The following is a 72089-nucleotide window of genomic DNA, read 5'->3' on the forward strand; positions in this document are numbered from 1 at the left end:
TAGGAACCACAAGGATACTTTTTTTGAAAGTCAAGACTTTCTCATTTTGAAGTTTCAGGTGGTAACTAATACAAAATAGAATACAACTTGAAGAATTTTAAGTATAATTATTATTATTATTATTAGACAATATTTATTCAAAATCAGAATCATGAAATTTCCGGAATTTTTCCATTTTTTTCATCTCGGGTTAATTAAACCTTTAACTAGTATATTTAGGTTTTTAACCAGCCAAACGTTTGAGGAGCAAATACAATAAATGACTCAGTAAAATATTCCTTCGATTGTAGCGGAAATTAAGGGTTAATTATTTCTTTCGTGCACTGGACAATTCCGATTAGTTAAAAAGAAAAAAATTCTATATTATTTCCCAAAGCAATAAAATCTCCATCAAATCACTAATTTCGCATTGCATTTGTATTTTGGTTGTATTTTCGCTACGTGATTTAATTAAAGTACGTTAATCACGAAAACATTTGCCATTTATTCGCAATAATTCCATTTAAGTTTTGGTTATAAATGTACAATTTTACATTTAAAAGTCTGACTTATAAAATAACGAATTTTACACTAAATATTCAATTCCTTTTAAAAATTATTTAGTTCGGCTACGTCTACGCCTTAATACCAAGGAATGCTAGATATTTTGTAGAAAATAAATTCTGTTAAAGTTATCTGTTGGTTGATATTTATCGGTACGGAATATTTTACTTTACGGAGTATTTATGATTACAATGATTAAAATGGGAATAATAAGTTTGGTTGAAGTAGCTTTAAAGTATATAATTTAATTTTAAATTACTAAAAGCTACAGCGAACGAATGTAATTATTTTAGAATAATTTTGAAAACTGTCGCGTTTTAAATAACGAAAAGGAAGATTTCACGAAGTAATTGGAAAATGGAGTCCGACTTTCTCTTTGGTAATAGCGGTAGTGGAAATATAAAACCCAGCGGAATCTGGCACTAATTTCTCCAAAAGCGAATGAAAACATCGTGTAGTATTTACGTTTTCGCCGCGTTTCACGGAAATGTCATTAAAATATTTGAAATTGCACTTACCTTTTCTCATCCTACTAATTCCTAGTAATACTTTGATTTCAATTGACTCGCATACCTATAACTTATTAAATATACACCATTTTTTTCTTCAAATAAGCTTATACGTTATAGCTATCTTTATATTACTATTAATTATATTTATTATTTCTGCCAAAAGTTAGTCTATAAAATCTTTATTTATATAATTTAAACTCTAAATTTATTTAATAAATTTGGCCAATTTTGATACTATCCAATCTGGTGTAGCATTTAGCTTTTTTTAACTAAGTAATATTCCAAATTTATACCGCATTGTGTAATCTTAAGTCTTATCGCTATTATGAAATAGTTAAATTGTTTTAGCGAATATGGCAGAATCAACGGTGAGGGGCGAAATAAAAATTCCAATCATCCTATATTGTAATTTTATATTTAGAAATTAATAACGTAACAAGGAAGATAAATAAATATCAACACACTCGAAGCAATTCGAACACTTCTTTACTTTACACAATTTACAATTCTAAAATAAATATTTTCACACTATATTTTATAATAATAATAGAAAATAAAATCGCGAGCAGTTCACGCGGTAACACAAATATTGTTTTTGTTTCCAGCGCTATCTCGAGTGTCGGCTATAGTTCGGTCACTCTCAGGCCCTCAGAGTCCGTGTCGCCTCGTCAGCGTTATTTCGTTTCTCGGCGTGACCGGTACCAGTGACCCAGGGCCTGAGAATCTAACCCGCGAACACTTATCTATCGCAAGTTAGGGTCTCAGGGAATGGGGCACGGGTAGGTATATCTCTCTCTCTCACTATCACTCAACTAATCGCATCGGCGGTTCGTCGTCGCGCACCAATTTCTGATTTTTAGTTTTCACTGGTTTGTTTTTTCTTTAGGAACTTTTTTGCACCAAGAGATGTTTAAAGACGCCCATTATTATACCGGTTTCGAGACTACAAATTTAACGGGGTTTTTTTAAGTTCCTTCGACGTATGTGCGATAGAAAAGTAGGGACTGATTTGTATTTGACGTTTTCCGCTAAATATTATCTTTGGGAACGGGCTTAAAAGAAGGGATTTAATATTTCACGGTGATCAATTAAGCTATCAACGGTTTTCTAAGTTTCCTATTTCCAACGCTGTAAATTTAAATTTTTTTAATAACCGAGAACTATTTTACGGTTTTATTTCTAATTTATAAATTGAACATCATTTGAAATTAATCTTTAAATTCCTCCGTTTAAAATCGAGATTATTTTTAAAATTTTAAATAATTATCTATTACGGTTAACGAAATTTAAATTCGGTTGTTATAATTAGCTAATTCTAGTTGGATATGTTAAGTTACTTATTTAATTGGATGGTTACAATTACTAATATTCAATCGCTTAATGTCTAAATGTTCGAAATATTGGGCGTAAAGGTTAGGCCTGATTAGTAAAATAGTTTTCGGAGGGAAGTATAAAAACATGACGAGTACTCAATTATTAACTGGACATTTCACTCGCGGAATGGTCGACCGTGTGTGGTTCGTCGATTTATGGCTCTCGGGTCAACAGGGTCCGCCGGCCGCTCTGATCGCGCCACCGCCGCCGCCGTCCTCTTCGGCTTCCTCGGCGCGTCGGATCGGCTGTCGGCTCGTCTCTTCCGGCGTCGGCGACGTCTTCGCTCGCGGCGGAAGCGGCGGCGGATAGCGCGAAGCACAGCGGTCTCGGCACGACCTCGCCGACCTGAGTGAGCCAACCACCATCATCCGGATTCTCTGTTCTCCTCTCTTCCTTTCATCCGTCGAAGACCGGCGAAAAAATCTCCTGTTCCTGTTTGCCCCGTTCTCGTTACATCTTCCAACGAGGAAGAACCACCTGAAAATAATCAGGCACCCAATTTTATTGACGTTTCGTATTTTATACCCGTTCTTTTTTTGTTAATTAATTTATTATTGTTATTTACGGACGTAAATTTAATTTATCCTCGTCTCACTTTCGGCATTATCTGTAAAATATTAATATTTTTGATCGACAGTTGTTGGGTCTTCGCATTTTTTGACTGATTTCTCTAGTGTTAGAATTAGCGTTTGTTCTAACGCAATTATTGGAAAGAAAAATGAATTTATTCCAATTAAGATTGAAAATAAGATTAAGTATTTAAATATAAGTGCTGAATATGTTTGTTAGTTTTTTGCGCAAATATTCTTAATGGAGTCCTGGTTGATTATATTGTAAATAAAAATTATAAAATGTATGAAGGATGTGAGATTGGTTCTTAGATTATAGTTGTTTTAAAGTGCCAATAAGTAGAATAATCTGGTGGTTGGAATTCGTTCAAGCCATCGATATCAGTATAAATTAAGGTTAATTTTGAACAGAGCATATAGGACTTATACTAATGTTTATTAATTTGTATATATGTACGTGTAAAAATATTTAAGGTTGAATTATCGGTTGCCAATGTCTCAATAAGTATAATTAAATGATTTACAAAGTAGTACTTAGGAATCTGAGTTAGTCTTAGATCTGGTATGCCTACTATTTGATTGACATCACGAGTTGTTTCCTTAAAAGTTAAAAATACACCTTGTTTATTTCGATTTAAAGCGTAGAATTATCGTATCTTATGTAATTTTTAAAAAAAAACCCTTTTTTTCACACCGTACATAAGTAGACTGAAAATGTTCAAAGGTTTCATTAAGGAAAATCCTTGGTGGTATACTTACGAATGGTTAAGTCACGTATGATCTTATTGAGACTTAGACCTAACGTATTAAATTGAAGACGTCTTTAAACTTTAGAATAGCAAAGAGTTACATTATTTGAAGAACGAACTTGGTCTATTTGTCAGTTAACTTTTTAATGGTAGTTACAGAATATTAAAATCTACCACTAAACTGATCTGCAACGTACGAAACAACTCATCCTCTCAATTAGCCATTACTCATAATTACCGAACTGAATATGAATACCATATTTAAGGTCCCTTGTATGAAATAAAATCTTTAAATTAAAATCAACGAAATAAGGCGATGGGCTGGCTAATTGCGGGAATAATGTGCACTTGATTTCAATATCTAATATTTCCATTATATTTCTGTATTTTTGGATATCCCGTTATTTCTTGAGATTTCTTCAGATATTTCCAAATATTTCAAATATATCTGAATATTTCCAATATATAGTAATATATGAGATATTTCAAATATCTGATATTTCCAATATATAGTAATATATGAGATATTTCAAATATGTGATATTTCCAATACATAGTAATATTCCAGATATTTCAAATATATGATATTTCCAATACATAGTAATATTCCAGATATTTCAAATATATGATATTTCCAATACATAGTAATATTCCAGATATTTCCAATGTATCAATATTCCAGATATTTCCGATGTATCAATATTCCAGATATTTCCGATGTATCAATATTCCAGATATTTCCAATGTATCAATATTTCAGATATTTCCGATGTATCAATATTCCAGATATTTCCAATGTACCAATATTTCAGATATTTCCGATGTATCAATATTCCAGATATTTCCAATGTACCAATATTTCAGATATTTCCAATATTTAGAATTCTTCAGATATATATAATTCAGATATTTGCAATATTTATAATTTTTCAGTTATATAATTAAGATATTTGCAATATTTAGAATTTTTCAGATACTTAACTCAGATATTTGCAATATTTAGAATTTTTCTCAATATTTCAGATATGTTTCTCAATATTTCAGATATATATTTCTCAATATTTTAGATATATGTTTCTCAATATTTCAGATAAATATTTCCAATATTTCAGATAAATTCCTCAATATTTGAGATATTTTAAAAATTTCAGATATATTTTTAAAAAATTTCGAAATTTTAAATATTTCAGATATTCCCAATATTTCCAATTTCCCGAAGATATTTTATGAATATTTGAGATAAATTTCTCAGTATTATTACAAATAGTTCTTATTTCGCGTGATCTTCTATATTTCCTCGTATTTCAAACATTTATCCCGATTCCCCGAGTGTCCTAATATTTCTATGGATTTCTGAAAATTAATATCTAGATTTCCAGACATCTGTATTTCGTTTTCTCCTATACCCGTACGCCAAATTCCAGAAGTGGCTAGCCCCTTAACATACAGGTATATTTTTAACCGATATTTGATTTACGTCTGTGTTCAAAGTTCGAAGGCTATGTCCATTTTCGGCTCTACGCGATAGGCTCTTGAAATGTCATAGAACTCAGCCTGGACTTCGAGAAGATGTCGCTTAGTGGCTGAATGGATTCCAGTTTAGTCGCTGGAAATCAGGTACGATGGGATTGAATTATTTCTGAATGCTCTGGCGCTACGACTGTGGTTCACCCAACCATGGTGCGCGACTAATTTTCCAAATTTCTCAAATTGAAAGTTTAGCGAGGGGTACATGGTCGGCACTCGAGTTATAGAATTAAATTTTGGTTTCTTTCGCTTACCAAGAAGTGCCAAGTAGGAGGTGGGCGTCATTTCACTTCCGTTTTTAAGAAGTCTGGCTTTACTCTACTATAATTTTTTAAGTTGTAACCAGAAGTAAATAATATTTATCTAACGGGATAAGTATTCATTTTAATATACGGATAATGTTATTAGCTTGAATATCGGGGTGACTAGGGAAAATTTAAAGAAGAATTATATTACAATATAGGAAAAAATATGTAAAATAAAGGAAATTTTAAGAATTGCAATAGGAAAAATAAAGGATGTTATAAGAATTGTAATAGGCAAAATAAAGAAAGTTATAAGAATTTTAATAGGCAAAATAAAGGAAATTATAAGAATTGTAATAGGCAAAATAAAGAAAATTATAAGAATTGTAATAGGCAAAATAAAGGAAAATATAACAATTATAATAGGCAAAATAAAGGAAATTATAGGAAATGCTATAGGCAAAATAAAGGAAATTATAGGAAATGCTATAGGCAAAATAAAGGAAAATATAGAAAACTTAATAGGCCAAATAAATGAAAAATAATAGGCTAGTATAATCTACACACAAATTTATATATATCGTCGTGCACCCTGCTTTAACGCATATGGTGATAGGGCAGGAGTGCAAACTAACCAATAAGGAAAAATTGCAGAAGAAAAGTTGCTAAAATGTAACCCGTCTTTAAAAGATACTGTGTATTTTTGTGGTTTTTGGTGGGAAATCAAGATAAAACTATGTACAAATGAAAACGATCAAATTATACCAAAATATAGGAAAATAGGTGGAATTTATAGCGAGAAATTGAAAATATTGGAAATCCAATCACTCATGCACTTTCAAAATATTTTGAAAGAAATTGTTTCCTATACTGACTTTCTAAGACTATTAGATCGAGAAATTATAGTTCGTGAATAAGTAAAATATCCTTACGCGGTGAATTTTTTACATTTTAAATCGTTAGGCGAAGTAAAACACGCCTTAAATTTTGAGCCGCGGTTTATCGGGAAATCCGCGTCGAGCCTACGAATATTATTTTAATAGCTTAGAGTTGTCTCGTTAAAAATTGACTACATTTCGGAATTGAATTTCCAACGACCGTTGCTAAATAAAAGTGGCTCGCTTTTCACTCCATTACATAGACTGCTGGTCCGGATAGAGCGTTCAGTATTTTCAAATATCAATTGAAATGGCGCCATTAACTTGGTCTCGAGATGTAGGAAAGCTGCAAGAACCGCGATATTTATAGTTTAGAAGGCGTTTTTTTTGGAAAAGCAGGGCCCCCACTCAAATCTTCAAATTTTTTATAGGAAAAATAGGATTATATTTCTAAAAATATAGGACTTTATAGGACTATTTTTTAAAATTATAGGATTTAATAGGACTAAATATGCTATTTCATTTACTAACTTTATGCATTTAAAAAACAAAATCTATATTTAGTGAAATAAATCTTTGATTTTCACTTTCAAAATAGAAACTATGGAACCATTTCATCACAAAAATATACTAGTAGCTAACCATGTTAACAATAACAAAAGTATAGACTAGAGTGAATTTGTATAGGAATTTATCCTATAGCTACATCTATTAATTTAACAGAGTGGCGGGATTTGAAATGGGCAAAATATCAAAATTATAGGATTTTATAGGACTTTTTAGGGATTTTGCTAAAAACATAGGATGTTATAGGACATTTTTGAAAATATAGGATATTATAGAAATTATAGGACCTATGGGGGCCCTGGAAAAGAATAATTTGTCGGGTTGTCCAACGATTATATAGGCTTTCTCCGGTTGGGGAGGAGAGGGCAGAATCAATAGGTCATATCTATAGCGTCGGTGCGCGGCGGTTTCTGGGCGGATGAATCGAGGCGAGGGAGGCGCGTTTTCATTATCGATTTTGACGTCACAAACCGCGTCAGCCGGCCCAATGACGTCACGCTATCCTTAAGTCTGGAGATTGTAATAGAGAAAGGGCGCGCGCGGCGGCCAGTGATTAGCGGCGCCCCTCCATTAATGGGCTTCGCGCCACTGTCCGCCGGCGACCCGGTTCTCAAGCTGCCTCGATACGCGGCCATGCCGAATCTACCATTCTCGGAGGACAACTAAGAAATGGATAAATAAAATTTTATCCGGAGAAAATTTATGGTCGAAATTACGTACAATTAATCTATAGTTCGTTCGAGATTCACCCGCGTACCAATAAAATTCACAAAAGTCTTTATCAATTTTATTCATTGAGCCTTGATGAGGTTTTCAACCCAGTCCGATTTCGAATCTTCAAGAGATTTCAGAAATCCGAAACTGATTTTTAGATTTTAGAAAATTTATGAGAAACTAATTTTAAGATTTCTTAAATTAAAAATTGATTTTGAGATTTCAGAACTCGATTTTCGTGTTGATTTCGGGTTTTTTTAGGCTTATTTCATTTTTCTCTAGTGTATAGGGATTTGTACGAATGGCGGATCCCTCGAATGAAACTTTTTTTCATTTTAAAGGCTAATTTGACTTTACACGTTTCCCTGTCGTTTCAAATACAGACTTCCTACAGCTGATACTATTTGTGATCCAATTTTTTTCATTGAGTACAGTGTTTTAAATCTTTCGTCAATTTTTTTACAGATATTTCGATGACATTTCTAAGTTCAAAACCACCTAAAATTTTTATTTCTTTTTTTTAGTTGTGGCCACCCCTTTAGAGCAAACTTACTCAAGCCTCACCAAGTTCCCTGAAATCCCTGAATTTTGCCAAAATTTTTAAATATCCCTGAAATTTCCCTTAATGTTTAGTCAACAATTAGTTTCTCTGATATTTCCAGGTTTTCCAGGTTTGAATGAACCCTGGACATGTTCGAGAAAAATACGTTCAGAATCCGTATAGAGTATATAGCTTTGTTCATGAACAACCTTTAATAGTTCTTTTTATAAAATAACCTTGACCGTATTGTTGAAATGTTGCCTCCCCGCTTCAGCTATGAATCCGTTTTCTCTCCCACTAAAGAGTTTATGAACTCATTCTTAGGCATTGACTGAACTATTCCAGGGCAACATTTCAACAAGTTGGGCAAGCGTAAAGACATTTTATAAAATCAACTATTACGAGCGATGTCGTGGAACTTAGCAGGGGTACTACTTTTTGATGAAAATTCACTAACTGACCTCGCAACTCTTCTATTGGTTTAAAACTGTACACTTTTTTGTTGCAAAGTTTAGCGCAGAAATATCTACAATGGAAATGATGGGTCACTGTTTTAAAAGCGTAACACTAGAGCTACAATTTTTGAGCAGGGAAAAACAGGTAAAATCTACATTTCTTAAGCAGTAGCGTAGAAATAGTAGGTGGTAACTTTTCGCCTGATCTCGGACTAAAAGTGTACTCTTTTTACCCTAAAACGTTTTATTCGCCTGTTTTCCGGGGATGAGAATTACTCCGCCCCATAAACTATTAGCTTGTTCCGGAGTATTAGAGCTACACTTTTTACTCCTTCTGAAAAGGAGGTGTAAAGGAGTAAATCGGATTTTGTCGTCTGCTAGCCAGAATGTATCTGCTAAAAAGGCCAAAGGCAGCCATTTTGGAAAAACGTTTTTACTCCGTCTCGAACTATTCGCCACCACAGAATCGGAGTAAAATGACGTCATAGCGTTACTCTTCTTACCCTACTCCGAAATCCTGGAACAAGCGGAAAAAAACCACCTAGTTAAAACAGTGGTGCGTTACACCAGGGCCCGGGATCGAGTCGATAAAATGTTTCTATTTGTATTTTATTGGTATTTCATTTTATTAATCGTATATTTGGCATTCTTAACCGTATATTTTATAGTATTAGTCTTATTATTTTGTAGTATTATAAATTCTACGGTTAGTATTCTTTAAAAAATAAATTCCACTTTTCCGCCATATAGTAATGTTCAAACACCATTGTTCAAATGGTAATGTCGTGTACCCTGCTTCACTACAAAAAGCGAGAAATACCCAGAAAACTGTTCGATCACGTTCGGGGTTTTAGCCATTGGTGCACAAAAGACTGAGACAGTGAGTGGTCATTAATCTCATTAAAGCTGTTATTTAAATTATATTTAACGTATATTTTATTAAAATTTTCGATTCCATTGGGGCCTGGCCGGAGCACTTACGCAAGAGCCCAAAATGTAACGCTATGGCCCTGTTATTGAGTCGCAAAATGCGGGTTTTCAGAGATCCAAAAGTGTTTTACATGTTTCAAGGAACTTTCTAGATTTAGGGGGTACAGCTTAAAAATGAACCTAGCACTCCTCTCGACTACAATCAGGAACACGTGAATTGAGTGTTTCTAACGGATATCGGAAGACAACAAACAAATAAGAAATGACAACTTAAGGTAGGTAATAAACAATTTCAATGGAATGTCTCTTCCTGCTAACCCGTTGAAACAAGCGATACTTAACTTTTACTATTTCAAACGGAAATGGCAAAAGTTACGAAAGATAGATCTTCAATATCCTTTGTCTTCCCGATGCTCATAAATATAAAATGCCATATTTCATATGGATGAATTCCACTTCAGGACATATCTACACTTGTACTAACGAAGAACTTCCCAATTGACTCAGGTTCGTATTCAAGGTTCAGTCACAAGGAAAGTCAAATTTCTAGGAAAGTCAAATTTGAATATTCATAGCTAAATTTAATCCTGCAATGCTTCAAATCACGCTGTTCCTTGCCGGGCCCAAAGGGATGCCAAGTGTCCCTAAGCCTTGTGACTAAAAATGTGACTGCGCCCCTGAGTTGATTCATTAAGGCTAGAAGTATATTTTAAAAGAAAAATAAACGGTACTAAAAATTAATGTTTGTCATTTACAATCTGAGCTTATCTGGACTTTCTTACCAAAATAACTTCATGACAACACAAATATAACACGTATACATACTACTTGATTTTTGAAGATTATAGCGTTTTTGTTTCTTTTGTAGAATCTGAAGTGCCAAACAAGATGACAGCGCAACTGCTAAAAATCCCATGGATCGAAAATTAGGGAAATTAAAAATTATCAAACAAACTCGTTGATGATGTAACTTGACAACTTAATTTAAAATAATTATAATGGATTTTGGGAATGATAACTAATATTTAGTTCAAAATTAACGTTTTCATTGTTCCAAATTTTCAATTCGAAGTGTTGGTAACGAGACCACTCTAACCTCTTTTAACTATTAATCTTGACTATAAACGAAACGCAGAAGATATATAAAAAGTAGTAGGCTTTTGTTTCTGAGAAACATGAAAATATTACACTGAAGTTTCTATTAGTGAACTATTCGCAGTGGAAATTCACTAGAAAATGTAGACTACACTATACACTGAATATTCTGAATTATTTCATTTTTGTTTTAATTCGAAGTTTTTATATCTTTAAGAGAATATTCACATAACGTCGAGTTGGCTCGCGTGGCATGAAGGGCTGACCATCACTCTCCTACGCATTGTAACCCGGCCGCCTCGATTAAAGGCATTAAAAGTCGCTTGCTGACTTGGGCCTCAAGATGTGCCTTTAGTATTAACCTAGCTGATTATTATCATTAAGAATGAAATACACTACATATACATTGAAGTAGCAGGCATATAACACATCTAAAAAAATTAGTTAGTGTAGGGAGCTGTTGGCTCGATCTCGTGGCATGCAGGGCTTGCCACCACCCTCCTACGCATTGTAACCCGGCCACCTGAATTAAGGGCTTCAAAAGTCGCATGATGACTTAGGCCTAAGGTGGTGCCTTGGGTATTAGCCTAGCTGATTATTAAGATTATTATTATTAGCATGAATAAGAATAGCTGCTCGGGTTCTTCTCAAAATTTGAGAAGGGTTTGAATCATGAAGATATAAATCGAACCTATTTAATTTTTGATTAAATCATTTGTTTGAGTTGTAAAAAACTATTTTATCAGAGCTGAGACAAAAAGAAAATATTTGACCTATTCTTGACCGAAAATGATCGCCTTCTTTTGGCAAAGATCGAAAGCTTTCTAGTTTCATAAGGGTAAAGCACACGATACTCTTCAGGAAAAATATATTAGATGATAATGTTTTGGTGCCACAGCGCCACCTAGTGAACTAGACTCAATTTGACCGCGAATACATTACATCAGCCGAGGTCCAAAATATTCTTTTTTTAGTTTCCTTAATTTATGAGCGAGTCCCGTGTTCGGGGTGTTAAAATATCCAACCCCAAAATGGGTTAAGTCTCCAGGCGGGAGATGCAAAACTTACATTGCTTTTAAGACTCCAGGGGGAAGGTGCCAAACTAACATGGCTTTTAAGATTCCAGGGGGGAGGTGCAAAACTTACATTGCTTTTAAGTCCCCAGGGAAGGTTAGAAACTTAACATTGCTTTTAATTATCCAGGAAAGGTTAAAAAGTTCACATTGCATTTAAGTCTCCAGGGAAGGTTATAAACGTAAAATTGCTTTTTATTCCCCAGGAAAGGTTAAAAACTTCACATTGCTTTTAAGTCTCCAGGCGGAGGTGCAAAACTTACATTTCATTTAAGTCTCCACGGAAGGTTAGAAACGTAACATTGCTTTTAATTATCCAGGAAAGGTTAAAAACTTCACATTGCTTTTAAGTCTCCAGGGGGATGAGAAAAACTTAACATTGCTTTTAAGTCTCCAGGGGGATGAGAAAAACTTAACATTGCTTTTAAGTCTCCAGGAGGAGGTGCAAAAATTAACATTGCTTTTAAGTCTCCAGGCGGAGGTGCAAAACTTACATTGCATTTAAGTCTCCAGGGAAGGTTAGAAACTTACGTGGCTTTTAAGTCTCCAGGGGGAGGTGCCAAACTAACTTTGTTTTTAAGTCTCCAGGGGGGGGAGGTGCCAAACTTAACATTGCTTTTAAGTCCCTAGTGGGAGGTGCAACACTTAACATGGCTTTTAAGTCTCAATTGGGAGGTTTAAAATTTAACAATGCTTTTAAGTCATTAGGAGGAGGTGCAAAACTTAACATGGCTTTCAAGTCTTTATGTTAGGTGCAAAACCTAAAATTGCGTTTAAGTCTCCCGGGGAAGGTGAGAAACGTAACATTGCTTATGAGTCTCCAGGGGAGGTAGCGCAAAATTTAATATTGCTTTTAAGTCTTAAGTTGGGAGCAAAGTTTAAACATGAGATAAGTAACTTTTAGAGGTAAAAGACTACTCATCCTAAAAAGAATTAAAAAACTGCCATCGAAATCTGGAAAATAATTAGGAGAGGAAAAGACTTTTCACGATTAAAACATTAGGTAAAATACGAAAAAGATATTTTGATAATAGGAATTAAAAAGGGACCAATATTGCTAAACAAAATTTAAATCTGTATTTAAACTAATTTATCCTATAAACTGACTAGTGAGATTTTAATTAGCGGATCTCAAAAATTGATTTAGTTTTTAATTAATAAAAGTAATATGGTAAAAAGTCCCTTGTTGAGCCAGAACAATATTAGACTCTAAGCCAAGATATGTCTTTAATTTAAATTATAATTTTAAGCGTATCTTCGCCTCTTGAACCTAACTTGTGGTCACCTAAAACCGTTATGGAAAAACATCTCTGGCTCACTGACACTTAGACAGATTTTAGGATTCGACTCAGACTCGGTTAAAATTGTGAAATGTATTTTAAATTTAATTGAAACGATTTCGAGTTCAGTGTCGAAGAGAAATGTGTTTGTTTTAAAACTGGTCGGTACCAACAGAGCTTTGTCTCGTGGCTGACGTAAGTGACAAGTTTGAAGCTTCAAAATATTCGAGTATAGGTGAGGTCAAAACAAGTCAAAAAAACCATTTAGCAAAAGCATGAGGTAAAACCGACTCGGTTTGAACAGCTTAAAGACCTAGGTTTGCTTCTGCCTGTTCCCCTTTAAATTAACTTGCCTGGAAAGCAAATACCCTGGTGGTGGGCCAACATGTTCAGCGGTTGGCCTACCACCAGGGTATTTGCTTTCCAGGCAAGTTAATTTAAAGGGGAACAGGCAGAAGCAAACCTAGGCCTTTAAGATTATTCAACTAACAAACCATAGGGATTAAAGGGAATATAACCTCAGGTATTTAGTGTGGAACACCAACGTTTGCAGCTCTGACCGCTCTTGCCTTTTTTAAAATAAAAAAAATGTTTGGCGCCACTGTACAGAAAAAATTGAAGGGGTCTTTCATAAAGATTACTTTGCAGGTTATATTCCCTTTAAGTCAGTTCTTTATTCTTGAGATATTCCAGTACAGCGGGGCTGTATAAACAAGTGGGGTGGGCTCGGGTTTGAAGCCCAATTTTACGTCTCGCATTCAGAGTTGGCTAGTTTAAACCACACTGGTATAAAATCATGGTTCAAACCAAGTTATTATTTTTTAAAAAACCAATGGTTTTTTTTTTTAATAATTTGGTTTTGTTAATTAACTAAAAATTATTCCAAAATATTTGTACATTTTCTTACCGAAATGAGTGCATTTCTAAAGGTGACCACATTTCCTATATTTTCAATACCTTCCAATTCACAGCTTAGGTTTTCCTCGAGGTTTTCTCATGTAGAATATAACCCGAAAACATTCCGTCGTCGTGTACCCTTCGTCATCCTATATATCACTTTCTTTTATCTACTGTTTTCGATAAGAATCCTTCTTTTTGCTTATGGTTTTTCCTATATTTTACTTTAATTCGCTTGAAAATTTCCTATTTTTTCTAAAAAATTTCGAGACATTTTCTTGGTCACCCTGCATTTATACAAAATGAAACCAAAACTAAAACTTCGTTCTGGTCACGTGAGACTTGTAATAATACTCATATTAATTTTTAGTTGATTGGTAATATGTATGCACGGTTAAACAAAAGCGAAAATAGATTAAAAGTAAAAAAGCAGGGTTTAAAAAAACCTGGTTTTACCCAAAATAAAATGGTTTTTTGAGGTTTTTATAAAAAAAAGTTTTTTTTTTTTTTTCAATCCTGCTACAAACCATAAAAAAAGTGGTACCGTTAAACTGGAGAACTGAAAAATAGCTATACTCAGTTGCAACCTGAGAAGGGGAAAATTCCTTTATAAATAACACGCAGTTGGCTTCGAATTGAGATAACACGAGTGGGTACAGCTGATAAACATAAACTTCATCCAATCAAATCCGATCGGTCGCAAATAAATATTGATACCTTTCCCGAATTTTACTAGAATGCTCTCCTTTCTAAGGTTGCTATCGAGTATAGGCTTTATTTAGGGAAATAACGGCGTATTAGAGCCAAAGGGTTTCTATAGTGTTAATTAGTGTACTAGCGAAGCAACGTGTCCAGTGTTACCTAAATGTCACATTTTTAGAATAAAGTCCATGTCAGTGGCATAAAGTGGCAAATATGGCCAAAAGTGGCAAATATGGCAAAAAGTGACAAATAGTGACTAATAATCAAAAATGCATTTAAATGATGTAAATAATATCTTTCAGAGATGTAGCATCACTTACATGTGAGATAATGTTTCAGTTTTTCACAAAAGAACCATTAAAAACACCGTTAAGATATATAGCAGACGAATTCAAACTCAGGAAAAATCGTTGAAAAATAGCCAAACGAAATTACTAGATTGGGCTATAATTGAGTATCTAGCCAAAACCTGACAACTAATACAGTATATTTGTCTAAAATAGCACAAATATATTTTTCCTTTCGTATGTTTTTTTATTTTTATTAAAATTTATTATTTGCCACTATTTGGCATATTAGCCAGTAAAAGTATTATTCGCCATGTCGGTATTTACCACTTTTTGCCACATTATTTGACACCTGACATTTACCACTTCGGAACACTGAACGTGTCCGAAGCCTCGTTGGAGGCACTCTACGAATGGCCGTGAACCTATTAGTTTTATCGGCTGAAATGCGCAGTTATTTCCCCAAAGAGAGCTTAGTCTCACCCGCATCTTTCTCTATTGACCTTTGAGTAAACTCCTTTCATCGAAAACTGCAACGCCCCCTTCTGTCTCGTTAAGATCTTTTTGCAATACGTTACTCATAATTTTGCAATAGTTTCTGATAATTCTTTTAAAAGCAACGTCACAATTGACTTAAGCTGACGAGAAAAATCACAGTGTTAATTTACATGGAAAAATATCTGTGACGTATACAAACGGAAAACAGATTCCGACAAATGGAGGCTACCCCTTCGTAGCTAGTTTGCCTGTCTAACGAGTTTCCCCAATTTAAAAAACCAATATAATCATTTTTAAACCTACAATTTCATTTTTATTTTTTTGTAGAATCTGATAAATTGAGAAGATTCATTACGCAGGGCTCCCAGCGATTTTTTTATAAATATTATAGGAATTATAGGAAATTTCATAGAAAATATAGGAATTTATAGGAACATTTTTAGCCAAGAAATAGGAATTTATAGGAAAATTTTAGCTAAAAATAGGAATTTATAGGAACATTTTTAGCCAAGAAATAGGAATTTATAGGAAAATTTTAGCTAAAAATAGGAATTTATAGGAACATTTTTAGCCAAGAAATAGGAATTTATAGGAAAATTTTAGCTAAAAATAGGAATTTATAGGAACATTTTTAGCCAAGAAATAGGAATTTATAGGAAAATTTTAGCTAAAAATAGGAATTTATAGGAACATTTTTAGCCAAGAAATAGGAATTTATAGGAAAATTTTAGCTAAAAATAGGAATTTATAGGAACATTTTTAGCCAAGAAATAGGAATTTATAGGAAAATTTTAGCTAAAAATAGGAATTTATAGGAACATTTTTAGCCAAGAAATAGGAATTTATAGGAAAATTTTAGCTAAAAATAGGAATTTATAGGAACATTTTTAGCCAAGAAATAGGAATTTATAGGAAAATTTTAGCTAAAAATAGGAATTTATAGGAACATTTTTAGCCAAGAAATAGGAATTTATAGGAAAATTTTAGCTAAAAATAGGAATTTATAGGAACATTTTTAGCCAAGAAATAGGAATTTATAGGAAAATTTTAGCTAAAAATAGGAATTTATAGGAAAATTTTAGCTAAAAATAGGAATTTATAGGAACATTTTTAGCCAAGAAATAGGAATTTATATGAACATTTTTAGCCAAGAAATAGGAATTTATAGGAAAATTTTAGCTAAAAATAGGAATTTATAGGAACATTTTTAGCCAAGAAATAGGAATTTATAGGAAAATTTTAGCTAAAAATAGGAATTTATAGGAACATTTTTAGCCAAGAAATAGGAATTTATAGGAAAATTTTAGCTAAAAATAGGAATTTATAGGAACATTTTTAGCCAAGAAATAGGAATTTATAGGAACATTTTAGCTAAGAATAGGAATTTATAGGAACAATTTGGAAAAAATAGGAAATTATAGGAGTATAAAGAAATTATAGGAATTTATAGGAACTCTGGGAGCCCAACCGTTAAGGTTTTCGGGAACACCGGACCTAAGCCAGAACTAAGCTCTATTTAGAAGGCACATTTTCCCCAAACGTTTAGGCTGTTTTCTAATTATTTTTAAAATTATAGGAATCTCTGGATATAGCTATAGAGAAACTGGAAAATTTCGAAAAAATAGGAATTTATAGGAACAATTTTGAGAAAATAGGAAATTATAGGAGCATATTGAAATCGTTTATTCCCATTCGACCGAAATCCCATTCGACCGAAAGAATTTTAAAATGTAGCCCAATTGGCGGGGTGATTTGGTATTTTATTTATAAGGTATGTACTATCGAAGATCCATGTTTAGGTTAGGTTAGGTTGGGTTAGGTTGGGTTAGGTTGGGTTAGGTTGGGTTAGGTTGGGTTAGGTTGGGTTAGGTTAGGTTAGGTTAGGTTAGGTTAGGTTAGGTTAGGTTAGGTTAGGTTGGATTAGGTTAGGTTAGGTTAGGTTAAGTTAAGTTTACTATTTCAGTTTTGGTTCAGTTACTTTTCTTGACTAGGTGAAGATAAAAATATAATTCATGCTCATTCCAAAAGCCAATTTATATAGCAGCGTTCGGTCGAATGGGACACATAAAAGCGTTCGGTCGAATGGGACACATAAAAGCGTTCGGTCGAATGGGACACATAAAAGCGTTCGGTCGAAAGGGACACATAAAAACCGCACGTTTCGGCGGAATTCGGTCGAAAGGGACACATAAAAACCGCACGTTTCGGTGGAATTCGGTCGAATGGGACACATAAAAACCGCACGTTTCGGCGGAATTCGGTCGAATGGGACACATAAAAACCGCACGTTTCGGCGGAATTCGGTCGAATGGAACACATAAAAACCGCGCGTTTCGGCGGAATTCGGTCGAATGGGACACATAAAAACCGCACGTTTCGGCGGAATTCGGTCGAATGGGACACCTCAAAAACCGCCTTCGGTCGAATGTAGGGATGCACCGATATATCGGTAACCGATATATCGGCCGATATATCGGCTAATTTTTCAAATATCGGTATCGGCCAATATCGGCTTAAGCGAGGCCGATATTAGCCGATACTTCTGGTATTAGAAAAATATTTTCAGGAAAAACTTTAAAAAAAGGCGATACTCAACTAACTAATTAATGGAAAACATTTATTGCCACAACCTTACATTTCCTTTTAAAAAGGCCAGTTGATCGCTGTTGTAGGAAATAATTATTCGCGTCCAAAACGGTCAGGAATCATAAGTGGTTTTTCGACTCCAAAAGTCATAGATCATATCATTTTTTAACAGGTGGTTACGAGAGTAAACAAAAAAGCATAATATTGTGATAGGTAACTTTGTTAATATCGGCCGATATATCGGCTATCCACGATTAGCCGATATATCGGCCGGCCGATATATCGGCTGTACCCATATCGGTGCATCACTAGTCGAATGGGATTTCGGTCGAATGGGACTAAAGCATTGAAATTATAGGAATTTATAGGAACTCTGGGAGCCCTGCATTACGGCAAACGTAAATCAGAAACTTGGGTATGCACGAGCTTAAAGTGGATCTTTTTAACATCCTCGATTTTACAGTTTTACTCTAGGAAGGAAGTATTCTAGTGACGTCATCATCTCTATATTTCAAGGTTATTGGCGTAACGCTTTCCTTATTTCCGTCCTGCCTTCGAGGAATGACGGCCATCTTAGCTATTAATAGCACCCTCTAATTAAATATTTGATATTTTTATTCTATAAAATTTATTTAAGGGGGAAGACTACAGTGGACATTGTCTAATTTCGCGCTATTTCAAGCTGAACGCTTTTAATTTTGTATTTGAACTTATAAAAGTAATATTTAAGTGTAGAACAGCCTCTTGTTTAGTGCTTAAACTAATTTTGACAATTTTAAATTTAAAAGTAAGTTATTACGTTTTAATTCGGACCCCCGGAGCTAAACAAGTTGGGAAAGCGCCCAAACTACCCTTTAGTTAGGACCTTATATCTCGTTAACTACTAATATTAGAATTATCAAAATTATTTTAAGCACTAGAGGAAGGTTCAGTCTAATAATATATAATTCAATGATGTTCAGCTTGAACGAAAAAGAGGCTTTTACTGTATTCTTCCCCCTTAACTAGGTAATTGTTTTGAGGTTCTTACCTCAAAGGTAGGGGAGTTTGGCCCATCGAAAGCCCATGCGGGTATAGAGTAGTAGCACTCCGTAGCTTTGGCCATGGCCGCCATTGTGGGCGCGAATTTTTTATGAATAGGAAAAAGCATGGGTGACGTCGTGTGACGTAGCACTGCCATTACTCTATGGCAAAAAAAGCACTCTACCTGTATCGGCGCAAATTTGATTTCCGCAATCGAACGAAATTGTATTTGTAATCGTGGAGTGCGACTTTAACGTGGAGAGAGATGGAACTCTGCGCTTATCAACGCGTCACATGTTTGTTTTCATTATGCCCCGTCATCGACGCGCTTACTAGTACAGTCCCACCCTGCTGTGTCTTTTTCAAAACGATATTTAAATATTTCTAGTTAATTTACTATAAATGGGTTGTACAGGGTTGCCACCATTTAAAGAGATTTTCTCTGACTTTTTAAGATCAAAAGTTTTATTTCATATTTTACTTTTATCAGAAGTTAATAAACAAAGGTTATTGCAATGTTGAAAAAATTAGCCAAACTTTCAATAAAATAAATGATAGATCTAGAGTAAAATTACCTTAAAAAAATGTCAAGAGAAAATCGAATTCCCTGACTTTTTTCAAATTACTAAAATTCCCTGACTTTTTAGGCCCATTTTTAAATTCCCTGACTCTTCCCTGTTTTCCCTGACGTGTGGCAACCCTGTTGTATTTGATAGTGGAGATTATTCGATTATTGGGGGTACTTAAAGGGATGGAGGTGGCCCTACTACCACCAATAAATTTGGTAAATTGGCATATCGAGGTCTAGTTGCCAAAATTAAAGTTTTGATGACTTTTTTTAGGATTTGCAAAATTTTTAGTTTTCGACGCTGGAATATTTCGGTTGCTCCTTGACAAAAAAATAGTAGTTAATTTAAGGTTTAATAGGAATAATTTGACTAATAATTAATTTTTCTGTGCTTTTTTTAAATATCAAAAAATGTAAATCCCAGGATTGGCGCTTTTTGATTTTTTTAATCAATCGATTTTTTTAGTTAAATGATATTTTTTATTTTATTGAATTTATTGATTTTGATACAATTAATGGCTCTTTTCTTGTATAATTAACGGAAATTTTACTTTTATCAGTTAGCTAATCTTGAATTAAATTAAATCTTAATTAAATTTCATTACTATTTAATATTTTAGTATGCTCAGATTTTATTTTAATTTTTGAAAAACCTATTTTAGTAATTTTTTATTCCTCCATTGAAATACATTGTGTGATTTAAATAAATAATTTAAAAAATCACTTGATTTAAATCAGCCAACCCTGGTAAATCCCATATATTTGGGACTATTTAACTTTTTTTTGAAAACCATATAATTCCCACGTAATAAGTTAGCTTTGCCGGCAAATTTTATGATTTTATTTTTAATTCTTACCGTAAAACTAATTTCTTATGAAAGGCGTTAATTATCAAATTAACCAACGATTTTTAACAGGTGTAGCCTAGAAAGTAGTTTCATGTTCGGCTTGAATACTTTTAGGCAATAAATTTTCTAACACAAACAAAAACCCGAAATAACTCAATTTTTCACTATTGGCCTTGATAAAGTTTCGCAATGGGGCAACCGAACTGTCAGTACCTCCACCCTCGGAATATTTACTAGAGTCGGCCAAATCAAGTTTTCCTCTCCTTCAAACCGATTCCCATAGGTACGCCCCTGAGAAAAGAGTGTAAAATGATTTTCGAAGATGTCAGGGTGTAGGCTAAATTCTCTAATTAATGAATTAATTGTATTTGGAAATCTTATTTGAAGCAGTAGACGTTAAACACAAAACCTTCAAAATGCACCGAGTTCTACCACTAGTTTACGGTGTAAATAATGTAAAATTGGGAAGATAAAGACCAATATATATTATGAAAAAAGAGCAGATACTTTCACAGGGGTAACCCTATTAGAGGATAATTTTTAAATTTTAAATTAGCAGATGGCGCCAGCACCCTTAAACGTAGAAATTGTAAATTATCTAAAAACAGAGAAAATGTTAAAAGATTGGATTTATCTTCACGCCGAATTTTTCTCAAATGGTAATTTCCTTATAGTTTTTAAAAAATGTTAAAAGTATTAAATAAGAATTTAAATATAACCTTTAATTGTGAATCAGCTTCTATTATCTCTATTAGTGTACTCTTTCCTCCTAAGTTGAATTACTCGAATAATTCTAGGATTTTGCAAAAGATTTATACACACTTCTCTGGAGTTATACTCTTCATTACTTGATACGTATCTTAAAGGGTGTATATTGTAATTGTCTGCTAACTCACTCTGCAAAATATTTTAACGTAATTAGCGCCAGTTAACCTGGTGGGATTAATGTTTAACTTTGTATTAGAGTCAAACGAAAATAAATGAACCGCAAATATTTTCGTAAACTATGCTGCTTAACTGGCATTAAAATACCCCTCGAAATTTTGACCCTTCGGTGGAGCCATGCAGTATGGCAAATGAGGATACGTGTAAATCAGGGAAGCATTAACCTTTTAGGTGCCTACGAGGAGTTTCGACCCCTTGGGCCCAACCCAATATGTGCCTATTTGTTCAACCGTGATTTGATGTAAGCCTACATGCTTTTATTTTTTAAATAAATTATTTTAGAAATTATTATTTAAAAAAAAGTTCGAAATAACAAAACCATAGTAGGACCATTCTTACAAGGAGAGTACCCGAGGTGTTTATTGCCGATTTTGTTCAAAATCGGCCGTAATGTAGACCTATATGAGATATGAAATTTCCCAAAAGGAGACGTTGCACTACCCATTCGTTTTGACATGGCAACCGAAAGTGGTTTTGAACACTTCAAACAAAAAAAATAAGATTTTTCCCTTATTTTACCCAACAATTGTGGTCCAAATTAACCCCTCCCTAAAGGGGGGGCCAAAAGCTTATTTTTAATTACTTTTAAGGGGGCGCCAAATTCAATATTTAAACTGTACCAATCTTAATTCAAAACCAGGGTTGCCACAATATTTTCAGATTCCCGGTTTTCCTGACCATTTTCATAGATTTTCCCTGACTTTATAAAACCGAAATTAGACAATTTTTAATTTTATATTTTGCTTTTATCAAAAGTTTATAAATTGAAATCAACCTACATTTCAGTACAAAAGTATTATTGCAACGTTAAAAAAATTAGCAAAACTTTAAAGGAACTAAATAGTAATCATAGAATTTGTCAGATACCTAGAGTAAAATTACCTTCAAAAAGTGTCCAAATTGGAATTCCCTGACTTTTTACAAATTCTTAAAATTCCCTGACCTTTCACCGACTTTTTACAAATTCTTAGAATTCCCTGTATTTTTAGGCCCATTTTCTAAATTCCCTGACCTTTCCCTGACTTTTTAGGCCCATTTTCTAAATTCCCTGACCTTTCCCTGACTTTTTAGGCCCATTTTCTAAATTCCCTGACCTTTCCCTGACTTTTTAGGTCCATTTTCTAAATTCCCTGACCTTTTCCTGACTTTTTAGGCCCATTTTCTAAATTCCCTGACCTTTCCCTGACTTTTTAGGTCCATTTTCTAAATTCCCTGACCTTTCCCTGACTTTTTAGGTCCATTTTCTAAATTCCCTGACTTTATAGGCCCATTTTCTAAATTCCCTGTTTTCCCTGACATGTGGCAACCCTGAAAACGTTCCTACGTGCCTGGAGCTTGTTTCCAACCATTGACCTATTTCAAAATTAATTAATACCCCCACATGTGAGGGAAGTCTTCGCAAGACAGGGGGAATGGAATTTTCACCCACAGAAACTTCACTTAGCCTAGGTTAAAAACGTGTTCTAGTCTTAAGTCTTTAATTTTTTTACAATTTTCTAGTCAGACTTAACATCACTATCACAATAATAATACTAATTTCCAAGTCGTCGTTAAATTAAGTTTAACAAATTAAAAAAGTATCAATATTTAAACGGTAAACTTTAAAGCAATTTTATAACCACGTGACTATTTTTAAAGGTTTCTACCGTTTGATGGCGCTCAAATGTTTCACGAGATAAATTTTACCCATTATACCTTGCAATTTACGCTATCGCCTAAGGGAAAACAGAATTGAGTAAAAAGGTGTATTATATTTTTATTTTAGTTTCCAATTATTAAGGAGGCCACGTTACTTACAATATTTAGAAACACTTATTTCGAATAAAGCAAATTAAAACTGGTCTTAAACGAAATACAGTTCCCGTTTAATATCATAATATCATTAATAAGATATCATATATACCTCCAAAGTATTCTTGTTAATTTTTTCATTCGGGCGTTCAATCTTGGCTCGAGTTTTTAACCCATCCGAAAGCTTTGTTCTTAACCTTGGAAGAAATTCTGTGATTTCAGTCTCACGTGACACGACGTCATCCACGCTTTTTCGCACAGAGAAAAAACTCGCGCAAAATGGCTGCCATAGCCAAAGCTACGAAGTGAAATTACTCTATAATTATCATCACTCCTACTCGCTCAACGTATCAACTATTAAAAGTACTACCGACGTTCGTAACCTTGAAATATTTACCGACGAACGATTTACATTCTTCGCGTACTCAAATCATCAACTAGCGCATTAACTCAATCACCGGTTTCACACTTGATACTTCAAATACCCTTATTCGAAACTCTACTTTTACTAAATATCGACTTCGCTTCGGTAGTGTAATCGTTATTACTTAACCCCGTGGACTGAACCAATTATCGACAACTCGACAAAATAATTCCCGAGTTGCTATTTTAAATCTGAGTTAATGATCTTGCCTATCTATTTGATTTACGTTCTCAGAGAATTATTTTCGAAGAAGCCATCGAGTCAAATATTAACTACAACCAGAGATAAATGAACCAAAGTTATTGAAATAGCGCTCAGAATCGGAGGGCGTTTTCCTTATGAAAATTATGAGAAAATCGAGTCCAATAAAAGATAATTTCCATCCCCGTCTTTTGACGTGATAAATTGCACTTGGGAATTGTTCGTATAGCTATTTCTATGTATAAAAAATGGTTTAATAAAAACAAACTTTTTTCGGCCTAGAAGCGCGCAAAATTTAAAATTCGAGGTAAAAATATAACTTCATAAGGAAAACGCCTCCAACATGGGGAGTATAGCAGTCTGATAACTTCGGTTCATTTACTTCCGCTACTACTAGTACCAGAAGCCATCGAGTCAAATTAATTACACCACTTATTAAAAAATACGTCGTAAGACACTTTACGTCTCAACTAATGCTATACCACTCGAAATTTTGCAATCACAATCTAAAACTTCCATCCGTGGTTCAAAGTTAATTTTATTTAATGTAATATTGGTTTGTGTTTTTCAATTATTTTATCGGTAACTATTGTTTTTAATATATTATTAGTTTTCCCTAGCATTTCAATAACGTAGGACCACGCTTATTTGTGGTGTTTGTTTTTACGTATAAAATAAATGAATTGTCGAACTTAAATTTTTTGAGTAATTGAAAATGCGTCTTCCCGAATGAAGAAACTAAAATTCAAATGGGAAAGCTCGCGAGGGGGTCCCAGCGGGAAGCGTCGAAAGGGGCGCACTGGGCGTAAGGTATACGGAAGAAAGACGAGAGCGCCCTCACGTCACGCTCTCCGAAAACATTTTCAAGGTCATATTTCGTATTGCAGATTCGGGATGGAAGACGCGCGGATTCCGTTCCCCGGCCGCCTATGACGTCACGTTACCCCGCCAAGCAACTCGGTCACCGGCGCCAAGGGGTATGGCCGCAGACTTCACTCGTTCGGCGGCCTTCCACGGGGCGATTGGGGCGCCTCCGGGACCCGGGTGAATTCGCCGATTTTTTGCCTCGCGTGACTCTGGTCCTGCCGCGATAAGGCGTCCGAAGTCGTGCCGGAAAACAATGTGTCATTACGCAATTACAAGGGTTGTCTGGCTGCAGCGCGATTCCTCGAATTACTAAACAAATATGTACTTGTCGCGCGTATTCAAGCATTTTTTATTGGATTGTTACGGGCCATTATCTTTAGGGAATGCGTCTGTCTGGGAAGAACTCCGCCCGCGAAAACGACAACGCGGTGGAGGAGGACTTTCCGAGGGGTCGGACACTTGCCATTATTTTGTACGGGATTTCGTAGAGATTTTGGCAATTTTATCGTTACTTTTTGAAGTGATTTTGGGATTTCAATGTTAATTTGCCATAGAGATTGTAGGTTAAAATAAAAACTTCGTTATATTTGCATATATTTAAAACTTTTATTAAGGATTAAACCTTTTTTTTTTATTCAAGGAAGATAGGGCTGATTCAGTCTGAGAAGACCGCGAGCCCGGCGAAACACCATCTGATTAATCAGGGCGAGATACGTGTGACGGCCACGCCAACGGGGGGATACGTGGGGACAGGATTAAACCTTAGTCTGAAGATTTTATTTTAACCTACAATTTAACAACGCATATAGCACTGCTAACCTAACTATTAATTAATGTTACCATAGAGAGTTAAAAGATTTTGCAATTTTAGACCAAGTGAACGGGATTTTTGTAAATGTCCGACCCCCTCGGGACTTTCATCTGATCCTTAGAAATGTGTCGCCCTAAATTGTTTCGTGTTTATTTATTTTTTTAATGCGCTTACGAATTTTCCCACCTCGCAACATCTCGCTTGAATTGTCTTTCCCCGAATCACGTGAGCTCAACCTACGATTAGTTTTATCGCGAATTGTTCTTGATATCCGACTCGTTTCAATTTGTCGTAAGCGTCCGATTTGGTTTGGACAGCGAGTATTTTGTTCTTATTGAGATAAGTTGTCGTTTAGGATCGAAGCTGGGACTTAATACGAATAGAAAAATCGGATTAGCGCTACTAAATATTCAGTGGCGTTGACGGAAATTTAGGATTTTAATTTTAATTTAATATTTTGATTTTTTAAATTTTTTCAGAATGTAAATGGCCTGGTTTCGGGCCCCACAAATTAAATTGAGAATGTTCCTGAAAATCAATTTCTGGGACCCCTAATAAATTAAAAATAGGATATAGCCTACGTAAAAAAATTCAGAAAGTAAATGGCCTGGTTTCGGGACGCCGGCCCTAGAAATTAAATTGAGAAGGTTCCTGAAAATCAATTTCTGTAACCCCGAGTAAATTAAAAGTAGGATATAGCCTACGTACATGTTTTTCATAATGTAAATGATCTGGTTTTGGGCCCCACAAATTAACACGATAAGGTTGCTGAAAATCTATTTCGGGGACCCCGAGTAAATTAAAAGTATAGGATATAGCCTATATATAGCTGTTTTTTCGTCTGCTAAGCCGGCGATAAATTACAAAGCGTCTGCTTAGCAAAAGGAAATTCAAAAGTTTATGAGCTTCTCGCGTTGACCGCTACGTGGCTCTATGTAGTGGACAAATTTGTATTGAAATTAGCCTAGCTACCACGTTTTTACACACACTTCATTGATCCGAGTACACGCGTGGACTATTTAAACCTCAATAGATAGAGAGAGCTTTCACCCTTATTCTTCCGATAAAGAAAGAACAAATTCCATAGTTATTGTTTTTACCGCGCCTTTTTTTAGTAGAAGTTTCTGTTCGGGAGTGGGATGGATCTCTCGCCTTCACTCGTGATATGATTCGGATAAAAATGACAGGCAGATGAGCCGGCCAATCAACGAGGTTCTTCGCTCGATCTAAATAGTATTTAATGAGTCACGCAACGCTGTCTCTACTCTCTGATTAAACGGATCCCTATATAGAGCTTTCTTTATCTCAAATATAAATATGGCGCGATTTCTGATAAGCGATGCGGCCTCGACCGTTGCTTTCTAAGCTGGCCTCATAAATTGCGCTCTTTCGTGGAAGGTTATTCGTCACAAAAAGACTCTTGGACCCGTGCTAGCTATAATCAGTGCCGTATTTTCGCCTAGGCCAACCTAGGCCGTGGCCTAGGGGCCCATCCTTGGAAGGGGCCCTCCAGTGACCGTAATTACTGTATTCGAAGGCATAAATCTATAATATCAATCGTAATTTATATTGGAGAAATTCCTAGGTAGAAGATTTTGTTTTAAATCGAAATGTTGCATAATTATCACATATTTAGTCGACGATTGTTAAGAGCTTTTATTTAGTAATATAACCGTAGTGCTCAGCTCAGACTTCTACGCTGAATCAGGGAAATTCAGGCACAGCCTAGTTCCAGGGATAAGAGTAAATGCAGCGCGTGAATATTCAGACTCATAATCTGCCTATGGGCCCAGGATCTCTAAGTCCGGCCCTGGCTATAATGACATTTTAAAAGTTTCGCGGGAAATAGGTAAATAGGATTATTTAAAGCAATAGAGTGCCAGCAGCTTGAAACCCTACGACGTCACCAATGTTAAATGTCTATTGAGAAAAAACGCGAGTTTTCATGACAACCACTACGGAAGCTACGGCCGTGACGTCACTAACTTTTAAAAACGCATCAACTGCTAGCACTCTATAGGGACGTCAGTGGTATTTAGCTATGGTAGAGCCAGACGCAATTGTTAAAAGTGCTTTAGGCCCATTGCAATTTAAACAGGGTTCATACAATATTTCAAAAACCATTTTCCCTGATATTTCCAGGTTTTCCAGAGTAGTTTTGAATATTTTCCAGGTGTACTTTTTAAAACAATAGGGGTCTCTAAAATGTTAAAAGCGGTACTGTTACACTTTCTAATATAGTATAATCAAGATTGAACGTATGAATTCAATGCTAAGTAATAATTTCAATAATACTAAAACAAATTGCGCATAATTTGGAGTTCTCATAATTATTTTCCCTGATTTTTCAGGAAAATTTTCATTTTCCCTGATATTTCCGGGAATATTTCATGTTCCCGGATTTTTCAGGGAATATTTCATGTTCCCGGATTTTTCAGGGAATATTTCATTTTCCCTGATTTTTCCATGACTTTTTTGCTTTAAATAAATTTCACTGATATTTCCAGGTTTTCACTGATTTCCATGTTTGTATGAACCCTGTTAAAAATAGCTTATTTATTTATTTTTTGTATAATTTTAGCTTTCTTGTGAAAAAGTGTAATTAAAAAATATACACTTTTTTTCTCTGGTATTTTTCAAATATCAACTATTTGAAAACAAAACTGACCAATAAAACTGTTACAATTTGAACCGTTCAATTCAATATATTTCTTAAACTGTTAATAACGAAATGAAGGGTCTAGCTACCACTTTTCCCTGATTTTTATACCCATATTCAAATTCCCTGATTTTTATACCCATATTCAAATTCCCTGACTTTTCCCAGATTTTTATACCCATATTCAAATTCCCTGACTTTTCCCAGATTTGCATACCCATATTCAAATTCCCTGACTTTTCCCTGGTTTTGATACCCATATTCAAATTCCCTGACTTTTCCCTGATTTTTATACCCATATTCAAATTCCCTGACTTTTCCCTGATTTTTATACCCATATTCAAATTCCCTGACTTTTCCCAGATTTTTATACCCATATTCAAATTCCCTGACTTTTCCCAGATTTGCATACCCATATTCAAATTCTCTGACTTTTCCCTGGTTTTGATACCCATATTCAAATTCCCTGACTTTTCCCTGATTTTTATACCCATATTCAAATTCCCTGATTTTTCCAGAAATTCCAGGTTTTCCCGGTACCGTCGCAACCCTGTGTAAATAATCTTGCCATGACCTTTATTTAATGGAACAAGAAAAATGTAATTATCCATCCCCGGAATTGTTTCGATGAATTTTAAGGAATAGTCTTATCTACGCACTTCAAAATGAGTAAAACTTGTAGTTGAGAATTTGGTATCGAAACTATTTGGAAACGTGCGGGCCGATTAAGGTCAGCAGTAAATGCGAGATGGAACTTCTTTCTTTTTTAACGACAGATTTCCAACAAGATAGCTCGTTAGCCAGGGTTGTTTCAGACCTCGACCTCACTGCTATAAATATTGCTTTTATTACGAGCTATAGTAGCTGCGCCAAGGAGAAACACTGGATGGTCGTTTTACAACTGGTTAATGCGCTATTTACGTCAATCTCTTCTATATCGCTTCGTTCCTTTCTCTTATCGTGTTTTTTTTTGGTTGAATCCTAATTTCATATTCCGTGAAAGTTCCGATAAATTTCTAAATAAAATAAACCGGTTTCGAAACAAATAAATTTGTTTTAATTATTTTTTATTGACTTAATTTTTAATCATATCTGTTTCTACCAATGTGTTTAGTAAATTGCTTAATGTAATTTACCATTAAGTGGGTGAAAACTCGGAACCACTCCCGCGTTGAGTTTGCAAGTTAAAGGGGTTTTCCCCCGAGTTCTTCGGTTTCCCCTTCCATAAAACCTTGTCTATAGTTAACGGTATTAGTTAGTGTTGGGAGCTGTTGGCTCGCGTGGTATGAAGGGCTGGCCACCACCCGTAATTATTGTATCCAAGGTTGGACATAAGGATATTTTTTTTAGTAGTCAGCCTGACTAGTGAGCCTCCTACCTTAATTTATTTTAGTAGTGGGGTAAAAAGGGGGTATAAAAACCAGAAGGACAGCCAACATTTGGCTTTACCCGTCAGAGTTAATTATTATCACTTGAGTTACGTGTCTTTGGCCCATCACATTTTTTTCACGACTCTTGATAAAATGTCATTGATGAATGATGAATTTATGATACGCCATTATTTATGAATATTTAGGTAAATTTTTCAATAGTCAAATTGACTAGTGAGCCCCCAGATTTCGATTAATTTTAGTAGTCAGAGCATTTATTTTAGTAGTCAAATGCTGTGACTAGTGCCTTATGTCCAACCCTGATTGTAACCTGGCCACCTGAATTAATGGCTTTAAAATTCGCTTGATAACTTAGGCCTTAGCCGGTGCTTTAACTATTAGCCTAGTTGCTTATTATTATTACTGTACTTATTTAAACCCAGAATGCTTGAAATAATTTAACCATATAAGCATTAATAGACGTTTTCAAATTATCATCATAATTGTAAGCATTTTTTGTAGGTGTATTTTCTGTTAGGGCTTAATTTTGATTTATATTTGTTATAATTTTGCCCGAGGTTGTGGTTCTGTTATCAATTGAGAGAGACTAAATTTCTTCCTCGGCCGTTTTCGATTTGTCCGCTTAATACGGGTACTATAGGGCTAGGTGACCCCCAAAATGGGTTGCGAAAGTCATTTCAGTTGAACGGGTCCGAATCCCCAACTTCTCGTTTGATGGGGTAACAGGGTTGGCTCCAATTTTATTTCGGGATCTTCCCACGACCGTTTTTTCCTATTTCAAAAAACTTTTATTTGTATAGCGCATTTGTTGTTATTTGCACTCGGTTCGAAACCAGTTGTATAACGACCAAATTCGTTTGTATACAACTTAATATTGGGGTTGAACGACCTTCCGACCCTAATAGTAGACAGTTCGTTGACACCACCGTCTCAACGCGCATCCAGGGAAAGAAAAGGGGTAGAAAATTCGCCTAAAATCCAAATTAAAAAATTTAAAAAAATGGGCACGCCTGTTATCGAGGCGATATGCAAAAAGGCGTTGGCACCTTACGACGCGGACTTCACCCCGTCTTCCCCTTTCGCCTACGATACAACGTAACCCCCGTAAACTTACCCTCATCATCCCAAACCACCGCATCCATATGCTCCCATCTTAAAGACAGGATGCGAGAGAAGGAGAATCTAAAATTGGAAGAAAAAAGGCCGAGCCAGCATCCCTGTCGAATCTTGAATAGGAGCGTAAGATGAAGGGCAAATAATGCCGGGAGGGGGCTCCTTACACCTTGGCCGGGCCCGCCTTATCTGGCCCAAAATAAGCCGGCCATTCTTATCGAGACGAGAGAGAAGAGTTTTAATGGCGACGACGACCCCTGGGGGGATGAAATGTCAACCCTATATATATAATATTGGGCATAATGGCGGACGCGCAAATATGATGGAGCGCCGAGAGGAAATATCGTATAAGCAATTATTATACAACAGCGTAGCGTAGAGAAAGATGGATTGCGGGAGAGAGAGAGAGAGTAGGGTGGCGAAAAAAAGGGCGCCTATTTCCCGATCCGTGGGAACCGAAGGGTTGAGATTTATTTTTAGGGATGGAAAATGTTTCGGGGATCGCACCTTTTCTTAGCTCTTCCCTTTGTACTTCTCTCCACGGAGGTAAGTCCCCGAATATCCGCGCCCGGGGTTTGGCTGAAGCGGCCCCGGGCATAAGAAGCTATTATATAACCCGCCAACTGCCCTCCTTTCTTCCTATATATGGGCGAGCGTCTTGTCTTCCAAACGGGCTCGGCGAAAAAAATCAATGTGAGATATAAAAACTATCCTCTCTATCCGCTTCGATTCGCCGATGGAGAACGGGGAGCCAGAGCCAGAGCGTTTCCCTTCGGAGGCTAAAAATAGGCCTTCCAACCCTTTTTCGCGTTACGCGTGGATGCAACGCGCGAGGGGGTATTCGCCAGAGATGGCGGAAGAACGGGAAAAAAAGCCGAGACGGTTCAGGAACCCTTTCGACTCCCTATCGGGGACCCCTCGTCGGAATGGCGATTTGGGGTAGTCGGGAAACGCCACCTTACCCGGTATCGCGCTGGAAGCTAGAGATACGGGTCGTTTCGAAGCGGACGGTCGTCAGATGAGGGTTCGACTGGCGGTTCGAGTCTTCGAATTTCTGGTCTCTGGTAGCGGCGCGTTGGCAGCACCGGCCGTTTGTTGACGCGGCGGGCCGGGGTGGCCCTCTCGGGGCCTCTCGCGGGAATACACCGTCCCGCGCGTCCTTGTTGCGTTTTTTCCTTATTATACTCTGATTTAATAGTCCGTGCCGATATTATACGCGGGAATCGCGGTGGCTTCAGTTTCAGGTGCTCCGGACTATGCCTATAACTATAGCTACGCGGTGCGCCCAAAAAAAAAACTATAAGACGCCGACCCTATCACGGTTTCGATCGTATCGATTTCTTCGAATCACTTTGCACGCTCGGATTTTTCTTACCACTATTATTTACCCGCCTTTTATGTACTCGCCAAGTGCGGAGGATACTTTTGGGTATTAGCCTAGCTGATTATTATTATTATTATTACTGTACCATCACTACTTTCATCCGAGGGGGTAGTCACTCGTGAAATCTTTGTACGCCTGATTACTGTTCGAAAATCATTCGTTGATTTCCACTGATTTCCAGTTATTTATCACAATTTCTCCGTTAATTTAGTGATTTTCTTAAGCGATTTCCAGTGATTATCTACGATTTGTACACCTGATTACTAAAGTACCCAAAAATGTTTATCTCGGTTAACCAATAGTTTAGGTATATACAGGAATTCATTTCGAATTTATTTATTTTTAATAGTATTTCACCCAAAAATCTATTTTGGAACTACTCTTAATATTATCTAAGAAATATTTTTTTTGTTTTGTTGAAGGACTTATAGGGTTAAATGGATTAGTGTTCCGAAGTTCATAGATCTAGGTAAGTGAATTTATAGTGGCTAACTTGGTCAAGAGTTGACAATATTGGTTTGTTTTTGCTACCGGGATAGTGAGATTCTGATTAGTCCATTTTGTTCTTTGGGAAATATTAATGTTAACATTGTTCAATGTAAACTAAGTAATATTAAAAATAAAATTTATTAAAAACTTAAAAATGATTAGTTTTATCTTTTTACAGCAATTTTCCCTTAATAGCCACTATTAGCCACTTTTTGCCAATTTTCCACCGGTCTGAACGTTTCTACAAAAAAGTGGCTTTTTAGGAACATCGAAATGGATTTTGGGCATATGACGAAAATATAAGATTTTATATGTTAGAATAAAAAAATATTTTTTACTAGTACCGTTAATTTATTCAGAAATATCTTATTTACACGAAAATAGTTTAACTTTTAATTCATTTTGGTAATATTTCAGTTTATGAGGAAATTTTTTTGATTTATCGCATGTACAAAAACAGTATTTAACAAATATTTTATACAACATTTAATAATTTCAATATTTAGATTGGCAGTTTGTAATTTACCTTCAAAGTATTTCTACGAATCAAATTTAATTTTTTGATTTAAAGTTCCAAATAAAATCCCGTTAATCAATTTTTGATAAAAATAGGAATTATAATTTCCCAATATATTTATAATTAAAATTACAACAAAAGCAAAATAATTAGTAAACTTTAAAATACGTATTACGTGAGAATGGAAATTTCTAAAAAAAACAATCGTTTATTTTCCCGTCAGATAAGCGTTTACAAAGATTTGTACACTGATTTCAGGCATTCGAAACTGAATACGTCCTTCCGAACACCACGTAGAAGGCCATTGAAAAGCGCCTACATTCGATTTGGCCTACTAAAAAGCGCGAAATGAAATAGCGTAGAGAGAGGGTTGCAACGGCCGATGAGCTCGAGCGTCCTTTTGTTCGGCGGTGACGGTTTCTTTTGTCCGTCGCTGTCAATGTGTCGTTGCATCTCATGAAGCCTCCAGGGAAAGTTAGCAAGTTGTACAGTTTCTCCTGATAGGTGTAGTTCTCAACTATACAACCTACTACCTCACACCGGAGCTCACCGCGCGCGCGCCAACAAATTCAGCTTGTCACCCGCGGGGGAGTCGAACGAAAAAACAATTATTTATACAATGGAAATAAGGGAGTTCAAATACTCGCGTTAAATTTATCTATTAACAATTATCGTATATATTTGATCTTAGTAAAATTGTTCATTTTTATTACTAAAAATATATAATTTTGGAAAGTTACTAAAGAGGTTAAGAATTAACTTTGGTAGTTGTCATTTCTTATGCCAGGGGGTAGTCACTCGTAAATATTTTGTACATCTGATTACTGATATTTGGTAAAACAATCGATGGTTTCTAGTGATTACAGAAAAGGGGGGTCATTTTAAAAATCAATTTAACGTTACGGTAACGCGGAATCGATAAATGTCAAAAATGGATTAATAAATTAAAAGCGAATTGTCGGTGAGGGTAAAATTTGTAACGCGTAACTTTTGGGACGTAAAATGGATCGTTTCCGTCGACTCTCTCTCTTTTCCTTACTAGATGGAATTGGTCCGTGATCTCGGTGGTGCGGCATCGGGGTCCGGCTGGCGATTCTCCAATAACGAAAATCCAATTCCGATCGAGGCTGGAGGGCGAGTATCCATTGGGTGTCCCGCGTGACTCCTTCGGTTGGTTGCGGGACTGAGCGTCAGCAACCCGGGCCCGTAGTATCGAGCTTGTGATCGGGTTCGAGGGCCTCGTCCCCACCTTTGACCCGGGCGGCCTCCCTTCGCGGGGGGCGCCGCGGGGAGAGGCGGGGCACGACGGCTCGCTGCGAGACTATGCCACACAAGTTCGGATCTACGGGTTCGGACAACTGGCCAAAAGATCCATCGCCGGAAATCTTCCTTCTTCGTGGTCGGAGATATTTTTGGGGAAGAAATCCTGGAGACGTATCCCGCGTCGGAAATTCGACAGACAAATGAAACTACTCAGAAGGGAAATTATCCAGAGTTATTTCTCGGATGATCCTCACCGCGGTTGATGGGCGTCGACAAAAATGCTCTCCTAGGATAGCATCGATACCGGGACTAAACAAAAAAGTTCTACGTTTTCCTCTATAAATTAAACGAGTCTATATTTTCGCATATTTAAATATGCAAATATTGAAATATATACACGCATTAAAATAAGATAATTGCAATACGTTATCACGATGTTATTGTATCACATTTTCATTAATTTATATTTATTTTTATGCAAATTCGATAAATAAATTTTAGAAATTTTTGTGAATTTGAGAAATACCTTAATGTTTTTTTTTTAAATTTGAGAAATAGTTTAATTTTTTAGAATTTGAGAAACATCTTAATATTTATTTCTTTTAAAAATTTAAGAAGTACTTTAATATATTACTAATGGCTTCTATATTTTGACGAACATTAAAGTTTATGTGGTTTGGGGGAGAAATAGCGCTACCACAATATGATGTCCGCTAAATGTGGCGACTATATTGGGAAAGGAATAAGCTGATTCTTTTAAACTATAACAGTTTCCCTCTTGATAAATTTTGAATTTTGGTGGATCTAATTTCTCGCGAGCTCTTACATAATTCGGTGCAAAGCAGAAGGAAATCGCTTCTTGACAGTTCATCCTCTCTCTCTCTCTCTCTGATGGCAAATTTAAATTGCGCGCGGGTTGGAAAAAAAAAGGGTCGGGTGCGATTTTTTTTACAACGACCGGAAAATTCAGTATTTAATCTGCGCTAACGTCAAAAATTTCGGCGCTGAGAGTGACAAGAGTCGCCTCTTTGAAAAAAAAGAGGGGGGGGGGGGACCGAGATGTTACCCCGATAAAACCGTTGCCTCCCTACAACACCCGGGCGCGCCAAAGGGTTCCGAAGCCAGGGGACATTCACTCAGGGCTCCTTGCCAAAATCTCCAAGAACACGCCGCGTGTGATATAAAAAAAAATATATATATTTTTCTATCGCGCTGGAATTGTAGGACGCTTTACCGCTAAAAACTATCATAGTAATTTATGGGACACGTCTAGTTAGTTTTAACCGCCATAAATTACGTTTTAACCCTTTATTCCCGCTTGTCTATAGTTGTTTCCTGGTAAATTTATTATCGAATTTAGGTACAGCACCGTGCAATTTCCTATAAATTTGACGTCACCTGATCCTGATACATTGTTAATATTGAGAAGTATTAAAGGATTACTGATATTAAGTAGCGTTTTAATTGCTATATTAATTTACATAAATTTTATTTACATTTAAAATATTAGCTTATATAAATAAAACTGCTACATCGTGTTCTAAAATATTTGAAAATTAATACGTTAAATTTACTTTATATTTAATATAAATATATATTATATAAATATATAATAACCAAATTTCAAAAAAGGAAAATTTAGCACCACCCTTAAATATTCAAAATTTAAATATAGCCAACCGTCCGCAAGTTCAATTCTTACGTTGCTTTTTCTTCTACGTCAAGGGATTTCAAAATTCCAGCACTTGGGAATTATTAGTCAAAATGACTGAGATAAATACCAATCCGCAACGGCGATTGGCGGCGTGTTGTCACGTGATTTGCATATAGGGCCAATATGATGAAACGAATTAGAATAGACGGGGGGGGGGGGAGGATGAGCGCGCCTAAAAATTACCGGTCTTATCTCAGGCTCCCCATCTCCGAGTACATTGGCCAACCGAATAAAATGTCAAGAAATTGCCAGACATTCTTAACGGTCGTTTTCTCATTAACAACCTTTCATTTTTCTACTTTTTTTCTCGTGGTTATTTTTTTCGATTCCTTTCAGTGGCGTCGCGAGGTTTCGCGTTTTGGGGCTCTAAGCATTAGTATTTTTAGGTTTACCCGCATTTTAGATTATAATGTATTACATTTTTAAATAGCCCGTTGAAAATATTTCGATGATTATAACAACTCAATAAACAAAACTACGGCAGTTTAAATGTCATTTTAGAATATTTTTAGATAGTATAGAGTATAGGAGTAAAATAAATATTTTTCCTAAGCCTTAGAAGTCTATGTTAACTTCTGCTAATAGATCATTTTATATTCAATTTAAATTGAAATTTAACGTACAATTAACAAAGTATACAAAGTAAAAAAAATACTATACGGTATTATATAAATATTTTAGTGCTACCATAAGCTTTAAAAAGGTTACCGAAACTTCGAGGGTTGGGCTAGCGACGCCACTGATTTCTTAAACTCTGATGGGGTAGCTGAGATAATTCTCCGTATAACTCGGTTCGGGTCTAAACGCGATTGGTGTAAAATATTTGATTCGGGCGTTTAAAAAGGTATTAAAATATCAGCGACGAAAGGGAAAAGAGGAAGGGTTAAGCCCGATAGATGGCGCCACTGCTACAGATAAAGAGAAATTATGGATTTTTAAGCAGCGCGATTGTCCGCCTCACTCAAGCGCACGCTCGCTTCTCGCTCATTATTTGAGGGCCTGGCTCGAATTTATTGCGTGAATGCGGAGGAAAGAATCCATGTGAAAAAATACGTCTAAGCCTTGGCCTAAGCAATAAAAACGATTTCAGCCAGTTTTTTGTTTATTTATCGCAGTTATTCTTCAACGGGTTTAAGCCAGCTTGTAATGAATTTTACGGTGTGTATAGAAATAGTGTGCGAGTGCGTTTAAACACGTGTTAAGAAATTATCGTAATTTTTGTTGCTCTCCCTCGAACGGTGAAAACTTAATCGCCTGCCCTTAGCTACACCACTACCAAATTTTTACATTTGTTCAGAAAAGGGGTGGATCGAATTTGGCCGTGAATTACTCGAAGGCAGGTCAAAAGAATTCGCCCGAAGATTAATCCTATTTATTTATTTCGGAAATAATGGATTGCTAAATTGCTATAGGATTTAAATTAAAAATAGGTTAATATATAGGTTTTAAATGTTTAAATTAGTTAAATTAACCACAACAGCAAATAAAAACAAACATAACACACTGAAAACATAATGAATCCTAAAATATTTTCCGTGCTCCACAGTTTCAAACAATAAATGATAAAGCGTGCATTGACAGAAATATTGAAATTAGGTATCGTAATATTTTACTATTTTAAAATACATACAACAAAGGGTCTGGGTTTCTTCGGTATTTAACTATTTATCAAGATTGTAAGATCTCATGCTCATTTTGCATTTCAAGGGAAAACATGCCATAATCATTTTCCAATATATAAACGAATGAATTTAGTATACAATCTCCACTCTTTTAAGTCAACTTTACAGGCAGATTCAGCCTATATAATAAATGATATATAAAATAATATATCACGTTATAAAACTTTTTATATTATAAATTATATAGAGATTTGCAAATAAAAATAGAAGCTTGAGGAATTAGGAAATGTGCAGTATTTGTGGACAGCGTTTGAGCATTTAGTTTTTTAGTAAAATTACGATAATTTCGGTTTAGGTGTAAATGCAACTAAAATTATAGGCCTAGCGCACAACAGGTAAAAAAAAATTCGGGTCGTGTTATGGGAGTAAATTAAATATATGCCATCAATGATTGACGCGGAGAAATTAGCACTGTCGGTTAGACGTTGATCTAAAGAAGCCTAGGCTTAATAAGACCCCCACTTTAAATCTATTGTTTTAGGGTGTGCCCAGAAATCCTTTCCCTTAGTAAATTACCAAAGTGGGAAAGGAAGGAAATCGAAACAAATGGTCCCCAATTGGTCGTAAGGTCTGAAGTTTAATAAGTATTAGAAAATAAAGAGAATGAGGCCTCGTGAGTAGGCCTGAGAGCTATCTAAAATACAAATCTAGATAGGAAAAGGTCGGTAGCTTACCCGTAGTAATTTGACTTTCCACGCTACGTAAACACTCGGTCAGTGGATGCGCGTCTTGCAAATATATCGTCGGCGACGTTTTTTCTTCGCGATAAAAATTTTCTCGGTGATATTTGGAGAGAGCGGCCGAATCGCGTCTAGCGTGATTTTTAGCCCGTCGTGGATCCCGCGTAACCGGCCGATCAAGATAGACGCACTGTCGGCGGCCGACGACGTCATGTTGTTACATTTCTAGCGAAGCACCATTGAAATCGAAGGTAACCAACGCGCTTTGACGTGTTAATTTCGATAGATAGTCGAATGCCAGATGTGATAATCCGTCTTGGCCGAGTTAAATTTTCACTAAGCAAAAGCCGCGATTAGCGTAAAGGAAAGCCGGTTTTTTTCGTATAACTGGGGGGCGTTGCGTTGTATAATTTCTCGGGAACTTCCTAATTCTTTTTGGCGCCATTTCTCTGGGTTCTTTGTTTTTTCTCGTCGCATCTCTAGCGCTGATAATTGCTTGTCAATCTCGAAACGAAGCGTAGCTCCAATACGAAGTCTCATCTTGTCTGTAATTTAAAACAAATTTGGAATTAGTTACGCCTTCGTAACGCGATAACTCGTAACGTTTAAATATAAAGACGAGTATTTCAAATTTAGGAATATAGTAAAATTTATTGGTTTCGAGGATGCGATGAGGAGTGGTTCTTTGGCTTATTAATACGGCTATCAAAAAGGGGGGTTGTGTCTATCCTTATTCGGATAAACATCCAACCAATGAAACGAGGCAGTAGCGCCAGTATATCAAAAGTGCATAAAAACAACAAGATAACGTATTACAATAAGGGGCCCATTTTGATAGTTCGATATCTTACATTGTCAATGAAATTCCTCGGGTTTTACCCACGCACGATTTTTTTTTAATACTACCTTGATAGATATCGCGGCAATAGGCTTAACTCGCGACTTCAACGTGATAAACTCAACGTAAATTATTTACGCTATTAATTAAAGTGGTTACGTGTAATGTTCGTGTGCAGTTTGAAAGATTCTACGAATTTTACAAACCCCATTTTGTTATGTTTTCTCCGCGTGATGAACTTCGCGGCAGAGTGATTTCGAGTTGGTCGTAAAACTAGTTTGTACTTAAGTAAAGCGCAATAATTACTTTAAAACGAAGATTAAGTCGAGAATAGTTCGTATTAACGTTGAGGTAAACTTAAAATTTGACAGCGGCGATGGGTAATGAACTGGGAAACGGTCGTGGCCCTTAAGCGCGTTAAGCCTCGGCTTGGCGCAAAGCACGCGGTGAATCGTACGGGTTTAAAACTAAAAGTACGTCCTTAAAGGGTTAAAACAAAACGAAACGAACGTAGAATAAAGCACGTTGTAATTAAGGCCCGCACGTATCTCGCTCCGATTTGTCCTCGTTGATTTTTGCGTAGAGTGAATGAACGGTTTTCCGGTGTTAATGTTTCGGGCCTCGGTCTCCTCCGTACGCGACGAACACAGTCACTATGTTCTCTCGCTCTCCGTGATAAAAGCGAAGCCGTGAGCCCAACGAGTTGATGACGGAAACGCACATGTACAGCGAGTGCGTGCAGAGGAAAAGCCGCTGGTTGGCAGAGACCGAGTTACGAGCCTAGAAGCGAGAGGATCGCGGAAAATACCGGCGAAACACCTCGATCGTTTACGTTACGAATATTCGAAATTTCTACGCGAGAGTATAGGCGTCCGGCGATAGCGCGGCCAAAACAATATCCTTTTTCGCGAGAATATATGACGCCAGAGTTACGACCTTGTCGGAAGCGAACGGGTCCGGGAAAAGGGTGAAAACGTGCAGTCTCCGCGATCTTGGAAAAGGAGGGCTGCTGGAGATCGTCGACCCTCGTCGAGGTAGCTTCCGAGCCATTAGCAAAAAGCAGCCCGCTCTCTCTCCGCCACTCGCTCGACGAGAGCTCCGCTGTTGACGGAGCCGACAAGCGATGCCTTTTTTCCCCGCAGCCAGTTCATCAATTTTTACATTCCATCGAAAAATGCGAGCTGAAAATGGTTTATTTTGGCTCTCGTTTCAAAATACGCTTAAAACCGCCTTAACTTTGTTGCCACAATAACGCGCGGGCAGGGTCGAGAAGCGACCCTAAAATATATGTAGCCCCCTTATGGAAGCCGCTGTATTCGCTGGTGCGGAGGTATAAAGGCATGGCGGATGCTTTCCCAAAGGCCGAAAACCCCTTTCGTTACGTATATTTCGCACCCCCTCTCTCTCTATTCCTTATGCTTGCATTGTGTCGCCCCCCCCCCCCTATTCCCGACGTCTCTCTCTCTCCCCGCCGTGTGTGTCTCTTCTCCCCCCCTTTAGGATTTCCTCCCCTCCCCCTGGCACCGGCTTTTCTCCCGCCTTTTTCAATGCCAATACGAAAGCGCCGTTAAACATTTTTTTCCGTGCCATTTTGAATGGGCCAATGGAGTTTTGGGTAGGCTACGAGAGGAAGGTCCATATTGACACGAGCGAGCGCCTTCTGGCGCGAGTTACGCGATTTTTGGCGGCATTTTCTTCTGGCTCCGACGTCCGTTTCCTAATCAAGAAAATGCAAAAATGCGTTCGAGAAAATAGGCGAGCGCGTTATTCGCTAACTGATAGGTAATGATGGCGAAAAACAGAATGACGAAGAGAGAGGGGAAAAAATCCTTCCTGATCACTCGGCGTGTTCCATCTCTCTATCTACCCCCCCTCTTTCGTTTTCATTGCCCCCCTTTTTCACGTAACCCTTTCGTTCTCTGGTGGATTTTCTACTATCAACGTTGCTTTACGGATTCAATCGACCATGGGCTCGAGTTAAACCGGCGATTGTACTTGACGGAGGTAGCGATCACATTTGCCAACTTTACTCTCATTCCGATTGTATACGAACAATTAAATGTTCAGCTTTATCCCTTTATTTTTAAATTTCAATCGTCTAATTAAGCCCCATTTTCATGCTCGCTGGTAGCGGGTAAAAATCGTCAAAATTCGCTTCCGCCACTCGCAAGGGTGAAAATAAAGCTAAAATATCTGTTTGAAACAGATCGACGCGGAAAGTGAAAAAGTGTATAGCTGAAGCGGATTTTGACGATTTTTACCCGCTACCAGCGAGCCTGAAACTGGGGAGCTATAGTTTCTATTTCATCTCTTCTAAAGCAGACTTTTTTCCGATGTTTGAAACGGTTGGCAAATAGATCTTTATTATCGAATTAAAAATGAGAAAATAGGCGTGGCCTTACAAAAAAAGGGGGCATTCTTAGACTATCGGATCATCAATTTAAGGTACGCGATAATTATAATATTTCCTCTCTGTGTGTGTGTGTCTGTTTCCTAGGGCCTTTTCCCGGATTGAATTACTGGCGTGTCGCGCTATGCGGATGTGATTTGACGGTCGCTTATTTTAATGATGTGGCATTCGCGTATACCTGTATCTATTGTTTGAAATTTTTGGGTTCGAAATTCAGTCACGGGATTATTTCTTTATTAGACTAATTATTTGTGGCATTTCGGTTTTTTATATTAAATAAAGTGATACGCAAAAAGTGTTAATAACTTTTATGAAAATGTAGAATATTTTTAACATAAAATATTATAACTTTTAAATTCAATACGACTATATTTAAATACGGTTGTTAGTTTTTTAGCACGCAAAATTCCTTATAACTAGTGGTCGGCGGAACGAATAAATTAACCGGCATAATTTCGATTAACCATAAAAAGTTGGGTTAATTGTTTTTATGAACATTTTATACGAATAAACAACGATTTAACATGCAAAAATAATCGTTTTTTTCGTATATTTTTTGGATAATTTGCGGTTATAAATAAAAATAAATAATTGAATAATTTCTTATTCAAACGCCGACCTCTACTTATACCTGAGAATAACATTGGGATATACTGTCTTCTACAGGGATTTTATTTAACACCGTTTTGGATATTTATTATCAGAAATATTGTGACCATAATTTTTTTTTCAAATTCAATGCAACTATATTTAAATACGGGCTACCAATACCCAAAGCCAAAAAACCTGAATCTTTTTCCCCGTGCTTAAGAATATCACCCTGAATTTGGTCTACTGCTAATAGACCAAAGCGCCTGTAAAAATGTTGCAATGGCAATATCGCGGGGTACCACCCTGGCGCGAGAAGCCAACATTAAGGGGCAACCCTTGAAATTTATACGCGATAGAGCGAAAAATGGATCGTAGGTAGACCCCATAAAAAATGCAATTAGAATAGTACTGTAAATACAATTTACGCCCACGATAGACTATTATAATTGTATAGTTTGGGGCGATACACGGAGTAACACGGCCATAAGGCGAGTCAACGTAACGAAATGTAGAAGAAGGTACAGTTTGCGCGGTACCGACTATTTAGTGGTCGATTAAAGGCGTCTGCTATCAGCGGAGGAGGCCGATATGAAAGAGTGAGATTAAAAGCTATCTGGCAACCCTCGGTCGGACGTGGATTTCGAGCGCGAGGTGGGGCTGCCGCATCGAAAGGGGTGAAGGGGGAGAAAAAGGGGGGAGGCATCGGGTGGAAAAGAACGAAGCGACTGAGTGAAGATGATGTGCTTTTCAATAAAATGCGCGGAGCCCTGCTGTTTCAATTAATTAGGGGCGTAGACTGCATATCGGAAGGAAATTAGATCGAGAAAAGTGTGCTATAATAGGCGCTGGGAGGGAGAGGAGCCGGCAGATGCTGGCTTGACCAAGCCCCGCGCGTAAGATTCACTTCTATTAGGCCTTTCTCGCCCATAAATAACCATCTTTGATTGTGGCCTTCTCATCAGGCCCACTGGGCCACTTCCCGTATTTTTCCTCATGTCGATTTTAAGGATTTGGTTAAATATTAGCTTTAATCATATCTTTTTAACTCAAAGCAACCACTTCCCGTATTTTTCCTCATGTCGATTTTAAGGATTTGGTTAAATATTAGCTTTAATCATATCTTTTTAACTCAAAGCAACCACTTCCCGTATTTTTTCTCATGTCGATATTAAGGATTTCGTTAAATATTAGCTTTAATCATATCTTTTTAAGGCAAAGCAACCACTCCCGGTATTTTTTCTCATGTCGATATTAAGGATTTTGTTAAATATTATAGCTTTAATCATATCTTTTTAAGGCAAAGCAACCACTTCCCGTATTTTTTCTCACGTCGATATTAAGGATTTTGTTAAATATTATAGCTTTAATCATATCTTTTTAAGGCAAAGCAACCACTTCCCGTATTTTTTCTCATGTCGATATTAAGGATTTGGTTAAATATTAGTTTTAATCATATCTTTTTAAGGCAAAGCAACCACTTCCCGTGTTTTTTCCGGTTTTTTATTAAGTCGATATTAAGGATTTTGTTAAATACTAGCTTTAATTATATCTTTTAAGGCAACGTAAAATTGAGCTATTTTTCGTTTTTTACCTTTTTCACTCGCGTTACACTGGATAATAAGTATTATTCGTTTAATCATTATATTTTCAATTATTTGGTAATATTAAACTGTACCGGTATTTTTACAATGCCTATTTTGTTGAATATTATCTGGATAAGTTGTTGATTTAAATTAAAATTACTTTGATTTAAATTAAAAATTATACTATTATAAAGCCCGTGCCAATAAAGTACTAAAAAGTTTAAGCTCGCGACGCGGATAAAAACATTTTATACTTTTCATTTTGGGTTTTATTTTATGGAAACCAAACCTATGGTTTTTTCTTCGCGACTACTTTAGTTATATTTTAAATACGGAAATTTTAGTTATTTTTACAAGGGGCTGAATATCAACCTTGAAATTGTAGAAATTTATGGAACAACCTTAGGATCTAGCTTTCGTTGAACGTTGAACTTTCCTTCAGTCGTAAATAATATTTAATTCCAGTCCTGGTCTTTCAATAGAATACTTTGTCTATTCATAAGCAGAAGCCGGCTGCGATAAGAAATATTTTTCTACCGGCCAAAAATATTCACTCGCTTTTTTTAGATATACGGGAAATATAAAATATGAATTAAATAGCACCGCGCCTACGGGCGGTCTTAATTAACGTCGTTGAGAAACATCCAATTTTTATATTACATTTTTAAAAAATGTGGCATATTTTAAAAGGTTACGCAACCCAAATCTACATAAAAAACTGTCTCGTCCGTAAATTTTTAATTGATTACACCTATAGTGCTTTCCCTTTTTTTCTTCAAACTCCTCCGCGTATTTTTTTAATTCGACCAGACTGGGTCGGGAGGGAGGGGTGGGGGTGGAGGTTGGTAGTGTAATCGTTTTATATATTGGACAGACAGAACCTATACTCTTATACCCCCCAGCGGGCGGCTTGAAAGAAGAAATAAAAATAAAAAAAATAACCAAAACTAAAAAAAGGAAAGGCTAAACGCTAAAACCCAACAGAGAGAGGCTGGAGCATGTGCAGATTCCGAAGACTAGAAGAAAAAGCGGAAAAAAAACACACTGGAGAAACTATATGTATATAAAAAAAAGTTAGCCTGGGGCGTGTGTCTATCAGACCTATAAAAAATCCCCTAAAAAACTTGTTTGGGCAGAGAGAGAGCTCGGATAACCCTTTATACCCCAGTTTGCTTCCCCCCTTTCCTTCCCGGGTAACTGCCGTTTGAGGCGTCCCATCTCCCCCCCCCCCCCCTCCTCTCTTTCTCGAGTTCACTTGACAGTTCAGCGAAAGGCGTAGGGATCGTGTCCACCCAAATCGTCTGAACTGCCAGTTGATCGTCGGCTCCGTATTTCCAGCCGTTTTTGACCCTGGTAGTTTTTTTTGCCAGCGGTTTATATTTTAGTGGGTGATCCTTCGTCGTTGATTGCCGACGTAACTCTCACGACGTAGCGTACGTTTTTCGGCTTCTCCGGCGATGCGTCCACGACTGGCCAACGAATTTCACGCGTGTGTTTTTTTATTTATCTGTCTTTTGTGTTTCTAGGGTTTTTTTTTAATAGTTTCCTCCATACTTAAACGAATAAGGTTCAGTTAATTTAATTTTTATTAGGGTCGTTTCTTTTATTGAGGTGGCGATTGAAAAGCCGGTGTAAAAATGACCTTGTAATAAGATTGCTTTCAAATATAATAATATCATACGTACTGCATTGTTTAAAGTGTCATATTTTATGGATTGGGTAAAGCGTTTGAAAATTACAGAGTGAAAATTAATGTTTTGTGGTTTTTACTCAAAATGAATTGTAGCTAATTTAAAATTAATATGAAAATTATGGGATTTTATTAATTATTAATAAATTAAATAATCCCGAATTTTCTTATAGGGTAGTAGTATCGAACAGGCGCGTAAGAACGTTTTGGATTAAGGGGGGTACACCTTGGATGTTAAATCCCCCCCCCTCATCGGCAGATTTTTGCGCCCCTTCTAAAACAATTTGGCACCCTTTTCCAATTTCAAGGGGGGTACATTGTACCCCTGTACGTCCCCGTTCCTACGCCACTGGTATCGAAGCGTATTGTACTGGATAGTTTGGGGCGGGGGTTGGGGAGAATCCCAACAAGAAACATTTTTGCTGAGTGATTCGAAAAATTACCATAAAGGCTTCTAATCCCTTTTGAATCTGGGGGTACCCTTAATTTAGTCCCTAAGAAATAGGGGAAATTTTAATATTCACGGAGATGTGTACTCCTACGGTAAAATTTCAGATACCCCTTTGGATAAGGTAAGGGGAAAATGAAAATATAAAATTTTGATCATAAATTTAAAATTTTGAAAGTGTTCAACTAAATTTCAAGGTGAAGAATTACATTTATATTTGCCTAAAAATATTCGAAAATTTTAAATAACAAATGCGAATAATAATTTATAACTGTCGGGGCGACACGTGTTTACACCTTTCGGGGTTCGTGCAAGCTCACGCGATAATGTAATAACTAATGAGGTGTGCGGGCTCTTCTCTCGTTTGTATTGTGGAGCGCGGGGAAAGCACTGTTTGAGACAACGGTGTCGTACTATTACAATATGCACCGCTGCGTTGTCGAATTCTTCCGCGCCTACCGGAGGAGAGAAGCGCGTCATTATAATAATTCATCTGCATAAATTACAATTTTCAACTACGGTTCCTTTCACTTTAGAATTATCGTATTACGTACCCCAAGTGTAATAAACGCGTTCTGGGGATGTGAAATTAGCTAATATATAAAATTAACATTTTTTAATTGCAAATTTCATTCCGGTAATCATAGTATTTATTATAGAAAAATTAAAATGTATTTGTGGTTTTTCTCGTTTAATTTATCATATTAAAAATAAATAGGGGAGAACGTTTTGGATGAGTTATTTTAGGGGCACATATTTTTATGAAGATTTCGCTTCAATGCCCTATTCCTATTTACATGGGTTTTATAAAAATACTATTCTTCCGCCATTAAAGGTAGTTCGTTTCTTTTTGGATCTTTTTATTAGGCGAAACTTAACTTGGAAATGTTTAAAGAAATTACATTCTATAGTAATTCGCGCAGTTATTAATTTCCATTGTTAAAATATTAATTAATTAATAAAAATTAATCGAAGTCGATAATTATTAGGAAAAGGGAGGCAGTTTGGAGCAATTCTATTGGCTCTTTGAGTCACGTGTTGCGGGGCGACTTTAAAAACACCGACCGTAGTGGTCAGTCCAAGACTTTCTACACCATTTACTTTTGCTAATTGTTACGTCTAAAATACGTATCGGTTTCTCTTTAATTATACCCTAATTTTACGAATATTTGGTATTAATTATATTAAAATGTGTACGGGAGCGAATCAAATGATAACAATTTATATAAAATACGGGCTTCAACTGACGCACCTGGTCGGGATTCACTGTATAAGTGTTGAATAAATAAACATTCATCATTTGTTACTTCCGCAAATAAAACTTTTACACTTACAGAAAAAAAGTGCTAAATTCATCTAGATTACAGTACCCACAATATAAAGTAATTTACTTCCGCCACGTTCAAATATTAAATATACATATAACCCGGAATAAATAAGTCGTTACTGAAGGAAATATTCAAATAGCGAGAAAAACCAAATACTTTTTAATGTTGGTATCCTATATAAACAGTATATTTAATTTATCATTTCTAAAACGGATAATTGAAATATTTGAAATTATAATTAGTCAAATAGGTTCGGAGTATAATTAAGATGGATAAAAATCGATAGATATGTTAATATCGAAGGCGCTAACGAAAAGTGGCATTAATGATTATGAAAAGACGAGAGAGAGAGAGAGGCTGCAATCTAAATATCAGCATCAACCGACGACAAAGACAAAGGCGCATCGTAGAGTGGTCGACAGAGAGTAAAAGACGCCAGCCTTTGAATAAACAGCCATCCTAGGCTGCACCTATACTATATCCGACCCGACTCCTCATTTCGTCGCTTAAAAATTCCATTAATGATAATTAAAACCTGTTGCTCGAAACGAGCCTAGATAGTCTTTGAAAAATCCAAATTAAAGGCCCCGGCCTGACGCACTCGCGGTGCCGTACGACGTGACGCCCGATGACGCGATTTCTAAGCCTCGGCTACGCCGTATTTGGCCGCCGATTAGCGAAATAAAATTGAAAAATAAAGCGACGATAGGCCTACCTTTATTTTAAACCGCAAAGACGAAACTGAAGAAGTATACGCGTTGTCATCCGAACTATAAAATAGATCGAGGTTGAAAACAAATTATTTCCTTTCGTATAGGTGATTTTTTTTTTGTCGAAAGGGTCGGCGGATATATTTTGGAAGAGTTTCTTGGTGTCGATGCCGTCCGATGCCGCCGACAATTGGCGGGCGTCTCGTTCGCATCCGACAGGTTACGTGGCAGAACGTCTTTCTCTCTAACATCGGTAATATCAATACAGGGGTACATTAGTCTGCCGCCGCAGCCGCCGAGGCGTGCATTGTACCAAAATCTACTTTTCTCTTTTTGGGAAAACATGACTTCCTTTATGTCTCCCCCCTTTCCTCGGTGCTCACCCCTTCTACCGCGTACGAATGACACCCAGAACTAGCTTCATTATCGAAGCTCGAAACGCGTCCATCCGTAACTACGGATGACTACGTAAACACGGCATTTATGATTTGTTAAAAGTGCATCTTTTTCTATCAATGTCGCCCGTTTTATTTTACCCATGACCCATAATATACGTTATTTTCATATTTAATACTTTTTCCGAGTCTAGCGAAATATCTCGTTAGGAAATCCCAGACAAAATTCAAGGTCTCGTACCTCATAAATGATATCCATCATTTCAATCAAATTTAATAAATTGTGTTAAATAAAGAGTTTATAAAAATCATCGATTGATCACTTTCATTTATTTTTTTGAACCTTCACGAGAAAATGAGTGAAACCTCGTGTTTTACATTTTTATATGACGAAAAATTCTAATCAAAATATTTCTTTAATCCGATATATTAATGATTTTCTTATATAAAACTATCAATTTAAAAGTATTTAATTAAATTAGAACGATATCCTAACTATATTCCCTGTAAGTCCATTTACATTATAAGATAATCAGCGTTAGAAATTATCTTTAAGACAAACAACACGTACTTCGCTCTAAATCGTTTCACTTTAATTACGTCTTAAGAATTCGTCGCGAAAGACGAAGAACATAATACCCCTTTTCTTAATATTTCCACCCATTAAAAGAGTTTTAAGCGACGCGTTGACGTCCTACCATTTTTCTTTCGCAATGGCCAACTCTTTCGTTCTTCCAACTGCTCGGATATCAATTCAAAGCTACCGTAGCATCAGCCCGTGCACTTTACCCCATCCCCGACTTTACACTCCTCTATACGTTTACCCTTTCGTCCACTATAGGCCTGCCAGGCAAAAGAACAATGTCTTGGCGTATAAAAGAATAACAACTGAATGGGTTATTGCACGTGAACGGTAGAGGAAGGGGGGGAGTGATTCAAAAATTAAAACCCTGAAAAAAAAATAGAAGATGAGAAAAGGTATAAGAGGGAAGAGAATCGTGGGGGTCGCGAATGTAAAAAAAAATGCAACTGCTCTTATAGGTGCTTTCGCGTCAGGAAGGGGGATCTTGGCATTATTAGTTTGGCAGACATAAAAGAACGAAGCGGGAGGGGGAGGGGGGGAGAGAAATTACGTGAGCGCGCGAGTCTTTGGCCTAGACATATCGTAGACAGTGGCCTGGCAGAAAACCGCCAAACCGTTTCGAAATTCGCCATATGCAGCGTGCACGTTGAAACAAGGACGCGATATGCGGGCGCGAGCCAGCCCGCCAAATTCGTACGCCTACATTCGATTCCGCGGCGCAACCGCCTGCCGCACAGAGCTCTACGAATCATGCGATGCTTTATTTACGATCTGTTTATGCTTTTTCTTTTTCAAAATGAGGTATATTTGTACGCTTTGTTTTTAGGGGTCTTTTACCGGTGGGTTGTCCATCTTCGTAGGGACTCCCTACCCCCCGAAAGTCCCTGACCAATATTGTCAAAAACCAAAACGTTTTAAATAAGTAATCAAAGACCTTTGACCGCTTTAGCCAAAGGTAATTAAGGTTTGAAATAATTTCTATAAAAAACAACGATTGGTTGGGCCTCCGAAAATATATTGGTTTGCGTTTTTAAATATATATATATTTTTAAATATGGGTTGGATTTTTCAAAGAAATTGAGGGTTAGCGTAAAAAATCCTTTTTGAAATTTTCGGGTGAAGGAAGCTTGTTTTTAAATTTCCAAAAGGATTTAATTTTTACAAAATTTAATTTAGGTGGTTCTAGTTTTTACAAAATTGAAAATTTCATAAAGGGGGTTATAGTTTTTACAAAATTTAATTTAGGGGTTATAGTTTTTGCAAAATTTAATTAAGGTTTATAGTTTTTATAAAATTTAATTTTGGGAGTTTTAGGAAAAACCTTTTTAGCTTAAATTTAATTGATTTGGGGGAGGTGGTGGCTTTTATGGCTATTTCCATTATAACAAAGTTTTTAACCTCTATGAAAAAACGCTTTCGCGTGCCCATAAGCAGATGTGTCAAGATGAATTTATTTTCTCGATGTGTAAAAAGTAAACGCGTGACTTGTAGAACACCTTTTTCTCTTTTATAATTCCGCAATTTGCTCTATTGAAATTTTTGGGCGTCAAACGCGTGCACAGTGAAATGGGCTAATAACGCTTCGAGTCTAGGGTGATAATTAGACGTTGGAATCTGTTGCTTGTCGAGCGTTTATGTAAAATAGTCAGTTTGACATGCTACGCTCGCTTCAAATTTTAATGTCTCCGTAGGTAGCTTTCAGCTGGTGACATCGGCTCTATAACGGAAGCCTAGCGTCATCCCCCTTCTCCCCCATCACGACCCGCCTTTGAGCCATGGTCGTCATCTTGTCTACATTTCTCGCGAAACCTTCTTATAAATTGAAGTAAAGGTATAAAAGAGAGAAAAAAACTAAAACGGGGGGAGGGCCAAGTCACTTTACGATCGTGATAATGGAGAAAAAGAGTTTATTTTCATTTAAGACACGTGCTCAATTTATTTTTGTTGTTATTTTAGGAGTAATAACTTGGCAAATTCCGCCCAGAAAAGCACTCTTTCTCGTTTAATTGCTTTTGCGGCAACCCATTAAAACATTAAGTCTGTCTACGTTTCCTCCAGGGGCGTAGCGAAGTCATTTTTTCCCTCTAGGATACCAACTCCTTTCCCAAAATCACCAAGTTGGTCAAATGTTTTACGTTCATTATTTTTTCAATCCCTAAGAAGAGGTCGTCGAAATTTCTATTTCTCCAATAGATGTTTCCATAAAATAAAACAATAAAAAATTAAAGTATAAAAATGTTTTTATCCGCGTCACGGTCTTAAGCTTTTTAGTACTTTATTGACACGCGCGTTTGGCACGTGGACGTCAAAATCCAAAATATTTATCGACTCGAGCGCGTGCTTTCTATCTTCAATAACTAAAGATAGTGACGTAAGTTACGTGAAACATTTACACGTGACCTCCCGTATTTTATAGAAACACCTATTAATATGCTTTAGTCCCATTCGACCGAAATCCCATTCGACCAAAGGCGGTTTTTGAGGTGTCCCATTCGACCGAATTCCGCCGAAACGTGCGGTTTTTATGTGTCCCATTCGACCGAACGCTTTTATGTGTCCCATTCGACCGAACGCGGCTATATAAATTGGAAAATAAAATGGAATGAGCATGAATTATATTTTTATCTTCACCTAGTCAAGAAAAGTAACTGAACCAAAACTGAAATAGTAAACTTAACCAACTCTAACCTAATCTAACCTAACCTAACCTAAACATGGATCTTCGATAGTACATACCTTATAAATAAAATACCAAATCACCCCGCCAATTGGGCTACATTTTAAAATTCTTTCGGTCGAATGGGATTCGGTCGAATGGGATTTCGGTCGAATGGGAATAAACGATTAATATATATGAAAATTTTACTGAAGACACAGCGTACAGTTGACCGACTATGACATACCGACCAGTTGGTCAACTTAAACAATCTATAAAATTAATCCAACTATGAAATTGTTACTAGTGAAATGCTATAGTTTACCATCTTAGCGTTGGACCGACTATCATAATTTTTAAAAATCTCAACAGTCGGTAAGGCCGCTTAAAACCCATTTACGCCACTTAACCGACTACGAGCGTTGTACCCGACCCAAAAAACGGCAGGGTTGCGCTACTGGGAAAATGTCCAAGAACAATTGAAGATGGTATGTCCTAAAGTTGTCAATTTTTGAGATATGGGACCTCAATTTCTACCAAATAATGTGAATTATATCTTTGACTAATTGTATTCCAATTAAAGATAAGTAGTTGTTATTAGGGGTTAGTTTTCGCGGTTCCTACGCAACGAAGTACCTTAAGACCAATGTTCAATAAACAGTTAGAGCTCAATTTGACCCATAGTTTGTGTACAAATCGTGGGAAATCGTGAGTTCAAAGTTATTGGAAATCACAGGAAAATTGTGATTATGGAATGTTTTTTGAAAATCAGTAATCAAGCGGACAAAATTTCTAAAAATGACTACTCCCTGAAGTACGAATTTTGTGCCAGAATTTTCAAAAATATTCCGCATACCATTTGGGGGCCCATGATCTCTTCGATGGAACAGTTTAGAACAGATGCGCGTTCAAATAAGATTTTAACCCGAAGAACGCGTCATGAATTTGCTCGTTAATTTAGAAAACACTCTGTATATAGGTGTCAACGCGCGGTTACGTAATTTATGATGCATTACGACTAGACCGTATTAGAACCTACGCAACGCCAAAAAAGACAAAGAATAAAATCAACGAAGCCCGACCCACGAACGCCTCGAACGAATTATTCGCGAATTATAACTTGATCAAATGGGGAGCAGAATGCGATTCAAAAGAGAATCATCAAACGCATAAAAGAATTTTACGGGTAAAAGCGAAATAAAAAATAAATGCCAGGCGCAGATTGTGGCCGCGGTAACCGATAATAATAATTTATTGTGTTGCCTATATATTTTTTTTGGTAGCTTGAAAGATGGCTGTGGCATAGCAACAGGCCGTGGAAAGGTCGCAGACGGGCATCGGCACTGCTCGTCTGGTGATGGTCGCTCAACCCGTTAACCCCCTGGAAATGAAGAAACTCTTCGCCGCCACTTATTCAACCCCCTTCCTCCTCCCGACCCTCCGCTTGGTGCTAATACCCCTTCGGAGCCCGGCCTCCAACCAGACAGCCCGCCGCGCGCCTAGCCGACAGGGTGCAGTCTACGAGTTATTATAGTCAGATCGTATCTACATCATCATCTTCCCTTTCTCTCCTCTCTTCGTTTTTTAGCATTTACCACGTTGGTATCCCATTTAATCTAATACATGTACTACGTATTAAATCATAGTTTCTCGATAGAGTATTTTTGGCGCTTGTAATCGTGGGTGGATGTGTTTATTTTCATTACGGATATATTAAGCGCCCCAATAAAACGTCTGGGAAGAACGCCGTGCCTAATTTAACAACAATTTGTTTTCAATTTAATTTTTTTTTATAAATAATTATAGATACCGATGAGTTCTTAACAATGAAATAATCAATTCATTGTTCGGAACCTTAATCTCTTATCTAATCGTATTAAACCTACGGAAAATGAGTTTTATTTGTTACTGATTCGCATCTTTGGCGATGTGTTAAATTCGGCCATTTGAATGAAGGAAAAATTTTCACGTTACATCATTTTTTTAAGTATATTGGTTAAGTCTTTCATAATTATTTTCCATTTTGGGATCAGGGACGTATCGATACATTTCGGGCCCCGGGGAAAATTATGTCATCGTGGGCCCTTCTAACTGAAATATTCAAGAGAGTTGTTGGCGAAGAGCTAGGCGATGGGCCCCTATCGTCCCGGGCCGCCAATAAAGCGCGCTTGCGGGCTCTTTTCCGCCAGACCCTGAAGATTTAGCCCCCTCTGTCCCCCTCTATCCGCGACCCTGTTTGAGATCCTCTGTTAAAATCAGTGGCGTAGACACGGGGTTTTTCGTTGAACGTAGCTTTGACTGTACTAATTTTAATTACTTAGAGTAATTTGTAGAATGACCACTTCAGACTAAGTCACGAGGCCAGAGGTGTAACGTCAATTCTACGTCACGACACGTCAGTACTTATTTCGACTAACTGACACACTTACGGAACGTAAGAATAGACTTATGTTATTTCGTAGAAAAAAAATAAGCCTGACAGGGGGGAAATCCCACGAAAGTCATATTCGTATAATTTCTTTCCTCGCAGAAATATATTTTTTAATGTCATCGGTGGTAATAATAATATTGTCGGGCGTCGTGTGACGCGAGGCGGAACTCGAAAGCGCTCTGTCTGGGTCTGTGGCGTGTCTTGTCTGGGACAGCGAGCTATTTAAAGAGGATGCCGCGAGATTAGGAAGCTTTTTGCGGTCGCGGACCTTACTAGAAGACCCCCTCGAAGAGCCAGACAACATGGTTTCATTCTGCCCCGTATTAAAATTCTTTCCACTCTTTTTTTCGCTCTCTTTTTTGGGGGTAACGAGCGGGGAATTTCGGTCTCCAAAAACTGGAATAAGAGTTGCTATTTATAAATCCGCCCAAAATAATGTTCCCTCTAAAGACTAAAAAAAATTCTAATCGCTGGAATTTTTTCCCGATATTGTATAGCTCGTAACTTACTGGCCACTTTAAAATGGTCAACCTATTTGATTTATCGTCTCACCAGTTAAGCTACCTCTGACGTCATACGGGTTATTTCTACGCGGTGGAAAAATTACTTGATTTTTGCAAACCACTGATAATGGTACGAGTGAGACGACACGGCTTGGTGAAATATTTCGTAACTGGGAGAAAGACTATATCCTATATCAAGGTCGCCTCGTGCCTCCAAAATTACCTCGTGCTTGTAGGTAAATAGAGGTTGTAACAACCGGTGACGTACCACGAAAAACCGTATAAATTAATTCCAAATGACAAAAATTAATGGCAAAAATAAATGTGTGCATTTGCTTTTCGCAAGAACGTATTTAGGCCTTTAAACACCTTGAACATAACCATGTTCTTATACACTACAGATAGCACATGTCCTTAAATCCGCACGTAGCACCATCTGGAGGCTACAAAACTACGATAACGTTTTTTTATGAATAAGCTAGGTTCAAAGCCGGACCCACCAGCTGGGATACATTATTTTGAATAAAACTTATTATATTTACTATAAAATTAGTAAAATTTCATTTCAATAAATATGTAACAATTTACAACATTTTTTTAAAGGGTGGAACTTCAGTTTTAGATTTTTTTTTAAATTTCATTGTTTTGTTGTAACTATTGAAATATATTTGATGTGTAGAAAAGTAATTTAACACATTTTAACGTGTATATAAATACTAAATATAAATATAAATATAAATATTATCTATTTATGTTCACCCAGCGGATACTTGATTTGGACAAGTCACAGGGAGACTTAACCCATTACCACCAAAGATTTACTAAGAAAAGATATACACTTGCTTGATTTGATTTGAGCCTGGTTCATTTTGTAACCAAAATATCTATGTTTAACAAACACATCCAGATGATGCTACATACAGATTTTAGGGCGTGGCCATACTGAAATCTATAAGAGCGTGTCAGCAGAATACAACGCTACCATCAAGGTTTTGGCTTTTGGGGTAATGATAAATCTCAATTCTTTTCGATGGCTAAATTTTAATATGGTGACTTTCCCCGTTTGCTATGAGCTCAAGGGCAGTGGCGTAACTAGGAACTCCGGGGGCCCCCCGCGAAAAACGACTCGGGGCCCTTTTAAAAGCACCGATTTTAATCATTAACGTTTGGGGGGCCTCTTAGTTCTCGCCCCCCCCCCCCGCCGTGGGGTTTGCGGGGGCACTATTTACGCTACTGCTCAAGGGTCAAGACACTATGGCTTCAGGGCCATGCTGGGGGGGGGGCGAATAATTTTACCATAAGGAGGTATATACCGGAGGGCCGCTACACTCAGTTTCGCCCCTATGCATTTCGCCCAGGGCCTTGAGACTTCTAAGTACGGCCCTGTATGGCTTCGCTATTGGGTGAGCTGGATACTTACACCTGAATTTGTCAATCAGATGAATTTAGCAATAGAGTTACAGTGGCGTAAATATCACCCCTGCGTGTCTCGGACAGGGGGAGGGTGAAAGAAATTGGGCCCCAAAAGGTTTTCCAAAACGACTCTGATTATGAGGGGCCCACCTTGTTCAGGGCCGTATTAACGATTCAACGAATAGAAAAAACGATGCCAGGGCCTAGGGCGTCAAAATTTAATTTTGTTTAAATCGTTAAAACATTCATAGCTGACCAGGCCCAAGGGGCGACAAATCCCCCAGGCCTAGGGCGGACCAAAAGGTTAATACGCCCATGAACTTTAGATACGCCTCTGTAAGGTTACACAGAAAACATTTCCAGTAGTATTATTAAATCTGACTATTTTTGACTTAAAATTAAAAATAAATAACAATAATATAGCATTGATAAAAAATAGTCCCTTACAAACGATCATATTGGGGCTCCTCCAAAGATCACTATTGCTTAGGGGTTTTCTTATGGAACCCTCCTAACGGCATACTTCCACATGCACAATTTTTAATGTTCACCCTCTATGAGTTATGCTTTTTAAAATAAAGGCCATCGAATTTTTTGCTGCACCATAGAAACTATGGCTGCAACGAGAATGTGGGCTTTATGGGGCCATCTACTTTTACTGACCAATCACTAGATTGGAACCTTGTTTTTTTAGTTTGGAGTTTTGGAGAGAGGTGGTGCCACCCTGCAATGATCTCTGGGGTAGTTGCTTTTATAACAGTAGGTTTTGGGAGTAGTGGGTGTTGGTGGTGAGTGGTAAATTGGTAATAGTTAGTTAAAAGTTTTCTGACTACAGGGAGATGTTTCAATAACTACGTACCTAAAGAGCTAAGATTTAACTGATTAGTAGCATTAACTAGATAAACATTGTGGTAAAATTTAAATACTTGGCGAAGCCTATTCTATGTTTACAATGTGACTTACTGTAAGTATCATATGGCACTTACAAGGTTGCTAAGCCTCTCCAATTTTAGAGGTCAAAGGTTATAAAATTATGGGGTTACTTAACTAAAATTAGTCAAAATTCCTTTTATAGACATGTACGGGAATGGTTATTTTATAAATTAAATCAGTTATCCGTGATCAGTAACTTTCTTAAAAATTGTTTTTAAATATTTTTTTCAAATAAATGGGAGTGGGATTTGATATAATTAGAATGAAAATGTAGCTGTAGTCATCTACTATCTGCGCGGCATTTATATTTTTGAAAATAATATGGGTTAAGCCAAAAGCTAGATTTATTATACATTAACGATAACTGAATTTGAGATTTACTTACACTGAGTCGATAGTTGCTTACTGGCAATGGTGATGAAACTTGTACGTGTATTTATCCAGACTCTTTAATATTCCATTAATTTTTTCAATCTGAAAATAAAATTTTGAAGTCATTAAATTTAAAATTGTTTTGTTGGTTTTTTTCCAGAAATTAACTATAAAAAAATTACCAGTTATGTTGCGGCTTATTTATCAAAAGCCAACTGCGTCATTTTGATTTGTTGCTCAAATTTTTATACACAGTCAGCGTAATTTAGTTTTTGGGTAAGTTTCATTATTAGCTTTGGTTTTAAAAGTTTTTGATCACATTTCTTACGCAGATAATAGACAAACTGAATTCAGACCCGCTCTGCATTAATAGAGGCTCACGATTGCAGTCAGTCGTCAAACGCAAGTGATACTACTCAACTTTTGGTCATGCGCATAGCTACCCCGCACTCTCACCAAAGTGTGGGATGTTCCGATATTTCTCCAATCCCAGGCTTTCTAAAATCTTGACGAACAAGTCTGAATCCAGCTGTCTTTACCTAAAATATAAAATGATTCTGTATGTTAATTACAAAAATTTTAGCTTGGAATTTTTTCATTAGTTATTTTTTTATAGGTTGGGCTACTCATATTACTGATATATAACAAAAGCTAATAAGTTGAAAAGTATTATTTCAGGTAAATATTTTTGACCTAATGTACGAGATTGATTACGTTAATTATTAGGGACAAATAGTATAAAAATTAGTGGCATGGCCGAGAGTAGTATTATGCTAGACACGAAACTACGCAACTACGACGATGCTATTTCATAATTTTGTTCGCTCGTTGACCGCTGAGTTGCCCGATAGTTCCGTAGCCAATACGCAGCACCGAGTTGGGGGTCCCTGCGGAACTTTTGACCAGTGATAATTTTTAAAGCCATTACCGGTTTAACGTGAAATAGTGATCATGATATAAACGCGAATACCATGTATCATCTTGTTGTTCAGTTAGGTACGCAGGGTATAGTGATGGCGTTATCGTTTCCCCCAAAACCTAAAAATCCAAGATGGTGGCTAAGATTTTATGCGCATCCTCGCTACGCACTCCTTTGGGAGTCAAGTTTCTTTTTTTTCATCTAAACACATCCCCTCCCCAAAAGGCGTAAACCCTCTCTATAGGCTTAAGCCTAGCGCTCTACCAACATGTCTCCAGGGCTTTATAATTTAAATATTTTATTGCTAATCTATGAATTTTTGAAAACGTAAGAAAGGTTTTTCTTTATTTGAGTCACTATTTCGTATCAAATATGTTTCCTATCCTCCCCCTAAGGCAATGTTACTTGACTACCCCACCCTCTCTTCTCGATTACCTGTCGAAAGAAATACTTCGCTGCCTATCATGCGGCCTTTTGATTTCTCAAAAACTGGAGAACTGGTTTAGTTTATATTCGTTCAAAGCGAAGGGTGGTGAAGAATTTTTGTGGAAAATAATTTTTCAACAAATAATCCTGTTTATGACAATAATAAAATACATTCTAATACGCTTTTTGGTGTATACGAAAGAAATCCAAGATGGTGGTACTTGCGTATAGCGTATCCTATTTTGGCTGAACTCAGTTATTTGGAAAAAGAATCTAAACCTGAGTAATAAGTTTTTTTATAAATGATATACTTACTATCAAGCCTCGTAATAGAAATGGTTGTAAAAACTGGTTGAGACTAGACTCCTCTCCTGGAACGGTAATATCAACCGAGTCTCCCCTTTTAAGCCTAGCGTGATCGCACAATCATTGGCTGGGGATAAAATCCAAGATGGAGGGTACGAACCCTTTTCATACACTGCGCTCGGTGGTGAAAGCTTGCCGCAAAACTAGCTCTTTCAACCCTATTTCTCTTTCGGAATGGCTCCTTTTTTATGCAAAAATCCTTTTTTAGTCTTTCCAGTTCTCACACTCCGAAGAAGCCTCGGCATTTGAATAAGGAACGAGAGAGAATGAAGGGGGGACTGGAGCCCTTTCGAATGTAGGCTAGTAGTAGGCTAGGTGGAAGGGTTTCGACGCTAGAGAGCACCGGCAACAACAGCTGCCCATGCCTTTGGCAGGTTTGCCCAACTGGAGGGGGGAAACCAATCTGAATAGATAGAGCTGCGAGCCGTTTTGTCCCTAAAATTTCTTGTAGATACTAGTTTTCAAATCTGGTTCCCCGCTCTATTGGTCTATAATAGTCACGTGAATCCCCAGCCCCGGATAAGGGGTGAGCGAATAATTGGAGGTATATATTTATACTATTTTTTTTCTTTCATCACCCATCCTAATAGTGAAATCTAGGAGCCCTGCTCTTTCTGAATCCCCCCCAATGCCTGAAGGAAACTATCATTTGGGGGCTATAAAAGCCACAAGGGGGGTAAAGGGGAAAATTAAAAAAAACCTCAAGAAAGTATAGACTGCTGCTCGGATGTTATGCAAAGTAGGAGGAGTATTACATAAACTATGCAAAGGATATGCGGCACATCCATTATGTAGAGCAGTTGCGAGCAGACTAGTATTGGAGGGATAGAGCGAGGGAAGAGCTTGAAAGAAGTTGACGGGACTAGTTCCTCCCTTCGGGCTACCCAAATCAAAGGGTTGACTGGTTTAGTGAGCCAATGGGGAAAGGCAAAACTGGTTTGATCCAACCCCTACTTTTTCTCTCTCCCTTTTTCATTTTTTATTTCTCTGCTCTCTCTCTCTCTCTCTCTGTTATCCTCAGCATCTTCCCCCATCCTTCATCTCTTCCTCCTTTGGCCTCCCACAAAATCTCTTCCTGGGAGATTTATGTTACTAAAGGGGTTTTCTTAAATTGAAGCCTCCTGCCAAAAATGAGAAACCTTTATGGGGGAAGCAGGCGGGGATTTCAAAATCCGTTTTAGGAGACATGAAAAAATTGGGGGTCTAAAAGTCTTGTATAGGTTTCACCAAAAGTTCCCACAGTAAGAGAATGCTTAAATTTTATTCTTTACTTGAGGGGGAAAACCTATAGAGGTTTCTTATTCTGGGGACTTTTGTCACCGAATGGGGAGAAGAATTGTCAGTAACAATTCGTTTTTGAATTTTATTATTCTCCTGGGTTCCCCATCCCAGAAAGTCGATTTGATTCCCATGATCTAGCAGAAAAAATGTATTTTTCATAAACTTTTTCTCTATGATGGCTTAACTGCAAATAATAAAAAATGCCTATTTTTTAGAACTCTGTAATGTAGTAAAAAAGATAAATAAATCTCTTCTCCTTCGTAAACAACTTTTTCGTTTGAAGGGTGATTTTTTTTTTTACAATTAAGTTTCTGGTTTTCTGTGTTAGTTTGTGTCAGAAAAACTTCGCGTTCGAATCTTGCGCCAACCAAGTTAGAAGCCCATATTTCGCTCGCCGCTCATGCGCTAGTGACATCTACTCGCTACCTTTGCTAAAATATTGATCTTTTTCCCTATATAAAGGGTTTATATTTTTTTCTGAAATTAAAAAAATTGGGAGACTTTCTCAAAGTTATCCGTTTTCTAACTGTTTGAAATTTAATGTTTATAATTTTTGAAGTTTTCCCCAACTTATTTTGACAGATTTTAATATAGTAACGAAAAACTATAACTTTAATGGTTTTCTTCCGTGTTGGTTTAATATAATACTTAAAAATCAGTACGTGGGAAAATTGCAGGATACTTAAGAAAAAATTATAATTTTAACTATTTTAGGGTTAAAAAAAATTAAATTTGAACATCAAAATTTTAGTCACGCTAGAGACATCTACTTTATATATTGGATATAATTGCAGTAAAAAATTTGTTCCGCTGTAAACCCAAAAACTTAACTCTTTAGCATTTATTGGTAAACAAAAACTAAGTATTTAAGTACGTAATTTTTGTTAAAATTTTAAACCATTCCAAACCAATCGATATAATGTATTTCGTGGCGCCCTGTAGATGGAAGCACCTGGTTCGACAAAGGCTGGGGAATATTCCGTAAAATACGTCATTACGTAGAGCGGGAAAAAATATTCCGGTGATCGTAGCCGAATCGCGTGTTTTAGTTGTTAATATTTAACCATTTCTATATCTCTATTGCAGAATCTTGACCCCACTTAGCGACTACCCGTACCAGAGTTTTATCTATGATTTACTCTGACGTAAGCGCTCGTCATCTCGCATTTGAGAGATAGATAAAAACAGAGCTGTATTTCACAACAATAATAGAGTGTTGTTATCTGATACGATTTTGAAAACTTGTAACGTCACAGCTGTAGTGTTAAATGGGGAATTTAGTCAATTAACACCTTTTTCAAATCAACTCATCTGACATGACCTGGCATTTCCAACATCGTCATTACCAGACAGATTAAAATCAACTAATTATAGGCAGAAGATAGGTACACGAAGTCCTTTGAGTTTTTACTGTTCAATTAAGAAATTGCACTCTATATCGAAATAGTTCTGACGAGAGAACCAACTACAAAGGCCATTGAAAATTTGAAATGGAACCGGTACCTTCGCAAGCTCGACGCAAATTCCATAAGGCGCGAATTTCTCGCCGAACCGCGGATGTGTACACCACAGTACGGCTTAAATTTACCGTGTGTATTTCTACGCCAGGGTTGCCACACGTCAGAGAAAAAATGGGCTTAAAAAGTCGGGGAATTTTAAGAATTTGAAATCAGTCAGGGAATTCAATTTTATCTATGACAAATTATATGATTATTGTTTAGTTCCTTGAAATTTTGGCTACTTTTTTAACGTGGCAATGACCTTTGTACTGAAATATAAGTTGGTTTAGAATTTAACTTCTGATAAAAGTAAAATATATAAAGTTAAAAATTGTCTAATAGACGCTTCAATGAAACCTTTTCAAAGAAATTGCCAAGAAGTAATATTTCCTGCAAGTTACTATTTATATAGTGCTTGATGAAATAATGGAAACGTTTCACTTGTACGGTATGCAAATAGTGTTTCCTTTTAACCAGGTAGCTTTTTTAAACGTATAGCAAAAACACGACGTTCTATTTACAGGTGAAAAGTTACTATTATTTCAAAACAAGCACTATATAAACAGACTTGCAAATATTACTTACTTGAAGCGCCTATTTTGCCATTAAAAGGTCAGGGAAAATCTCTTAAAATGGTCAGGGAATTTTAATCTGAAAATATTGTGGCAACCCTGTACGCCTAACGATGTAAAATGTAGAAATTAAACTGCGTAAGGACAAACCACAGTTTCTGTATGTTATACTTTTAGATAGTTACCGTACGATATATGAGGTTTTGGCAGGAAATTCGTAATTCGTGTAGCTCAAATATTTTAAATGGCTTATTTCAGGGTTTCCACAGTTTAGGAAATTTAAATCGCGTCGGAGGCATACGTTTTAGGAACCAATGAGATACCGGGCTGATTTAAAGTTTTAGGGGGCAGGAGCATGAGGGGGGATTGGCAGCTTGGAGCAACAAACACAAGGAGAACGCAGCTAGCCTTTAGACACGCTAACGACGTGTTTTGTACAAATTTCATTGGACGAGCCTTTATGCTGAGCATTTTACGGAAAGGGGGAAGACAATTTCGGTATTTTCCCCTTCCGAAGGCAGCAGGCGCTAAAGCGTCTAACCAAGGAAAATTGTACACAAGGAAATGCACGATTTTTGACATGGCGTCTATGTAAGGGGAAAAGATTTTGTCAGAACAATTGGTGGATCTTAAAATTCATTTGGCGCGTGAAAATACGCCGCCATGTTAAGGTATAAAAGCAGGTAAATAAGCCTGCTATACCACACAATGTAAAGGTACTGTCACGCGCAAAAACGTAATTTTGAAATCGTTCAATTCTCCAGTTACGTGTTATTTTATATATGCTTTTTTTGGATAAATACGTGCGATTCATACTGAGACGTATTGATTTATTTTGGCTGAAGGAATTTGCTTTTCTGGCGTTAGGGTAATTTTGCGCGACGCTAAAAATCGTCTCCTCCCAAGTAAAAATAATTAAGCTAAATGTATCGGAATTTGGAAAGCGAGTCCAATGTTAATTTATTTTTCCTGGACGAAATTTGGAAAGCGAGTTCAATGTTAATTTATTTTTGCTGTAGTATTTTTCCTCCTACAATCCAGGAAGAGCGCGTATATGAAAACAAAACTTCTATACAGCCGCGTAATGTATTATCGAAAAATCGTGAAAGAGAATCCGAATAAAGAAAATTGACAGGCCTATACTCGGGGATGATTTTTGGCAAAAGCCTCTTCGTGGCTTGCCCGTCGGAAAGGAGCGTAAAGCGGTGAGAGTCTGGATATCGGGAAGAGTTGCGATGTCAAAGACCTCTACATAAACCGCGCGAAAGAACTCGGAACAAGAAGAACCAAGATTCGAATTTTGGCGATGCCGATAACTATTATCAATGCTATATCGTGTAGGTAATTTCCAATCATTAACGTCGCTAGTAGTGTATTTGTTAAGTGGCGGAAGGACCTCCATTAATTTGGCAATTTGTCACCGCGCTAATGTCCCCCTCTCTCTGAACTTATTTTGGGGATTCCTTTGGGAGAGGGGCACCCCTTTTTCGCATGTCCATCACCTGGTAGCCGTTAGCGCCTTGGCAACGGCCTAACCTCTCTTTTAGCGGCGTGGTGTCAGGTGAGAGCGGCGGATGGATTTGCACACCTGATGGGCTTCCGTAAGCATCTGGCGAGCCCGAGTGTCCCCCCCCCCCGTTCGTTTCCGGAATAAAGGCGCGCGCGCTCAATCCTTTCGTTTGGCGATTAAAAGCCACTTCCGCTAAAATCCCCGACTCGCGTGCTTTTTTTTATGATCTTTTTTCGCAATCCCACGTTTTGGCGTTATTCTCCCGCACTACGGTCGAAATGATTGTTGTCAATTTATAGCTATTATTACTGTAATTTCGTAACCCCCCGCGTTTCAATTTGTAACTAAAATAATTGGTTGTCATGAGATAAACTGAATTGGCCTCAAAAATATTTCGCTAAATTTTTCCAAAAATCAATTTGTAAACTAAAGGCCTTAAAATTATTTGGGAATTTCCGGTTACTTATCTATAAATCGACTGGAGTATCGTTATAACGTTACCAACCCTAACATACGCACGCCCAGGCGGAGTTTCTATTCCTTATCTATATATTTTTTTTACCTGAGTTTCAATTTGTTATCTATATTTCTTTACCCGAGTTAAAATTTCGTAACGTTTCGAACATTTTCCGTAGTAAACTCTGCCTGTAAGTCGCATGATGACTTGGCCCATCCAAACGAAATGTGCACCACGAGATACTCAACGAGGTTAAAATAATTGAATTGAATCTCCACTCGCCCTTTATAAACGACACTGATTATAGGGGCCCCCTAAAAGGGTTTCACGGGGGCCCCCGGAGACCTTAGCTACGCCACTGAATTTAATTGAGATCTTTGCTACAACATACTGTTTCATCATAAGTCATCATAAAAACGACTAAATATCTAGTTATAAATTAGAAAATATAATTTCTAATATTTTCTTAAAGATACAAGTTTTATGGACAAATTTATCAAAACTTGATTTTTGAAGTTACAACATTTTCAATCTCAGATAGTGATATTAGACAGGTTAAGCCTTCGCTAGAAAACGTGTGGGAGGGTAGTGGTAGTCTTATCGCGGGCAGACTTATCCCAACTCGTTTTCTAGAGTTTCTAGACTATCTTTTGCGTCTGAACTAAATTCATGTTGGTGCGCTTTTATTTTATTTTTTTTACATTTAACCAAAAAATAAATCAAAATATTTGACAACTAGTTCCCGGACCAAACAAATAGAAAGTGATGTATTGCCAAAAGAGGTGGAAGGGTGGGGGCTATCTTTATCCGGTGCATTTTTAATTTGGCCCCCCGTGAAATCCGGAGACAATATCGTAGTAGCCACAGGGGAGGGGGGGGGGCGACAGGTAGGCGGACTGTATCCGTTCCAGCGTGGTTTGATGGACACCGACTTTCTTTTATGATGAATACGCGCCAAAGTATCCGCTCAACGAACTCGGAAATTTTTCCCTATATTAATATCAGTAACTATAAATGAGAAGTTCTGTTTTTCCCATTCGGGGTTGAAGTTCTCTCGCGTGTAATCTTTTTTTTAATTTATTTTGTTTGAGAGGGAGGCAGCGAGGGGGGCGCGGGCGTATCGGTGAAAGGTGTACACTCTACTAGAACGTCTCGGTTTCGGAGTTGGGGCCCAATTTCTCGGTGCCTTCCAGACGTTCAAATGGTTTTCGTTTTTCAAGCGTGACCGTTTTCTGGATGAATTTTTTTTAAACCCCTTCGGAGAAAAAATATCTCGAAAGTTTTTTCTTGAATTAATAGGTTCTATTAATTAACCGTGTAAAAGTGTATTACTTAACGAGAAATTGCTAAATTTGTTATAACGCTGGATAATTTCCAGTTTTAAGCATTTTTAAGTTTTATTTCAATTCAGTCGCGATAATAATAATAATTAATAAATTTTAAATTAAAAAGCGTTTATATTCGCATTTTTAATTTTTTAAATACATCTGATAATTTGATATTCTAACGCGACTAACGTAAGTAAAGCTAAAATTCCAACCAGGTTAAATATAAATAAATTATTTAACTTAAAACGATACGAGAATTCACGAAATGTAATATGGTTAAATTTACTTTTCCTAATATTATAAAGAACCATTGTTTTTTAAAACAATCAATTCTTTATATTAACGATAATATTACCCCTTATTTAGAAATTAATGGTTGTTTCCGTGACCCGTTGAAAAACTTTTAAATTCCGAACACACAAAACATATACCAAATACTTACTTTTAAAAAATGTAATCCAATATATATTTTTTTATTCATCGAATAAATCCCAAGGCACTCGACGTTGGTAATAAATCGACGATAGAGCACAAATCAAATGATCCGAGAATCACTTTGAACGTATTTTTCTTCTTCTTTTTAATAAAAAAAAAACCGCACCACCAACTTTTAAATTCGAATTTCGCGCACAACGGTTCTAAGTTTCGTTTTTCTCTCTTCCAAAATAAAAACTCGATCGTTAATTGCTATTATCCAATAAGATTGATACGGAGGTACCGCTATCACCCACGGGACTCTCCGCAACGCGTTTACCGGCGCGTTTTAAAAAATATAAAACGCTTAGAAAAAAATATATATTTGTGGCTTACAAAAAAAAAGAGTTGCGTCGTTCGGCACTTCCCGTAACTGACGTCTCCGATTTTTTTCCCCAACTCCTGTTTTAGCCGGGGAGAGCATTGGCCTAATCCGGGCCAAAAAAAAAACTTTTCAGACTCGGAGCTCGAGAAGAAGTGTATGAAATGGCGGCTAAAAAGGCCGGGGGAGGGGGGGAGATGTTGTTCATAAAGGGGGAAGATGGAAGAGATGTAAGACCTAAAACACTGTAATAGTAGGGAATTAAGAAGGGGTAGCGAAGACTATACAAGTCGGAGGGGGAGGAAGAAAGGCCGCTTTTACGTATAGTTGCGTCACGGATTGAATCGACTCCTCGCGGGTAATGCTAGGGATAGGTGCAGTTTGCCCGCGATTCTTTGCCCCAGCGTCGGACTGAACGGGTTAGCTGGTTTGTCTATAGTCGTGGTTTCGGCGGCGCGCGGGGGGTACTTAGGCGGCGTGCGGGAGAATTATTCCGCCTCTAAAGGGGGGTCGGGAAGAAGCGTGGATTTGGATGCTCCCTCCACTATCCCAGAAGCGAACCGTTTCGATTGTATAAAAAAGAATCGTAGTGGTAGATATAGTCTGTGTAAACCCTGTTTTGGGGGCCTACCTAAAGTTGCTCTGGTTACGGGAGGTTTGGACATTTTTGGAACGGCAATTCTAAATTGTAAAATAATAAATACAAAATTTAATAAAAAGGGGAAAAATAATTTTTTTTTAAATGTGCCAAGTACTAAAAAGTCGAGAAAAACTGTTGTACACCTGATTACTGATTTTCAAATAAACCATTCTGAGATTTTCAGTGATTTCTCGCTATAATTCGATGATTTTCATTCATTTTTTAAGTTATTTTCGCTCATATTTTTAAGTTATTTTCGCTCATATTTTTAAGTTATTTTCGCTCATATTTTTAAGTTATTTTCGCTCATATTTTTAAGTTATTTTCGCTCATATTTTTAAGTTATTTTCGCTCATATTTTTAAGTTATTTTCGCTCATATTTTTAAGTTATTTTCGCTCATATTTTTAAGTTATTTTCGCTCATATTTTTAAGTTATTTTCGCTCATATTTTTAAGTTATTTTCGCTCATATTTTTAAGTTATTTTCGCTCATATTTTTAAGTTATTTTCGCTCATATTTTTAAGTTATTTTCGCTCATATTTTTAAGTTATTTTCGCTCATATTTTTAAGTTATTTTCGCTCATATTTTTAAGTTATTTTCGCTCATATTTTTAAGTTATTTTCGCTCATATTTTTAAGTTATTTTCGCTCATATTTTTAAGTTATTTTCGCTCATATTTTTAAGTATATTTCACTCATATTATTAAGTGATTTTCACTCATATTATTAAGTGATTTTCACATATTATTAAGTGAATTTCTCATATTATTAAGTGATTTTCACTCCTATTATTAAGTGAATTTCACTCATTATTAAGTGATTTTCACTCATATTATTAAGTGAATTTCACTCATATTATTAAGTGAATTTCACTCATATTATTAAGTGATTTTCACTCTTTTCATTAAGTGATTTTCACTAATATTATTAAGGGATTTTCACTCATATTATTAAGTGATTTTCACTCATATTATTAAGTGAATTTCACTCATATTATTAAGTGAATTTCACTCGTATTATTAAGTGAATTTCACTCATATTATTAAGTGAATTTCACTCATATTATTAAGTGATTTTCACTCATATTATTAAGTGATTTTCACTCATATTATTAAGTGAATTTCACTCATATTATTAAGTGAATTTCACTCATATTATTAAGTGATTTTCACTCATATTATTAAGTGATTTTCACTCATATAATTTAGTGAATTTCACTCATATTATTAAGTGATTTTCACTCTTTTCATTAAGTGATTTTCACTAATATTTTTAAGTTATTTTCGCTCATATTTTTAAGTTATTTTCGCTCATATTTTTAAGTTATTTTCGCTCATATTTTTAAGTTATTTTCGCTCATATTTTTAAGTTATTTTCGCTCATATTTTTAAGTTATTTTCGCTCATATTTTTAAGTTATTTTCGCTCATATTTTTAAGTTATTTTCGCTCATATTATTAAGTGATTTTCACTCATATTATTAAGTGATTTTCACATATTATTAAGTGAATTTCTCATATTATTAAGTGATTTTCACTCCTATTATTAAGTGAATTTCACTCATTATTAAGTGATTTTCACTCATATTATTAAGTGAATTTCACTCATATTATTAAGTGAATTTCACTCATATTATTAAGTGATTTTCACTCTTTTCATTAAGTGATTTTCACTAATATTATTAAGGGATTTTCACTCATATTATTAAGTGATTTTCACTCATATTATTAAGTGAATTTCACTCATATTATTAAGTGAATTTCACTCATATTATTAAGTGAATTTCACTCATATTATTAAGTGATTTTCACTCGTATTATTAAGTGAATTTCACTCATATTATTAAGTGAATTTCACTCATATTATTAAGTGATTTTCACTCATATTATTAAGTGATTTTCACTCATATTATTAAGTGAATTTCACTCATATTATTAAGTGAATTTCACTCATATTATTAAGTGATTTTCACTCATATTATTAAGTGATTTTCACTCATATAATTTAGTGAATTTCACTCATATTATTAAGTGATTTTCACTCTTTTCATTAAGTGATTTTCACTAATATTTTTAAGTTATTTTCGCTCATATTTTTAAGTTATTTTCGCTCATATTTTTAAGTTATTTTCGCTCATATTTTTAAGTTATTTTCGCTCATATTTTTAAGTTATTTTCGCTCATATTTTTAAGTTATTTTCGCTCATATTTTTAAGTTATTTTCGCTCATATTTTTAAGTTATTTTCGCTCATATTTTTAAGTTATTTTCGCTCATATTTTTAAGTTATTTTCGCTCATATTTTTAAGTTATTTTCGCTCATATTTTTAAGTTATTTTCGCTCATATTTTTAAGTATATTTCACTCATATTATTAAGTGATTTTCACTCATATTATTAAGTGATTTTCACATATTATTAAGTGAATTTCTCATATTATTAAGTGATTTTCACTCCTATTATTAAGTGAATTTCACTCATTATTAAGTGATTTTCACTCATATTATTAAGTGAATTTCACTCATATTATTAAGTGAATTTCACTCATATTATTAAGTGATTTTCACTCTTTTCATTAAGTGATTTTCACTAATATTATTAAGGGATTTTCACTCATATTATTAAGTGATTTTCACTCATATTATTAAGTGAATTTCACTCATATTATTAAGTGAATTTCACTCATATTATTAAGTGAATTTCACTCATATAATTTAGTGAATTTCACTCGTATTATTAAGTGAATTTCACTCATATTATTAAGTGAATTTCACTCATATTATTAAGTGAATTTCACTCATATTATTAAGTGATTTTCACTCATATTATTAAGTGAATTTCACTCATATTATTAAGTGAATTTCACTCATATTATTAAGTGATTTTCACTCATATTATTAAGTGATTTTCACTCATATAATTTAGTGAATTTCACTCATATTATTAAGTGATTTTCACTCATATTATTAAGGGATTTTCACTCATATTATTAAGTGATTTTCACTCATATTATTAAGTGATTTTCACTCATATTATTAAGTGATTTTCACTCATATTATTAAGGGATTTTCACTCATATTATTAAGTGATTTTCACTCATATTATTAAGGGATTTTCACTCATATTATTAAGTGATTTTCACTCATATTATTAAGTTATTTTTACTCATATTATTAAGGGATTTTCACGCATATTATTAAGTGAATTTCACTCATATTATTAAGTGATTTTCACTCATATTATTAAGTGATTTTCACTCATATTATTAAGTGATTTCCCGTTATTACCTAAGATTTTTACACTTGATTACTTAAGTAATAACTCCCTAGTGTAATAGGGGAAATTAAAACACGTACTGGTCGTATTTATTAATATATTTTGTGGTGTTTAATTAAATGAAATCCGTCTTTCGGGAAGCCAGCTAACGAGCCCGCTGGTTCGTTAAATTCCAAAAAGGGTTACATTAAAACCATCTATTGGATACACGCCTTGATTCAATTTACACCTTTCTCAATAGACGCGACATTAATAGGGGTTCCTCCCTCTGAAAAAGATCTCCTCGTTATTTGACAATTCAATTCTACCAATGAGGGGGGGGGGGGACAAAAAAAACCAGTTTCTATAGCAACTTAATTTGGGTTCGCGACCGAAACGAGTCTAGGTGGCGTAACGGCGTCTAGGTAGCGACAAAGATCTAGCGTCCGCTACAGACAAATTAAAAAAAATCATAAGAACGTTTTTTCTTAGACAACCTTATCAGAATATAAGCAAAAGATGCAAAAATTATATTAAAATGGGAGTATCATTATTAAGTAAAATTTACGAATAACGATGAATTAAAACTAATAGCTTCTACCGAGGGGTCGGACACTTGCCATTATTTTGTACGGGATTTCGGGATTTTATCATTACTTTTTGAAGTGATTTTGGGATTTCAATGTTAATTTACCATAGAGAGAGTTAAAAGATTTTACGATTTTAGACAAAGTGTACGGGATTTTGGTAAATGTCCAACCCCTCGGCTTCTACTTAAGCCGCTACCTATCTAGGTTTCAAGGGCCAATCAAAAGGGGCGTAGCGATAGTTTTCGGTCGCGAATACTGATTGGTGCAATTTAAAAACGAAAGTATTTGGCCGTTAATTTATTTTAGTTTGACCACAGGACACCTTATTTCACATTTCTACGACCAGATGTATCGGACGCTAGGGGTAATTGGCGCTAGTTACGTTAAAAAAATTGTAGACGGATTTTTCGTTTGTAATATACCGCCTTTAAAATTTGTAACCCAATGGCCAACTAAGATAAAAGATTCCAAATATTCCCTTAATTTGCGGTGCGCGAACAGTTCTCAACGTGATCGGTAGATGGCGGTGTGACTGTCGAGGCAACATTCCGTCGGGTTAGTTTTCAGTTGGATATTGTGTCTGGATAATTTTATTATTTGAGGAAGGAAATAAATTCACATCTCCGAGCGTAAACATTGTCTGGCGATGTCGGCGCGGGCCGAGAAGGGTAAAAAAGGCCTATTAAAAGCTCTCTTTGGAGGAAGCGAAAAACGAAATATCGCTGGCTGGCGCGGCCATTAATAAATACTTTTTCCCCTCCAGACGAGCTAATAGAAGTCTACGACTGCGACCGAAAAACGCGGGAGGGTTTTTTAGGCGTTCGCCTTCGGGATAACTTTGTAAGAAAATCGTGTATAGTCTCGCTAATAGTTCCCTCGGCAGACGCTAGACGGCTCTGACATCGACGTCGCGGCTTCTCGGTACAGTGACCTCTTCCTTCCCGCTTATCGTATCGGCGCGGCTATAGTCATTAACCGACTGTACGCCCGCGCGATCACGCCGGCAATCCGGTACAGTTTACGGCCCTAATATCATAGTCCCGGGCTCTTAATTTAATCCCGCTTTAGTAGATTTAATCCTATCTCGTAGTCGTTTAGTTCCTAGACAACAAATTTTCTTTCTTCGTAAGCGTCTTTTTCTTTTTTTTTAATTCTTCGATTGTCGCGGCACGTGTT

At 36.3% G+C, this 72089-nt stretch overlaps 2 long non-coding RNA genes across 2 annotated transcripts; one reads left to right on the forward strand and one right to left on the reverse strand.

Annotated features, from left to right (window-relative positions):
• Positions 1 to 2271: 2271 nt before the first annotated feature.
• LOC149933043 (uncharacterized) lies at positions 2272 to 57348 on the reverse strand. Its single transcript, XR_016472811.1, has 3 exons — positions 57290 to 57348; positions 38387 to 38937; positions 2272 to 2906 (listed from the first exon to the last, which is right to left on the reverse strand). It is a non-coding gene; the product is annotated as an uncharacterized LOC149933043 (long non-coding RNA).
• Positions 57349 to 57483: 135 nt separating this feature from the next.
• On the forward strand, positions 57484 to 57995 carry LOC149933044 (uncharacterized). The gene is made up of 3 exons (XR_016472812.1): positions 57484 to 57552; positions 57609 to 57835; positions 57893 to 57995. It is a non-coding gene; the product is annotated as an uncharacterized LOC149933044 (long non-coding RNA).
• The last annotated feature ends 14094 nt before the right edge of the window (positions 57996 to 72089 follow it).

Source organism: Leiobunum rupestre, chromosome 8, assembly GCF_980474605.1.
Source record: "Leiobunum rupestre chromosome 8, qqLeiRupe1.1.hap1, whole genome shotgun sequence".
NCBI classification, from domain to species: Eukaryota; Metazoa; Arthropoda; class Arachnida; order Opiliones; family Sclerosomatidae; genus Leiobunum; species Leiobunum rupestre.